At 57.8% G+C, this 67,400-nt stretch overlaps 4 protein-coding genes across 14 annotated transcripts in view; 2 read left to right on the top strand and 2 right to left on the bottom strand.

Moving 5' to 3' along the window:
- The window catches only part of SNED1 (sushi, nidogen and EGF like domains 1), a 27,786-nt gene extending 23,249 nt beyond the window's left edge, over positions 1-4,537 (top strand). The window contains exons 20-22 of the mRNA XM_071220763.1: positions 3,318-3,434; positions 3,879-3,966; positions 4,125-4,537. Of these exons, the coding sequence (XP_071076864.1) occupies positions 3,318-3,434; positions 3,879-3,966; positions 4,125-4,128 (209 nt within the window). The 3' untranslated portion in view covers positions 4,129-4,537. The remainder of the gene's footprint in view (positions 1-3,317; positions 3,435-3,878; positions 3,967-4,124) is intronic.
- An 8,692-nt stretch (positions 4,538-13,229) lies between these two features.
- MTERF4 (mitochondrial transcription termination factor 4) lies at positions 13,230-17,728 on the bottom strand. 2 transcript variants are annotated; one of them, XM_024563741.3, is made up of 4 exons: positions 17,624-17,728; positions 16,100-16,598; positions 14,375-14,559; positions 13,230-13,788 (listed from the first exon to the last, which is right to left on the bottom strand). In XM_024563741.3, exons 1-4 carry the CDS (start codon positions 17,648-17,650, stop codon positions 13,441-13,443), a joined length of 1,059 nt encoding a protein of 352 aa, XP_024419509.2. In that variant the 5' UTR covers positions 17,651-17,728; the 3' UTR covers positions 13,230-13,440. The 2 variants fall into 2 exon arrangements, with proteins under 2 accessions (XP_024419509.2, XP_024419510.2); XM_024563742.3 differs by having other exon boundaries at positions 17,630-17,707.
- A 2,484-nt stretch (positions 17,729-20,212) lies between these two features.
- Positions 20,213-49,307, bottom strand: PASK (PAS domain containing serine/threonine kinase). 9 transcript variants are annotated; one of them, XM_053919325.1, is made up of 21 exons: positions 48,584-49,307; positions 44,210-44,241; positions 41,993-42,066; positions 41,649-41,876; positions 40,070-40,302; positions 39,335-39,505; positions 38,599-38,736; positions 37,986-38,120; positions 37,565-37,825; positions 36,153-36,312; positions 35,259-35,409; positions 32,586-33,814; positions 31,503-31,684; positions 30,965-31,132; positions 28,045-28,170; positions 27,806-27,940; positions 25,373-25,572; positions 22,725-22,858; positions 22,542-22,589; positions 21,248-21,394; positions 20,213-20,646 (listed from the first exon to the last, which is right to left on the bottom strand). In XM_053919325.1, exons 4-21 carry the CDS (start codon positions 41,860-41,862, stop codon positions 20,540-20,542), a joined length of 3,939 nt encoding a protein of 1,312 aa, XP_053775300.1. In that variant the 5' UTR covers positions 41,863-41,876; positions 41,993-42,066; positions 44,210-44,241; positions 48,584-49,307; the 3' UTR covers positions 20,213-20,539. The 9 variants fall into 9 exon arrangements, with proteins under 9 accessions (XP_053775300.1, XP_053775301.1, XP_053775302.1 ...); XM_053919326.1 differs by lacking the exon at positions 44,210-44,241 and having other exon boundaries at positions 48,217-48,718; positions 48,982-49,307; XM_053919327.2 differs by lacking the exon at positions 48,584-49,307 and adding an exon at positions 44,764-44,952.
- An 11-nt stretch (positions 49,308-49,318) lies between these two features.
- PPP1R7 (protein phosphatase 1 regulatory subunit 7) lies at positions 49,319-65,864 on the top strand. 2 transcript variants are annotated; one of them, XM_045198121.2, is made up of 10 exons: positions 49,319-49,604; positions 52,654-52,782; positions 56,088-56,140; positions 56,817-56,882; positions 57,434-57,564; positions 57,843-58,005; positions 59,421-59,537; positions 60,253-60,411; positions 63,287-63,373; positions 64,927-65,864. In XM_045198121.2, exons 1-10 carry the CDS (start codon positions 49,553-49,555, stop codon positions 65,101-65,103), a joined length of 1,134 nt encoding a protein of 377 aa, XP_045054056.1. In that variant the 5' UTR covers positions 49,319-49,552; the 3' UTR covers positions 65,104-65,864. The 2 variants fall into 2 exon arrangements, with proteins under 2 accessions (XP_045054056.1, XP_024419773.1); XM_024564005.4 differs by having other exon boundaries at positions 49,365-49,604; positions 60,307-60,411.
- The last annotated feature ends 1,536 nt before the right edge of the window (positions 65,865-67,400 follow it).

Here is a 67,400-nt window from a genome sequence, read left to right as displayed (position 1 = left end):
CTGGCTGGTGCTTCCACCAAAGGTGGCTTGTCAGCTAGTTTGCATCATAAAACTCAGGAACTCCAAGGAGGGGAACCGCCTTCCTGGGTCCCAGGCGTCACTGCCACCTGCTGACTGAGGCTGAGGCAAGGCATGTGTGCTCTAGGGTGGCCACAGTGGGGGTTGGTTGCAGGTGGTAACAAGAAAACATCCCTAGGGCCCGCAGGTGCGCAGTCAGCCCTGGGCTTTGGTCCCCGTGGCAGTCTGGGCCCGGCTGTACCTCCATTCAGTTGTTCAGTCAGGAGCTGTTGCTGGATCAATGGCCTGTAGACCCAGAACCTGAGCCCGTGTCCGTTCCTGTGAGCCAGGCTGCATCAGCGGTGGAGGGGGAGGTGGCGTCACAGGGGAGCATCTGGCTGGGTGCAATTTCAGACTCACACTCAGCCAGGCACCCTGCGGGCAGCCAGGGCTGCCACGTGCAGCTGCAGCCCCTTCACTGTCACTGCTGGGCATCTGTCGGACGGTGACTCACTGAGGCTGGGCCGCCCTCTGCCCAGAGGGTGTGCAGCGGGCGCGCAGGCAGTCGGGCATCCTCAGCAGAGCCGCTCTGATGCTCGTGCACATGTCCTCCGGCCTGTGTGAGGGAGTGGCAGGGCTGGGGATGTGAGAGATCCCCAACCACAGAGATGGTTCCGCTGTTCTCTATGAGGGAGCTCTCCACTTGCAGCCCCTCCTGCGGGGATCAGGGTGATCGATCCACAGCCTCCCCACAGGGCCTGCTGGCGCTGGGCTAGCAGACCGGGCTGGTAGAGCGGGCGTGAAGCACACCTGCTGGGGCAGATTGGCGCTGACGTGTCGTAGTCGAGTGTGGCTCCATTAGTCCCAGCCAAAGGTTCTGGACTCACCTGTCCTTTTCAGGGCTTTGCTGTCATTGTGCCCACACCAATGGCTTCACAGCGGTCTCTTTGGTAAGGCATGCCGTCCCACAGGGCCAGCCCTCTCACTTGGACCTTCAGTGTCTCGGCTGTGCCCGGCCCTTTGCAAAAGTGTATGATCAGCTTGGTGTGTTGCTCAGCCTCCAAGCTCGCGGGGCTGGGCTCGTGCTGCAAGGGCACAAGGCAAGGAAAGAGCGCGCACAAGTTGGGACTGGCCTTGTCTGTGGCGGGGAGGGCATTTCCGGTGACCGTGGAGTGGGTCAGGAGAAGCAGGACCTCGACTTTGGGCCATTGGAGGCAGAGGGTGACACAGGCCAAGTTAGGTGTCCCTCATGAGTTGATAGATCTGGGCCCTAAGCAGGGATCTCCATTCTGCATCAACAAGGCAGCCGACGCTGAACCAGACCCCCAGCCTCACATCTCCTGATGTGCGAGGGTGCACGGCCTCCACTGGGAAGCTGACTTGCAAGGACACGGCACCGGACCCTGGGAAGCCCCTTCACTAGTGACCAGCTTACAGGGGGTCACCAGCTTACAGGGTGGGGACGAAGAATGCCCCAAAAGAGCAGTAAGGCAGGTCCAGAGGAGGGAGTTCCACAGGACCAGGGACCTGGTCTCTTCAACATCTCCAGGGGAAGATGAAAGTGACAGGTGAAACGAGGTGTGAGGCACACACGGAGGCAGCGCTCATCGGACCAGGCCACCTGGAAACGGTGTATTTACCACAATCGGGAAACTTGCACATGGACTGCGATTTCCGAAGATATTAAGGAATTGCTAATTTTGTGATCGCAGTAATGCGTGTCTAGGAACGTTAGTGCCTGTGCGTGGCAGACGCTGCTGATGTGTGCACAGGAGAGACGGCCTCCAGGAGCTCCTCTGACATGGGAGGTGGGGACGCAACTAGACCAAAAACGACTGCACAGCACTGCTGATTGCTGGGGCCAGGGCTGGTGTAGGGGGCTCCTCAGAGTTGGATTTTGTAGGTTTGACATTTTTCAAGGTTCTTAAAAAGGGTTTTTTGAAGCCCGTAACTCACCACCAGCACATCAGGAAAGAAAAAAGGACAAGGGCAGCCAGAGGGGAGTGAGGGGACAGAAGTGAAGTAGATACAGTTCAACAGACCCCAAGGGCCAGCAGGAGACAGGGGGAGACTGGGACCAGGTCTGCTCCATCAGCCTCCTGGGAGGAGGCTGTGGGGGTGGTGTCGGTCGGGTGGTGAGGGAAGGCTGGCCCTGTGGTATTGGAAGTGGTGGGGTATGCACGATCCTTACTGACCAGGGGTGTCCATCCTTTTGGTGTCTCTGGGCCACACTGGAAGAAGAGTTGTCTTGGGCCACACACTGAATACATTGTGACATATAATCACAAAAAAAATTCTCATAATGTTTTAAGTGAATTTACGATTTTGTGTTGGGCAACAGTCATAGCTGTCCTAGGCCGCATGCAGCCCACAGGCCACAGGTTGGACAGCCCCTGCCTTATTCTTTTTTCAGTTTTTATTTTTTTAAGATTTTTATTTATTTTTTGAGAGAGAGGGGAAGGGAGGAGAAAGGGAAAGAAACATCACTGTGTGAGAGAAACATTGATCAGTTGCCTCTTGTATGCCCTCAAGTGGGGACCTGGCCCTCAACCCAGGCACCTGCCCTGACCAGGAATCAAACCAGTGACCCTTTGTTTTGCAGTCTGTTGCTCAACCCACTGAGCCACACTAGCCAGGGCTAACTATTTAAGTTAAAAATGAAAACAATATACATCTTGTCAAAGCTTACAGAAAAAAGATACAGTGGACCCTGAGAGGGAAGGCCAGACCCACCCCTCCCTGCAGCCACTAAGGGTCCTGCTTCCACCTGCCAGCAGCATGGCGAGGATGCCGGGTTGGGGCGGGAGTGCGGGGGGTGAGGGCCAGGCAGACAGCAGCCCACGGGACACAAATGCCTGCGTGGGGTCATGCACAGAGGGCCTCCTGGACTCAGGGTAGGAGACTACCTGGGGCTGAGGACTTAGGGAGACACAGGTGGCTTGGGGACTGGCCCTGGAGGACACATGGGCTGCTGAGGGGAGGCACCAGTGTCCCATGGAGAAGAGACTCTGTGCAGGAGCAACGTCATCAGAAATGAGGGGCAGGGGTGCTGGCCAGGGCAGCGCCTGCCCACAATCTAAGCGGTGACTTGAGGCTCCTCACTATGGAGGACTTGGCACTGAGGGTCCCAGCAGAGTCGCGGCTCAGACCTTGGCCCTCAAGGTAATGGGGTCAGAGCGGGCATCTGACCGACTGAAACGAGACCCACCCCCCTCCCCAGGACTCAGCAGTGTTGGGGACAGTAGGAGGCAGCAATGTGGCAGGGCTGGCAGGCCTTCCTCTGGGGTCCTGGGGACTGACCGCTCATGGCTGGTTTGCAGATGCCTCTGGGAACTGTACAGAAAACCCCTGTCAGAATGGAGGCACCTGCGTGCCAGGTGCGGACGCCCACAGCTGTAACTGCAGCCCAGGGTTCAAGGGCAGACGCTGTGAGCTCGGTAAGTCAGGGGCTGCTCAGCCCTCTTACGGCAGGCTGGGATGAAACTGCTTGGCCCAGGGCAGGTTTGCCATGGGGACCTCAAACCCTGAGGTGTCCCAGACTTCTAGGGGCCCAGGCAGGGAGGCTGGCAGGCTGCCCCCAAATGCAAGGGTGATGGCTGCTGCCTGGAGAGGAGGAGGGCCTGAGGACAGTCAGAAAGCAAGGGGCACAGCAACAGCCACCCCACAGTGAGAGGTGGGAGAAGGGGCCGTTTTGGGCTCAGGGACCAAACATAGTGGTGGAAGGAATGAGCTGCAGGCCTCAGGAGAACTCTGGGCGGAGGCCAAAGGTGGGTGGACAGCAAGCCCCAAGGGGACCAGATGCAGGGGCTCCCAAGGGTGTGGGCAGGGGGCGGCCAGGGCCCAAACTCCCTGCAAGCCGTGGCCTCTCCTTTGCTTGGCAGCCTGCAAGAAGCTGCCCCAGCCCTGCACTCGGCTGTTCTCGGAGACCAAGTCCCTGCCGGTCTGGGAAGGAGGCATCTGCCACCATGTGTAAGTCTCTCTCCTCCACCCTCACCCTCACCATGCCGGTAGAGTCCCCGCCCCCCGAAAGGGCCTGCACAGACTCCATCTCGCTCCACCCTCTCAAACCCCTGAGGACTATGGTCAGTCACAGAAGGGGCTGGCTTTTGACCACCCCTTCCCGCCAGGTGACAAACTAGGAAACCAAGGCAGAAAAGCTGAACAACTTGTCTGAGTCCATACAGCTGGGGGCAGAGGCACAGGAGGCCTCGGACCCTGGCCTCCCGGCTCCCAACCACTCGGATGGCATCGGTCCCCTTCCCTGGATGGCAGGGTTCTCGCTGCCACGGAACATCCCCAAAAAGAACCTGCCGCGCGTGAGGCCTGTAGTCCTGGTTCCACCGTGAAGTGGTGACACGGCCCTGGGCAAAGCAGTCATGCTGTTTCCCGTCTGTGAGACGGGCTCGCCTCTTAGGACTGTCCTTGCTGACGCTCTGACCCTGAGGGTCCTACTCAGTCTGTTTGGGCAGCAAACACATCCAAGCCCCTTTGCGTGCCAGCACACACCAGTGGCCAGAGCGGCTCGGACCCTGCCCTCAGGTGCGTCCCATCGAGAGGAGGGAGACAGCTGCCCACAGAGAGTAGTGTGTTAGGCAGTGGTCAGTGTGAAGGGCCAGGAGGGCCCAGGCTGGGGACAGGCCGGGCTGCTGTGGCATTAACAGTGTCAGCGTGAGCCTTGGGGAAAAAGTCCCACTGCACTCATGGGAGGTGAGGGTCTCAGGGAAGGACACCAAGCCTGAGTGCTGGCTGCCCAGGCCGAGTCGGGAGCGTGCTTGAGAAAGGCTTCTGGCCTTTGTTCTGTGTGACTGGGAGCAGAGTGACATGTTTGGTTACGTGTTGTCAGATCCCTCTGGGTGGGACATGGGAGGGCAAGGTCAGACTTGCTTTGAGTGTGGCCGCGAAGCCAGGGGTCACACCAAGCAGGAGATGTAGGAGGTTCCCAGCTGCACTGGGATCGGGAGTCTGTGTTCACACGCTCTGACTTTGGGTTCTGGGGAAGCGCTGTCTGAAGCCACAGCAGCCAGCAGCATGGGCTCTGTAGAGAGCGCCCAGCAAGTGGCAACCTGCAGGGGCCTGAGGGGGCGGGAGGGGGCGAGCTGCTCCAGCCCTTTGGCCCAGGAGGGAGTCTCCCGTCAGCACGGGGTCAGGTCTGCCTTCCACCCGGCTGCTCACCCCCCATTTTCACTGCAGGAGTCAGACTGCATTTTGAATGAGTAGCGTGACATTGCTCCTGTTCTCTATCTGTCACACCTGATCTTTGTCACATTTTCCTCTTTTCCTGGCTACTGCTGGATTATTCCACAACATTCTGCTTTACCTCTCCTGTGGGCTCACTGGTTTTACCTCCGTGGCTAACTTTCGGTGGTTCTTGGTATTGGCAACACGCTCCTCCCAGCGTCCTAGTACTGAAGGGAAGACGCCCGGGACAGCTGACGTAAACTTTTCCACACGTGCTCGAAACCACACCACACTGTCTTCCTGCTCAGTGACATCTAAGATGTTGCGAGTGAAGTCTCTCGAGTGTACCTGCATGTCCACCGTCTCCAGCCCACGCCCCTCGCTTGCTGCTCTTCCTGTCCTAAAGCACGGGCTGCGACAGGGCCTGCAGCAGGGCCGGGCGGGAGTGCTCCCGGCTGCCGCCTTCCGGAACGCTTTGAAGGGTGTACCTACTAGCCACGGAGCTCTTGGCTGACACTCCTGTTTGCCCCTCGGCACTCTGGAAAGGCTACTCCTTTGTCTTCTGGTGTGCCTCATTTCAGACCAGATGACTGTGCGATCAGTCCCCAACCCCTGGTGGCTGCTTCTGGGAACACTATGATGAGCTTTGGTGCAGTTGTGTGTGTGCGTTTGCTCTCGAGTTTATGAAGCTTCCTGTATCTCTGGGTTTTTAGCTCTCATCCAATTTGGTAAGTTTGGACCATTACTTCTTGCAAGTATCTCTTCCGCTCCTCCACTTGTCCCTTCACCTTCTGGGACTCTGACTCTGCACATGTCCCACTGAGGCTATCCCACGGGTCACTGAGCCTCCTCCCATCGTCTTAAGCCATTCTCCCCACCTCATTTCGGGCCTCTGAGTTCCCTGACCTGCCCCCTGCAGTGTCTAACCTGCCACTATCAGTCGGCAAACCGTCCACCTCAGATACTGTTTGTCACCTCTAGGAGCTCCACTCAGTTGTTGTCAGACCCCCTTCTCCCCTTGTGTGTCTGTTTCCCTTTACATCACTGTGCATGTGGGGCAGGCCTATCACCGAAGTCTGAGGGTCCTTCCTGCTGCTTCTGTCATTGCTCTCGTTTCCAGGTGGTTTTCTATTCAGTTATTTTTTGCCTGTTTAGAAGGTCTTGATTCTTTGTATTAATTCTTTGAATGTCTTGTAATTTTTTGTCAAATGCTGGATGTTATATACTTTGTTACTATGTGCTAGAGTTTTATTTTATTTTTTGTATTCTGTTCAAGAATGTTAGGGTTTTTTTCTGCAAGGCAGTTACATTAAGCAAGTCTGATCTGACCCGTTTGAGGCTTGTTGGAGGGTGGCATCGGCACCACCCTTATTCTGGGGTTAACGCTAACCCCCCACCTCCGAGGCAGGGCCTTCCTGGGGCTCCTGTGTCTAAGGAACAGCCTCTTACTGACCGAGGTCCCTCCACTCTGGCCCATGGAACTGTCACCTCCTCACTAGTTCCTCTTGCCCAGCCTCTCAGGGCTTCACTCTGGGAATCCACAGCCTGATTTTCAAGGGGACCCTCTCCAGACCTCCGGGGCTCTTCCCCTGTGTGGCTACCCCCCTCCAGTTCTGTGCCCCACGAAGTCCAGCCACCTCTGCTTCCCCAGCCCATCTCCAAATCAGTGCGACCACTGCTTGGGTCCCCCAAAACCCAGGCCAAAAGCGCCTCCAGACTGGATTCCAGGGCAACCACAAGGCTCACCCCATTTGTTTCCCTTCCCTCGGGGGTCAGTCTGGCTCTGTTTTCTAACATCTGAAGAGAGTTACTCCTTACATTCTGTCCAGTTCTCTGGCAGCTGTATTGGGAGGTTAATTCCTGACCCTGTCACTCCCTGACGGCCGGACGTGCTACCAAAGACCTTGACCCTCACGGCCTAGACAAGCGAGCACATGCGCTGGAGCTTTGCCCGTCAAACTCCCTGGGTCTCTCCGATGTCTGTGAACTTCAAAAAGAACCCAAACAATTCCCATTCACTATTAACCACAGACTCATGAGAGAGGTAGCGTGAGTCATCCCCATTGCACCCAAGACAGGCTCCACGCTGGAGACGAGCTCAAAGCGGTCAACAGGCAGGAGGCAGGGCTTGAAGTCGCCTGTCCCGCGCTGCCCACACCTGACGCCTCATCACCAAGGCGTCCCCTCTTCCTGGTGATGCCGTGGACAGAACGTGTGGCTGCAGCATCTCAAGGCCCTCGGGCCAAACAGCCTGACTCAGGCAAGACATGTCTGAAACGTCACACTTCTCTCTTAATGTTGTGCGACTTGATCAGCACCCCTCAAAATGGACACTTAACATGGGTGTATCTTAGTGTACATAAATTACGCCTGGGTAAAGTGAATTTTAAATGTTACGTGACTTTTATGTGGGGCATTTCAATGTACCGCCGTGAGGTAAAGATTTGTTAAGAAAACATTGGCCTTTCCCTCACGGCCGCCTGGGGTCCCTCCAGCCAGGCAAGGCAGCTGGGCGGCACCTGCTCCAGCGCCCACTTCACGGAGCTTTCCTGTGACAGGTATAAGCGAGTCTACAAGGTGCACCAGGACGTCTGCTTCAGAGAGAGCTGCGAAAGCACAATCGTCAAGAAAGCCCCACACAGGTGCGGCCACGGGCACAAGGCCATGCTGTGGTTCGCAGGTGGCGGGGCAAGGGTAGCCCTGGGGACGGAGCACTGTGGGGGGCCACAAGGCCTGGGGCTGCGCCAGGCCGTCTGCCCAAATGTGCCGCCCTCCACAGCCTGTTTCACTAGGAAACCGCATGCACACGTGTGCGTGTGAGCACACATGGACAGGAGAAGCTGGGCACGGTGGGTGCTGAGGGGCGACCCTGGTCATGCACGCACGCTCAGCACCTGGTGCTCGAATTGGGAAGCACGAGCGTGGCAGACAGGCCCAAGCACATAACTGCAAGCATCGCAAGTCTCTGTTTGCTTTTGATCCGCTCACCCCACGTTCTTTCCCCGAGGGCTCAAGGCAGTCACCAGAATCCTTACGTAAAGTACCGAGGGCATCACAGGCCTTCAGGAGAGCCGAGGCCAACCCCCAGACCCAGTCTTCACAGACCACCCAGTAACCCCACACAGGGTCTGCGTCACTCAGTGTCCAGGGAAAGCCATGGCCACAAGGACAAGGCGTGTCCTTGTCTCTCCGTCGGTAGCTCTGGCCCCATCACGCTGCATGACTCCCCAGCCTGTGTCCCCCCATCCAGGGAGGGGCCACACAGACCGAAGGGATGCCCTCCCCCCTGCACCGGTGCTGTCCCCACACTGGGGTGTGTGAGCAGGCGGTTGTGCGGAGGGAGCCCCAGGGTCACGGGCCCACAGTTTCTGTTCATGAACCACCTTCTATTTCTTTCAGGAAACAAAGTAATAGCCCAACACTGAAGACAGCGTAAGGTACGTTCCCGGCAGCTGGCAGAGCTGCAGGGAGGTGGGGCGTCCGTTCAAGAAAGCTCAGGGGTCCCTTTGTGAAGAACCCCAGGCCAGCTTCAGAATGCCCTGAAGGGCTGCGTGAGGAAAGATTCCTGGGGCTTCCCAGCAGACACCTGCGGCAGGTGCATCTCCAGATGGAAAGGAGGCTCTGTCGCCAGGGCCCCCAGAAACCCTTCCACCAGCAGCACTTAGAGGTGGAGCCCACCTGACACCTGGTGGGAGGCAGGACTGACAGGTGGGGGCACGGGAACGCTAGGGGCTGGGAGTTCCGGGAGTGCGTCCCAGACCCTGTGAACGGCCACCTGCCGATAGAAACAGTGGGGTGTGTGGGGTGGGGCCTCGGCCACCTAACCTCTGGGAGGTCCTACAGGCTGTCCCTGGGAGGTCCCTGAGCACTAGAGAACCCTGAGAGGAAAGATACTTCCTGACTGTCTCACCCAGCAGTTCCCAAACCCTTCTGGAAACTCAACCCCATCTGATGCCACCTCCCTATACGTGAATGGCCCAAGTCTCCACAGTCACCTGCAAGACAGAGACCTTGAGGCCCCTCTACAGCCTGTACCCAGTGTTCCTACCAACACGACATCCCCGGGCGGCCAGACAGCTCACTGCTCGCACTCCACACATGGCCCGTGCTGCATGGCAGGAGAGGGAGGGGCCCAGGCCACGCGCAGCTTCACAGGCCGGCCACGGTCACAGTGTGGCTGAGGAGCCTATTCAGAGGCCTTTACCAGCAACAGAAGAGCCCTGCAGCTGTGGGCTCACCCCACCCAGGCGGGACCGCGGGTGGGAAGCCCCGAGACAGCCGTGGCCTCAGGCAGCCGTCTGCCACACATGAAGTCACTCAGAGGCATCACCCCACCTCATGCTCCAAAGCCACCTGCCTGCCAAGCACACACTCTGAGGCCTGCAAGCAATTCAGCACTGGGGTTAACCTGCAAGCATGATTTGGTTTAAAATATTGATACTGCAATGTCGCCTGAAAGAATATAGTTTTTATAAAGCTGCTCAGCAAACCCACTTCTATAAAGCCAACCCAGAAACCACCATCAATTATCCAACACTGGCCTTTAGAATGTTAACGCTTGACAGTGGCGGAAACACCAACAGGCAGGACACAGGACATGCAGACACACACCTGCGGCCACCACGTAAGAACGCACTGCTGCAGAGAGACCGGGCAGCCAGCATGCCTGACAGGAAAGGTCAAGGGCGTCACCCAGTGGAGGAGTGGCCTGTGATGCTGCTCAGAGTTCCCTCCCACCGGAGACACCGTCTGTCCTGACACATCTGCCCCACCCTGAGTACTGCCACGGCCAGAGAAACGAGAAGCCGTCCTTTCCAAAGGGAAGGGCGCCACCGTCCTCACCCCCGTTTGTTCCTCTCCCAAGGATTCCAGGTGCTCTTGCCACACTCCGTCCCCTCACAAGTTTCTGAGGCCCAGGGAGACGAGGTGTAAAACTGGACTGACAAGGACACCCTGAGTGGCAGGGTCCTGGCTGGAGTCTGTCCCCTCTGTGGCTTCTCTCCTCTGGCCTCTATAACACAGACGGCCAGGCCAGTCCTCTGGGACGGAGTCCTCCAAGTCCCACGCTGCCCGCAGCAGCCGAGCTGGAGCCCAGGCCACATTTCCCCAGGGGCCACCTGTGCTGCAAACCAGCAGCCGCCACGGCAGAAGCCCTGGATGAGCAAGGCCGTCAGCAGGAGCCTCCGCAACACCCAGAACCCAGTTCTAGATTGTCAGTTCCAAACCAGAGGCAGGATTCTCCCCCTGAGACCTGACAGCCAGCTGTCACTGACTCACTGACCATCCACACAGCAGAGGGTGGGGTGGGGAGCAGGCCACATCCCTGGGGCCCCCTCACTGATGGAGGCGAGGGCTCATGGCCCATCACCAACCAGCAGACTGTGGAGGAGAGTGTTAAGTGCTCAGATGGAGTCAGACGCCCAGCCCACCACATTTTCTGTAGAGGGCCAATGGGTGAGTATTGCTGGCTTTGTGGACCAGGAGGTCTCTGTGCCAACTCAGCCCCACACTCAAGTGCAAACACGGCTGTACACATGTGCCTGGACTGGTTAAGGCCGCGCTCCAGTAAAACCTGATTCGCAGAAACAGGGCCACATCCTATGGGCCAAGCTTGGCTAACCCCCACTCTGGCTGCGGCCTAATGCTGCGAAAGCCATTTGGATGAGGAGTCACACCATGGCACCCAAGACCCTGCCCCGAGTGTCGTGGAAGTGCTCCACAAACCTCGCTTGCAGGCACCTGGCCTCCCGGGCCTGAAAGAGACAAAGACGAAGACGGACACTTTAGGTGGGCAAGGCCAGAGCGTGGGCTCCTCTCAAACCACGACTCAGGCCACCAGGCAGCCAGCACCCTCCATCACCCGGCGGCTCCCCAGCAGGCAGATGAATGCCATTGCCACACCCGTGGTCCAGCGCCTTCTGAGCAGCTCTCCCCTCCCCTTGGCACGTGAGGTCACGGCCAAGGTCAGCCCAACCTCCACCTCCTAGGCACTGTGACAGACGACCCCACTGAACTGGAGCCCCTGTGCGTCTTCACCAACGCTGCCTGAGTCAGCTTTACAGCCACCAAAAAAGCTCTTTCCTCTCATCTTTGTGAAAACGTTTTCTAAAGATTTAGAGTATATTTTAGACTTCCTATTTTTATTAGAATTGCGTGTGCATATATTTGTGTATTACACAATTTGTCCTTTTCAGAAAGGAGGATTAGTCATTTTAAGAAGTCTTCTACTGTGCTCCAGAATGTCCCCAACCTCAGGGCCACCTGAAGGGGACAGGTGAGCTCCGTCAAGGGGCTCCAACCCACGACCATGAACATGGGCTGCTGACTCCTGCTGCAGCACTGGAACCTGTCACTGTGCGTCCATGTAAGCTACAGCATCGCTAGCAAACGACAAGACCAAGTGACATCACTGGAAAAGTGGGCGAAACTTTCTGTGACCACATCGACCCGAGCCCCTCAGCCACGAGGCAAACGCTGATGTGCTCCAGATCGGGGCTTGGCAGCATTTGTTTCTCCCAGGCACAGTGTACTGGATCCTGAGCTCAGTGCTGTGTGGTCTCACGACTCACCCACTTGGATGTTGGACAAATTAAGTATCTAGTGAAAAGACTTCCTGACATTAAAGGATTTTACAAATCATCCTGGAAACATTCCAAGTGAGCTTTCACTAGTCTCCTTTGTAAAACTCCACCCTGGAAAATACTCATTGTCCACCCGAGGAAATTAGTAACCATGGATCAGAAAACCATCAGGCATAAATGTTTAGTTCTGCCAAAATGACAGGGAGCCACTGTGAGCTTGGAGTTAGCCACCTGCTGACCAGGCTGGTGACCTGACCATCCAGTCAGGCATAGGTTTAGGGTCCTGCTTGGTCCCGTGCTCGTCACATGGATGCCACAAAATGGACAGTAAGTGAGAAAACTGGCACATGGAGAAATGTCTTCTTTTCAATAATTTTCGGCTGTGGCCAAGAAGGAGAAAGACAAAGTGTCCCTTTTCCCCACGGGGCATGGCTGTCACAAAAGGAAATGGAGCCACTCTGCCATCAGGAGCCCCGTGGGCCAGGGCCACCCTGTGTCACTGACCTCCAGCACCTTCCCTTGCCCGGACCACCTCCCACCAGCCAACCAGGGCCACGATGTCTAGCTCACAGGGGCAGAGGTTCCCTGAGTTTTGTGTTTGGCAAACAACACCTTTCTTTTTGCAGCTGAATGGGGAACAGGAGCCGGGGAACGCAAAAGCACACGTCTCAGTTCAGCGCTTAATCCCCGGAAAACTGAGCCCAGACCTGCTGACTGTGTCCCAGTGCACAGGGAAGGGAACGCTGTGCAGCGTCAGCCCAAGGAAGGGAGCCCAGGATGTCCTAGGATGCGCCAACTCTCCCATCACAGAGCTTATGCCATCAGGGCTGGGCCTTTGACCCCAAGGCTTCAAATCGTTGCTCAGACTCACAGGGTTCCTGGGGGGACTTCCTCCCCTTTGGTGTCATGGAGAGCTCCCCGGAATGCCACCCTGACCAGACCCCAGCCCCACCTGGCCCAGCCATGTTCAGGTGCTCTTCTCCTCTGGCATCAGAAGCCCCCCACAAAAGAATGGGGCTGCCTGGCTGGGTTGGCCCCTTCAGTTCTGGCAAGCCCCAAGCCAGCACTCCTAGCTGCCAGAGATGTCAGGCCCCAATGTGACCCACTGGCTGTGAGTGGGCATGAAAGCCAAGTTCCTGAGGCCGGGGGAGGGCCTGCCCCCCAGAGAGGAGTGCCCAGCGCTGTGCTGACAGAAGCAGCTGTGCCACATGAAGCCGAGGATCCCTGACCCCTCCCCCTGCTCTGCTGTACACTGAATGCCGTTAGGAAGCAGCACTTTGGATTAAATACACAAGTCTCTTTGTGGGAAGCTTGCTACTTGTTTTCAAAAAATAAAGTGCTGTGATGTACTAAAACCTCACTGTCTTCTCTTAATTGTACCTTTAACACTAACAGGACATAAAAAATGACTCCAGAACCACACACTGTCATGGAATGATTCCCTACAGCTGCCACCAAGAAAATAAAATCCAATTTTGACCCACTGAGTTCCTGATTTTAATAGCTGGGAGCCAGTCTTTTATTCACAATGGAGCAGGGCCCTCTGACCTCCTTCTCAGGTGATCTACAATAATTTTTCATCAAAAGACCAACTTTGGAATGAAAAATGGCCTGAGGTCATCCAAGTGAAGGTCCCAAGGGCTTTGGGAGAATTAAAACGCCCTCAGATGTCCCTGGGCCTCTGTCACAGCTCCTCCTCCTCCCAGTCCTCGTCATCTTCACTGGGGCTTTCGTCACCAGGCATGGGGCTCTCAGACTCTGCCTCCTCCTCCCGAGCCAAGAGTTTCTTAAAAACTTCAAACTCCTCAGCAGAAGAACAGGCCGTCCTGGCCAGAAACTCGGCTTCCGAAACTCTGAGAATGTCCTTGAGCAGAGGGTTGGCGACCTGCGTCTGCCCCTTCTTGTCCGGGGTCTGGTACCTTCCCAGGCGCTCCAGGAACATGTGCCTCTGCCTGGTCTTGGTGATGGGGTACTGCAGGAAGTCGGTCCTCACCATGTCCGCATGCTTCACCCCCATTCTGAAGTAGCCATACTGCAGACACAGGCAGGTTAGGGTCTGGGGCAGGTCCTCAGACCTGTCCCTCCACAGTCACGGCCAACTCACCTGTGCACAGCATTCAGGAAGGGGCCCTAAATGGCAGCGCAGGGCACCCTCGGACCCCACGTCTACATGACAGCTGACAATTTTTAAAGCATTTTTAAATTCATACTGAGAAAAATGCAACAGGAAATGAAGGGCAGGAGGGACAGATTAAGTTCTATTTCCTTCAGATGGGGGAGGAAAATGATGAGTATGAAAAGCACAGGCCCAAAAGTCAGAAAACATCTAGGGATCTGACCTGAGTCACTGTCACTGTTACCAAAAACTTAGGGCAGCTGTCACAACCACGTTTCTGAAATCCACGTGCAAAAGAGGCGCTGGTGCTAGGAAGGTTTAGCTATTTTCACATCATCTACTTCAAACAGAGGCCGCACCTGGACCCTGAGACCCAGGCAGGGGCTCATCATTAACGGCAGGAAAGCTGCAGAATCAGTGTCACCAGACTCTTACCCACGGAGCTGACCCTGAGCACCCCAGAGCCCACGGCCACCCCCCAGTCCCTGTCTGCCCATCTTACCTGGAACTTGTACTCCAGCTCATCAGGGTCCGCCTGAAGAACGTGGGGGCACCTGTGCAAAATCTCAGTCACCTGCCGTGCTGTGAACAGGCACTTCTCCCTGAGAACCCTGACGATGCTTTCGAGGTCCCGGTGGTGCATGGTGAACACTTCGGGGCAGCAGTGAAGCACCCTCTTCAGTTTCCCTGCAGAACGCAGAGAGGACAAGCACGTCACCTCAGGACATTCCAAAAACCCAAGGGGCTAGCCGCACCCAGCTCAAGCCAGCACTTTCAAATTGAACGAGGATGCCCCCTCCTCTGTGGGTGCCAGCCCCCAATGTCTTCCCAGCAGTACCGTGGAAGTGGGGGACCAGAATGGCCCATCGCCCCTCTGACACCCTCACTCCTCAGACTTGCCAAACCCCCCCCCCCCCCCCCCCCGCACTGTGTTCCTGCCTCTTCCGGCCTCCCCGCTGAAAGGCAGCTACTCCATGTTCTAGGGTTCCTCCTCCCACCCTTCTCACCACGGAAAGAACTTCCCAGGGATTTACTAGAAAAGTCAGGCAGTAAGACGGGGTGATCGTGTCCCCCATGTTGGGGCTTTGAGCTGAGGCTTCCTTCCATAATAAGTGTCACAGATGCCTGAACCCATGAAAAGGGGTTCCATGACAACAACTCACAGAGGAACAACAATGCAAACCACAAACACCGACGTCCTGGCTAGTGGGAAGACCATCCATCTGACGCACACTGGGGCACTCAGCGTGAAAGGAGCCCTATTGGTTGTGTTGGAATTAACTGTGTGAGCCAAGACGACCTGGGTGAACGGGGGCATGCAGGCCTCCTGCGGACAGCTGAGGAAAGTTACACCTGGAAACTTGAAATCACTTACACGGCTAGTTAAAATCTGCCCAACAGCTGAGCTAGTCACTGCCTTGCTGAAATGTGTCAGGAAAGAATTTCAGGAGTTTAGACTTTGCAGCGCAAGGCTACACTGAGCTTGCTAATCTATAATCCCAGCACTGGAGGCAGAGTCCAGCCCATCAGCCTCTACAGCAATAGGCGTTTGTTCAGGGAGACACACAGGCCTGTCTTTCTCTCCTCTCCTGGAGGCGGCCTGCGGAGCGCCTCTGAAACAGCAGACCCACAAACCTCGTCCCCCCAGCAATACCTTACCAGGAAGAGTCAAGAACGAAAAAACAGAACAGTGCAGCTCCTGTGGTCAAAGTGGAGGCCCTCCTGGGCCCCCAGCCCCCTTCTCCAAAGGCCCGTAAACAAATCCAGTGAACTTCTAGGGTCCTTGCAGGCATGAGTGCTGGTGGGGGTGGTATCTGGAGGGAAGGGCCACTCCACCAGCTTCCCAGGATGGAATAGCCTTGACAAGGGACTCCGTAAGTCTCTGGCTTCACATCATACAGACACAGCGTGGAGACCATGTCAAGTCACTTAAACATGAGAAGTTACACAGACACACATGTATGACAGCACAGACTGACATCTACCTGCTGAGCGCACACCATGTGCTCACCACGGTCCCAGACGCTCGAGTCCCCACTGCGAACAACCCAGGCAGGAGTCCCTGTCTGTCACTCAATCCCCCCTCCCTCCTGCAGTGCCTGCCTCAGAGGTCACTCCTCTGCCTCAGCCTGAACGCACTCACACACCCGTTTGCGGACGAACCCACCCCCAGACCCTCTGCCCCAGGCTCAGACCCAGCTCTCTCTCCACAGCCCAAAGCGTGTACCTTCTGCGAGCCCCAGCTTCCGCAGGTAACTGGAGCGCGTCTTCACGCGCATCACAGGCAGCTTCAGTAACTGCGGACTCTTCTTCAAGGCCACGTACACAGGCTCTGGATTCACACCCAAGAGTATTAATTCAGAAACAATGTCCAGCAACTGTTGAAGGTGGATCCCTGGTTCTATGCTGAGCAATTCATGAGCATGGACGCCACTGAAACCCATGTCCAGGAGGGAGCTGATGACCTCCTCTTGCTCCAAGGGTGCTCCGTCCACAGGAGCCCTCTGTTTCCCAAGGGGGCACCATGGGAGGCTCGTCTTACAATCTGGTTCCTGCACATGCTTTCCAGATTCCACACAGGTTAACTCCCCAAGGCCCCCTCCACTGGAGGCTGTGGTCAGTTTACACAACAAGAGGGCCGGTGCCCTCCTCTGTTCTCCCAGACGAGGAGTCTGCGCAGTGACGCGGGCCCAAGTGAGGGGGACCAGGCGGTGCCAATCCAAGACCTGTGTGACACAGCACAAAAGGGAGTCACTTTCTCACCATTTCACTGCTAAGGGGGCACCACAGGATTTGTGAGCAGGGTCCCACACAAACAGTCTTTATAAGAATCTGGAAAATCGGCTCAGTGGATTGAGTGCAAGCCTGCAAACCAAAGGGTCACCAGTTCGATTCCCAGTCAGGGAACATGCCTGGGTTGTGGGCCAGGTCCCTAGTAGGGGGTGCGCAAGAGATAACTACACACAGATATTTCCCTCCCTCTCTTTCTCCCTCCCTTTCCCTCCCCCTAAAAATACAATCTTAAAAAAAAAAAAAAAGAAATCTCCAAAGTCATATCTGAACACGCAGAGAATGGAGCACTGCAAGTGCCCTTTAGCTTTTGCGGTGGCAGCTGAGGGTACGGATCGAGGGTGGAGAGGACAGAGGGAAACTATTTCAAGGCCACCTGGTCAAGTTCTCCGCGTGCCCGGCAGGGGGCTGGGGGGCGGTGCAGTTAATCCACCCGCTAAGGTTCAGTGCCTGGGGGCAACTGCCAACAGACAGACTAACAGGAAGAGAAAAGGCTCCTACAAGGAGCACAGGGTTTCCCGGGAACAAAGCGGGTGAGAAAGTCTGCCACGGTGTTTAGCTCACACAGACGCAAGGGGTCTTCCTCTCCTGGGCTGCAGAATCCCAAGAGGGAGGACCCGTGGCAGTCTCGCCCCCAGGGACTCCCGCTATTAGTGGTGAAAGAAACTCCGACAAAGAAACGTTTCCAAGTTGCGGTAACTTTCATGCCCCCTGTGGGTGCCAGCTCGGCCCCACTCGTGAAACCGGCTCCTCACGCCGGTGCCCAGGTGCCCGCGTCCACATCCATCCCACCAAGCACCTTGCTGGGTACCAAGCGCTTATGGGAAAACTGCACGCAGATTCTCCGTTGGGTTCGAGAAGCCTCAGCGGCTGCTCCCGGACGCAGCAAACCCAACACCGCCGCCGCCCTTCCCGCATGGGCCCCGCGGTTGCCGCCCGCCACTGCCTCGGCCCCCCTCACCCTCACCCGAAGGCCAAGCGCCGCCATAGCGCGAGAGCGGCGCACGACTCCGGCGCCGGAAGCAGAGCCCCTTTGTTCCTCCACTTCCGCCCTCCCCGGTCCTCCGCTCCGGCCTTCCCAGTGTACCTGCGAGCGTGCGGAAAGCGCGTTCCACCAGGCGCTGGTCAGGCAGTGATCCCCGGGGGCCCCGAGAACGCGGGCCCCCGCAGGATTCCCGCTGTCTCCGCATACTAGGCCTGCCAAACCCCAGGGATCCCTCCACGGGTCCTGACCCTCCTTCCCCGCAGGCGCCTTGCGAGGAAGAGCCCCCGGAGAGCGTAGCACGTTGGGGAGCGGGGGGGGGGGGGGGGGGGGGGCGCGAGCGTGCAGCCCGCGTGTAGATGCTTGGGGTTGTGCCTCCGCGAAAACCTGCGCCCAGGCTGAAGGCCGAGGACACGCACGCTGCAGACGGCGCGTTCCAGAGGGTCGCACTGCCCGGGAGCTCCGAGTCCACGGTTTCCGAACCCCCGGGGCCTGTTTCCCTCTAGAAACCCGGTCCTCTCCGCTGGGTCTAGGTTCCTGTTGGAATGTAAGCCAGTGATGTTTGAGCCGAATGTGTTGTTAAACAAAACACGTGCATGGCAAGAGCCAGGGAAGGACGGGTCCAGGGGTCGCAGCCTGAACGGCAGCGGCAACAGACATCGCCACAGATGAAGGGGCGGGAGAAGGCAGGCGGGGTCAGAGAGAAAGTGTTTGTCCCATGACAGCTGGAGCATCCGGGCTGTTCTCTTTGAATAATCATAGTAATAGGCCCCTGGACAGAAGTTAATGCACACACTCGGGAGCCTGCCGACCTTTGCTGGTTTTGCCCTGTTGTTAACTAACAACCTTTGCTTGTCTCTTCCTGCGACCTCCCGGCCGCTGTCACTAACTCAGGACATCGCAGAATGTTCTCCTTGTCATGTATTCATAACAGATTCATCTCTAGGCCTGTGATCATCGGGTTTCGGGCCTACGCCTCTTTCCAAAATGGGTGTTTGTGAAAGAGGATGAAATGGTGAGCTCTTGGTGGTCTAAATCCTACCACCGAGAGACCCAAACCTTAATTTACAAGCATTTCTTCTTCTTTTACCTACTTGTTTCTGAACTGAGGAAAGGGACCTGATTCTCACGGATACAATTTACAGAGTTCCTGCTCTGTGACAGGCATTAGGCTGGATGTTGAGATGTATCCTTTTGGACAAAGATTTTATCAAAGAAAAGGAAGGTTATAATCTGTGGAACTGAAGAATTGGTTGGTTTTCATTTCTTTTTAAAACACTCATCTGTCAGCACCTCAGAATAAATTGTTAATGCTTTTACCCCCAAAGCATGAGAAAATCCAGTGAGCCATCCCCACACCCTGGAAAGAACCAAGGCACCTAAGCAGTTCTCCAGCCCCTGAAATAAAGGGGCGGCTGGGGTGCAGCAACTGCTCTGCAAGTTGATACCACCCCGGTTTGTTCTGGAAACTTCACTCTCTGGACTCCCTGGAACACGGACAGGGAAGTGTGTCAGCCTCAGATTCAGGACTTTTCTGCCAGGATTCTTTCTGTGAATAACACTCTCAAAGTAGCAAACCTTCTACTGCCACCAAGTCAAGTGAGTTCTAATTATTTTTTCTTCTAAGGAAGGGTTACTGGAGAGCGAGGACTTTGCAGTATCAGCCCATTGCACACATGTCTGGAAAAAAACATTCTGTAACTTCTTTGTGTTACAAAGATCATAAACACTACAAGGATGCTTGGTGGTTTTTCTACAGACTTTAAAAAACACTCCTCAGAACCCTGCCTTTACTGCTCGTGCTGGAGGAGGGACCCGCTCAGTGTCTCGTGATGAAGGCAAGCTCAGCAGCACTTTCTAAAAGGAAGGAGTGGTTGAAAATAAAGTTAACTGTTTTCTGAGAACCCTAAAATATGAACACAGTTGACTGCTTCCTCACTGAACACTGAAAGCTGAGCACAGGCCCTTCCTGCAGGCAGCCTGGCCCCCCGGTGTCCCCCTGAGGGCCCTGGGCAGGAGGAGCCTTGGAACCTGCAGAGAGTAAGAATGTGTGAGGAAAACAAGGTTGGGGGGTGGGTCATAGGTTTTGGTTTCTTTCCTTTTATTTCAGGGGTTGGGAAATGAAAAGTTTTCCTCTTACCCCTAACCACACCCTCCCCTCCAACAGAAACAAAATAGAGGCTGGATTTCACGTGCTTGAGCTAGCTGATTGGCTCAGAGGGGCCCTGGGGCCTGGGCAGGTGTGGGACAATGACACCCAGGGCTGGATGCCCCCACAGCAGCAAAGAGGGGAGACCTGCTGGGGGTGCTGTGGCAGGACGGCACCACACACCAGAGCCTGGACAGATGGTGGGTCGACCCTAAGAGGCTGCACATAGAGAGAAGGGAGGGGCCTGTGAACACACACTCCAGCCTCCTTGGACTGAGCAACCTGCAGAGCTCCCCACCGGGGGGGGGGGGCCCCCAAGCTGCCTGAGACCGAATCTCTCTCCAGTGTTCCCCATACCGGCACTGTGGAAGAATTCATACAGTCCAAGTCAGGGTAATTATTTACTAACAAAAGTGCTTTAATTTGGAAAATGTTCAAGGAAATAAATTAATGAAATACCCTGGTCATTAGTTCTACAAATTTTACCTATTAGAGCAAACATACGCTTATGTACAGAGGAAAGAATTTTAAAATGCTTCTCAGCTTCTCAGAAGTTCACAGATCAAAATTTGATTGAACACGACAATGTTTTTTCTAGGTTATGAAAACATGAACCCCACGTCTGTTTTATAACCCTAAAATGACACAGCATCACTGGCTTTTGTTCTGGCCTTTATCCAACTCACATGAGTTTTTAGGTGAATTGGGCCCAAACTTGAGAACGACTTTCCCTGAGTGGACAGCCCTTAGGGGGGTGCCCCGGGGCACGAGGCCCCCTGCTCCGGATGCTGAGCAGCTCCGCTGGGGCTCCTGCTCTCCACCTCCAGACTCTCAGAGGACAGAACTCTGCTTTCTGGAGAAAGAAGACATTGTATCACATGCTAACAACACACAACTCTCAAATACTTGGCTTCTCTCTGAAGAATTCCTAGGAGCAAAGGACAGAGGGACCTTTCAGAACCCAACTGGCCGTGCCCTAGGGCTCCCGGGCTGCCAAGGTGCTGCAGGGCTGCTGTGCCCAGAGCCAGCACCAGCGGGCCCCACCTGCCCTGAGCAGTGGTGCCTGACACACAGCTGCTACTGCCCAGCTGTGTGGCCAGCAGCCTCACCTGCAGAGCCAGAGGGCCCCAGAACAGTGGGCTCACAGTCGGGGCTCAGCTTCCCCTTCAGCCCACTCAGATCATCGCCAGCTGCACTGCTCAGAGCCCTAGCCCCCGGCCCCTCTGTAGGTGCCACCTCGTGAGAGGCTCCCATGGGCCCTCACCCACCTCCAAGGCCCACAGCCAGCTCCGAGCCCTGGTGTGCTCAGGGGCCTCTGAAATAGGATCCAACCCCATCTGTCTCACAGGTGGAAACCCAGGACAGCGTGCAGTGGGGGGCCACCCTCCTCCCTGGCCCAGAAGGCAGCCCAGGGAACCCGCTCACCCTCCTGGTTCACAGGCCACACCTCTCACCTGGCTGGTGGATCCCACACACCTCCTCCCAGGTATAGTCAGCAAGGTTCACGGGCTGCGTCACCCAGGGGTCTGTCACCAGCTTCTCCAAGGTGACACGTTGCTCAGGGACAGGCTGCAGCAGCCCAGCTATGAGCTTCATGAGATCTGGGGACATAAAATCTCGCCCTAGGCATGGGGCCAGGAGACCATCTGTGGTCTGGGCTGGGGTCAAGTACAGGGCATCTCAAAAGCCTGGGTCCTGTCTGCCCCCGTGACCCCTCCGACTGGGTAGCAGGTGGCCCTGGAACTCCCATTTTAACCAGCACCCAGGGCTTCTGGGGCACAGGGCCTCCCACTGCACTTTGAGAAAGGCCGCAAGAGCTGCCTGTCACCTCTGAGAGGAGAGCAGGGTGTTTGAGACCCCGCCCCGTCACGCAGTGTGCGGAGGTGCCTAACCTTGGCCTGTGCTTGAGGGCTGTGGCTGTGTGGAGCCAAGAATGATGGGGTACATGTGGCAGAGGGAGGGAGGCAGCCAGCAGGGGTCCTACAATCCAGAAGATGGCTGAGCCCTGTAGTCCTCCTGGGCAGCCATGGGGCGACTGCTCTGACCCCTGGTGTTAGGGGACGGGGCCTCTGGGAGGTGACAGAGTGCTTAGAGGAGGCCGTAAGGGTGGGGTACCTGGGTGGGACTCAGGCCCTCCCGGGAAGAGAGGCCGGAGAGCCTGCCCTGCCTGCCCACACGTGAGGACGCGCAGGACAGGCTGCCGGCTGTGAGCAGGGATAGGCGCTGACCAGGCGCTGACCCCGCAGCGCCTGAGCCTTGAACGCCCAGGCTCCAGACCAAGAAGTAAATGGATGTGGTCTGAGCCCCTCATCTGCCGTGAGTGTCCCGGCCCGAGCTGACAGAGATACAAGCTTGTGACCCAAACAAAGCACTAACGCACAGGCCTCACGCACAGACACTCGTCCTCTCGGTACTCGTAACAGTAAGTGCTGACTACGGAACCACAGAACGTTCAGGTTAGGGGATGCCAGGGCCCTGTGGGCGGCTGCAGACTCGGGGAGTCCTTCCCAGCCAGCAAGTCCACGTCTGCCTCCTGCACCAGCCCTCACGGCCGTAGCAAACCGAGCTCGAGCTGCTGGCCCACGGGGAGCTCGTGGTGTGACACACCCCAGGCTTCCTGCACAGGAGCGGCTGGGGGTCAGGTCCCTCCACGGCCCCTCCCCACTGACGGTCACTGCCACAGCCAGGCCCACAAGCGCTAAGGTCTACCAGAAGACCGCCCCTGGGGCCCAAAGGGGGCGCACTCACAGCAACAGAACTGCATCCACATTTTCAAGCCAGATTCCACTTGTCTTTCTGCGAGGATCAAAGAGGGGGATGGGACGACAGAGAGCACGGCCATCCGCTCCAACAGAGACCAACAGAGGGAGATGGGGACACAGTGCGGAGGGGGCGGGGGGTGGGGCGGGGAGCTGGCTGCGGCCCTCTCACCTTCTGACACCAGGTACGGGGGGTTGAGCACGGCCTCCATGGTTTCCTCCAGCTCACAGAAGGGGTTCTCCTCAAAGATGAGCGTGTACAGCGTGACTCCCAGCGACCACATCTCCAGCTCTGGCCCCTCGTAGCTGTAACAGAAGGGGGCTCAGTCAAGGCACGTGAGCCTGAGTCCCATCACCCAAGATGGTGCCCGGTGACGCTCGCCACACTCCTGGCCTCGGGCTCCACGTCCGCACGTCTGCCCCAGCCCAGCATCGCATGCCGGGGGGTGGGGGGACGAGGGGTGTGCAAAGCCTCAGCGTTCGGGCAGCGAGAGACTAATTCAGGAATGGAACACCCACCACGAGGACCTGACCACGGACACAGCACGAGGGGGCAGGGACAGCATCCCTCTGGGGGTGGGGGCTTCCTGGAGGCAGGGACCACAGGGAGCCACAGGCGGTTCCAGAACAGGGCGCCCTTCAGAAACACTTAGAAAGAGACTGGGGCAGGTGGGAACCCTTAAGGACAAGTGAGATGACCTCTTCAGGGGCAGAAGAGAAGGTGAACCAGAAGGTGCAGGGGAGGGGCCCAGGGGGAGCAACTCTGGGGAGGAGACACCGGACACTGCGGTCACTCCTGTCTCCTGTCATCAGAAACACCCTCCGCCCAGCCACCACGCTCTGGACACCAGGAGACGCGGCCACCAGGCCCGTACACGGTTCAGCCCCGATCCTCACGACAGCCAGGTAAATGCCATGGGTCTCATGGAGAAGAGGGGATGAAGCTGCTGGCCAAGGGGGCCCTGGAGCTGGGCTGCCAGCCCGGCACATGCCCTGTGCTGCCCGAGGTAGCTGGTCACTCGAGTCTGCTCAGGGTGTAATCTGGCCCAGAGAGTGGGTGTGAGAAGCATTTCATCAGCCCGCAAGTTTAGATGAGGCAGCTGAGAGAAACTGGTGAGTGAGCAACAGGCCTAGGACAGAGCCTTCTGCCACCGAGGACACCCCAGAGAGCCTGGGGACTTCAGGAGGCAGAACCCGGGGGTCAGGGTAACAGGAGGGGCCTGGAGCATGCAGACCACAGAGCAGCGGTTGGGCCTCAGTGGCCGAGCAGGGAGGGTCACGGGGGCACACCTCAGGGACCTGCACGGTGAGGGCTGTGGGAACCACAGCAGGAACATCAGATTTGACAGTTTTTGCTTTTGCATCATTCGGTTCGTAGAGATTTCAAGAGTTTTGGAGGCCAAAGAGAAAAACTCAATAGAGTAGAACAGGGGCCAGCAAACTCTGGAAGGGTCAGTGTTCAGGATGCGGGCCATGTGGCCTCTGCCGCTGCCCCTCCTCTCGGCCACGCAGCAGCCACAGCCACGAGGAGGCCAAGGCCCGCAGCTGCAGGCCAGTGAAGCTCATTTATAAAAACAAGCGGCAGGCGATGGGCCCAGGGCCGCAGCTTGCTGAGCCCTGGAGGGGATGGACATGAACATGAGGGAGGAAGCAACGCCCCTGAGGAGGGATCTAGAACCCAAGCTCGGAAACCCTTACGCCCAGGAGACGGGAGAGCACACAGGGCGGAGGACGCCTACAGCCCAGCTGGCAAGGAGAGAGCCGAAGTGGCACAGGGTGGGGGCGCCCTGGGGGGCAGGGACCTGAGCATGGGGTGAGGGCGGGGCAGCAGCACGTGTCACGGTCCCGTGGACATGCAGCCCCTCCAACAGTGACGACGTGACGGCCACCCAGGACAGTGGCCACGGGCGCCCAGATGCCAGGGCAACCAAGGTACGTCTTATGAGAAACTGCAGCCCCCGCAGACGCTTGGGTAGCGGGGGCGCCGTCCTGCTCACCGATAAGGCCGTGGGCTCGACCCCTGGCCGGGTGCCTACAGGAGGCAACCAATCGATGCTTCTTCCTCACACTGACGTTTCTGTCCCCCCCTCTCAAATCAATAAGCATGTCCTCAGGTAAGGATAAAATTCTTAGGAATTAAAAAATTTTAATTTAGAAGAAAGGAACTCCAGGGCTCTTCGTGGACAATCCCCCTCAGTACGTCACTGTCTGTGGCCCTCGATGGGCAGAGGTGATGGGGACAGTTTACTTAGCACACCCCCTGCCCCACTGTGCACAGAAAGTCCAGTCGTTCTGCTCCTGGGGCCGGCGTGTGGGTCAGGAGGGCAGCGGACTGGACGTGAGCAGCCTGCAGCCCTCATTGCCTGACTCTGAAAGGGAACATGACCTGGGCGGCAATCGGGGGCCTGCTTCCCGCAGTGGGATGCAGCAGCCGCTCAGTCTCCGCGCAGGCTGCCTCGGTGCTTCTCCGTGTGGACCCCGCTGTCGACAGAGAGCCCCCCAGCAATTCACGGAAACCAATTATTACTCCTGTCATAAAAATAAGCTCAACTAATAAGCTTTGCTTATCTAGAGAGTCCCACCTTTTGGGATCCTTTATCATTTCCATAACTTGCAATTGTATAAAATTGCAGATGCAAACAAAAGTCGGGAAAATAATACAGGGAAGGAACCCGTACCCGTTGCCCAGCTTCCTTTGCCTGCTCACTTTCCAAACGCCACCCTTTACTCCTCGGCATCTGTATCACAAAGACGCACAAACTGAACCCATTTTTCTGCCTAAAACTCAGGGATGACAGGGCCCTGTGGCGTGATACGTACGGATTCCCCATGAGAACTTCGGGCGCACAGTACTCGATCGTCCCACAAAAGGTGTAGAACAGCTTGCCCTTTTCCAGGTAGGCAGCGGAGCCAAAGTCGATGAGCTTGATGGTGAAGTCCTCGGCAATGACGACGTTCTCGTCCTTGATGTCCCGGTGCAGGATGCTCTTCGAGCGCAGGTACCCCACCGCTGACACCAGCTGGAACCAGGAGGCCACGGAGCTTTTTACAAAGCAGCTCAAGCAAAGCACGCATTCACAATAAAGAGACAAGCAAAGAAGGAATGACAATGACAAAGGACAGAACCATGCCCTAACGCACTGAGGAACAGCGACAGGAACAACAGCCGGACGCCACAGACACGACCCAACCGGCCCGGGGCGAAGCGCGGCCAGGTGGTGTGCCATCCCAGTCGCACCGACGAGCTGGCAGTGTGAACGGGTGACTCTCAGCACAGCGCTGCTGCCGTTACTTGTGGTGAAGACACAGCACTGGACCCGCCCCTTCAGTTTCTAGGTGCCCAAGACGGCCTCGCAGCCACGGCACCAGGCGGCACAGCCCACCCGGGGCCCCTTGCCTGCACCCGAGACTCTGCACCTGCACCGCCCCACTTCTCCCCCAACAAGCACGTGGTGCTCATGTCCTCTGTCTCTGTGCCGCTCACAAAAACTTCGAGGCAGCACGCGCTTCCCCCACCGCCCACGCCCCGCCTGTTACGGGGATGGGACACAGAGCACAAGCCGAAGGCACAGACGCATGCGGTGGCACTTCAGTGGATGAGGGGTGGGTGCCAATGGGCAGGGGCCGCAGAGAAAGCCTGAGTCTGGCCCGTGGGTGCAGCAGAGCTCAAGCCGCGGCTTGGGAGCAGGGCTGGGCCCGGGAGCACCATCCCCAGCCCTCTCCTCCAGGGCTCTCATAGCTTCTCACAGAGCAGCTGCCCCACTCTGTGCGGGACTCCCAGCCACGCAGGCTTACAGCAGCTCCACCAGAACAGCTCCATCTCTAGAAGCCCCGGGCGTTAGCCTGTGCTCTGCAAGGGTGGAGTCACCACAGCACACCCCCGTCGGCCTGGACCTGGGAACGGCCCACGCTGCCCACCTGGGGACAGAGGCCAACAAAAGCTGCCCCGTGCGGCTGAAGCAGATTGGGATTCTGGCTGCACTGGTGAGTTGGACACCTCTGTGCCCTTGGCTCAGGGCTTCGTGGCTGTCGCCAGGCACCGAGCCTCAAATGAAGCAACAGTTCAAAGCAGGTTAACTAGGCCCGACTAGTCAACTTACAATGAGTACATGTGTGTGTACACACACACGGGTGGAAACACACACCCTGGCATGTTTACGTGTACACACTTACATGCCACATGCACCTGCACACATGCATGTGCATGCATACACATTCGCACACACATGTACAAACACATGCACGCAAAGAGCAGGGCCTAGTCCAGGAACAAGCTACATGTCACCAGAGCGTGGGAAGTTCTGTCAGATTCATCAGCAACAAAGGGCAAGGGCACCTGAGCCTGGATGGGGCACTGGCTGCCGGGGAGCTGGTCACAGGCCCAGCCCCGACTCACGCATGACAGCAGGCGTGTGAGTGCAGTTCCGTGTGGCGACACGGCTCTGCAATGTTGCAAATCCTTCACTGCGCTGCTTACAGGGGCTGCAGGTACGGAGCACAACGGCTACCCGGGGCAGCAGCCCCAGAACTGACAACAGCAGCCGCTTTTAACCAGTGACCCCTGCTGTCACACCGGACAGACACTCTTTCTGCCATGAAGGAAGCCAACTGACCAAGTCTGTGACCTTCCCGCACAGGAAGAGGGGGAGATGATGTGCTTTTCACAGAACCCCGATGCCTGACACTTACAAGCAGGGGCCTCAGACACTGAATTTCAGAAACCCAGAACTTCCGGAAGCGTACAGTGTCGAGGAAGGAATGTCAAGTTAAGGAAGCTGAGTCGCAGCTGGAATGGAGTCACCCCCAGGAAACGGTCGAAGGCAGACGTGGGCCTTGTTCACATCCCCGCTTCCAGCACACTCCGCTGCACGCAAGCCTTGGAGGGACAGGCTCCCGGCTCTGACCCGACCGGTCCTGCAGTGTCGGAAGACCCCTGCTGCCCAGATGGGCGACAGGTGTCCGGCAGTGCGCAAGGACCCCGATCGAACTCGCTGGTCACAGAGCCAGGTCTCCCAGCTCTGCTGGCCCCTCCTCAAGGAGGGTGTGGCTATTCCACAACTGTAAACAGGCCTGAGCCCCTGGGCCCACCTCCCCAGTCGCTCCAGGGTGGCAGCCTCATCCTCCCTTCCCACCTCCCTCTCTCGACTTCAGCCACAGAATTCTCTTCTCAGGAACTGGAGGCCAGAGGCGGCCCAGAGAGAACCACGTATGAACCCCCGGCCTACCCCACCCCCGTGGCTCAGGCCTTGCCACCTGTCGGAAGATGTAGCTGGCCAGAGGCTCGTCCAGGCCGGGGCGGCGGTCGATGAAGGCGAAGAGGTCCAGGCCGGAGCCGTGCTTCTCCATCACCAGCTGGAAGAAGCCCTGGTTCTCAAACACGTCCAAGACCTGGGGGCGACAGAGAGGGGTCTGACCCTGCCAGGCGCCTTCTGGCAGCGCGCGTAGGATGCCCTCCGTGGGCCCCGCCAGGGCAATGAGAACCCGTACCCCACCTTGATGATGTTGGGGTGCTCCACCCTGGACAGGATCGCGATCTCTAACGTGACTTTTCCAAGTTCAGCATCCTTGACCCAGCAGTCCTCCAGAACCTTCTCCTTCTTAATGAACTTCACCACTACCTACGAGGAAAGCAGAGGGGAGAAGCCGCTCGGGCATCTCTCCACCACCCAAGGGGACTGGTGCCCACGATGGCTCACAGGGGCCACGGGGCCACCATACGTTCCCCAGAACTCCCGTCTCCCTGATTCCTCAACCAACGACCATGTGTCTTGGCAAGAAAATGGAACTAGAAGCCTGAGAACTAGAAAATGATAGCCGTCACCCCCACTGACTGACACTAATCAGAGCTCAGTAAGGCTGCTGAGCACAAGATCCATGCAAGAAACCAAGTGGGGTAGAAAAGAGATACTGTTTGCGGAGGACACAGGCGTACACATCGCCCAACAGCGACAGCAGTGAGTGCCCAGGCCAAAGCTCAAGGAGCCACGGCGGTGACCGAGGGCCAGGCCCAGCCCACCCTCAGCAGGAGGCTGGGTAAGTGACAGAGCCAGGCCTCCTGGGGCGCACCCCCAGCAGGGAAGGCGCACGGTCCGAGCGGGCACACCCAAAGCTGCGGCGGCGGCACGGAGCCCGGAGTGGGAGCAAGAAGAACCTCAAGGAGCATCTGCAGGTGTAGTCGCCCGTCACCACGATCCGGAAGAAGAGGGTGATGGCTGCGGGCCAGCGTGAGTGGTGGCAGTGACACAGCAGCCTGCGCTGGCCCGCAGAGAAGCGAAGGAGGCAAACAAGTGAGGTGGCCACTGTTGGGGACAGGGGACTATGGGTAGGGGAGCCCCCGATGGCAGGTGTGCGAGAGGAGAGGTGCCCGGCCCAGGCTCCCGTGTGAGCTGCAGCCTAAGACGATCCTTGGAGGCAAAAAGCAAGAAAGGAGGGGAGGAGCTCACCACACCAAAGGGCTGCATTCTGCTGAGATAAAGAACGCCTCAGAGACTCAGGGTCTCACCAAGTCTGGAGCAAGAACAACACAACACGGTTGAAAGGAACTGCGGACCCGAGTCACTGGAAAGACGCCCCATGGGTGACGAGAGTCAGTACTGGTAAGACGGTAAAACCCTCCAAACAGACCCTCAGCTTAGGGCGTGGGAATCGCCCTCTCTCCCGTGAGCGGGAGCCTAACCCTTGAAGGTCTGTTTCCGATTGGCTGCTTTACCTAATAATTTGTCAGAGGAGTAATATGTAAATTGACGTCTGTACTCTGAAAGGCAAAAATACTCATGTGTCTCTTTTTAACCTAAGAGGAGAACTCTGGGGCTTCGTTCTTCTCCGTTTAGGAAGAAAGGTCTGAAGAGCCCCCGGAGCCTGTCGGTTCCTGATCCACACCGAGAGCAAGAGGCCCCAGGGAACTGGGGACGACGACTGAAACCGGGAACAAGGCTGCCCGGGGGGCAATGACAGCAGTGGGTGTCCATCCTCAGAAAACTCAGCCTGCAGGTGCTGTCGTCGTGAGGAACAGCCCACAGTCCATTGAATCCAACAAGCTACGAAAGAGCAACATTAACTCACAGAAAGTACCAGAAAGGAAAAGGAAAAGACAGCGAAACAAAGGCTTGGTGGACGACACGGACAATTCTTCAACTCTTCGGCAGGCGCAGGGAAGAAAAGGGCAAACAGCTCACACAGCCGCCGGCACAGCAGCCACAGACGCTCAGCGCACTCTGCAGGCTCCAGCATCGGACACAATGAGAAAACTTAGGTACGAGGATTAATGAAGGAAATCCTCAATAAAACTACTGCAGCCCAGCCCAGACCGGTGACACAGTGGACTGACTGCCAGACTGCGAACTAGAAGGTCACAAGTTCAATTCCCAGTCAGGACCCGTGCCTGGGTTGTGGGCCAGGTCCCCAAGAGGGGGCGCACCGGAGGCAACCACACATCCATGTTACTCCCCCTCTTTCTCCCTCCCTTCCCCTCTGTCTAAATCAATCAATCAATCAATCTGTTTTAAAAACCTAGCAAACCAAATTCAGCAATGCATTCAAAGGCTATGACAGCACAATCCAGGCCTGACTCTGTGCTGTCACTCATCGGGTCAGTGAAGGAAACAGACACACGGCCTCTCAGTGGATGCTGCAAAGACATTTCCGAGAGCTCAACACTCATTCTTAAAAGGAAAAAAAATTCAGTGAGCTGAAAATAGGATGAAATCTCCTCAAACAAAATACATCATCAAGAAACGAGTGGGGCATCTGGGACGGGCAGGGAACCAGCAGGCGGCCGGTGCATGCCCCACACACCTGTGCCTGCCCCTGCTCCATGGTTCCTGCCCCAGTGACAGAGGGAAAGAAAAGGAAGGCCAGAGAACACGAGCAGAAGAGGAGTGACAGCTGTCGTGACCGAAGGGGAGCTCTTGTCCATCAGAAAGCCACCGAGAGCCTCTGGAAAGGAGCCAGGAGCGGGGAGATGGGTGCAGGTGTGTGAGCAGCTAGCAGCCCGGGCACGCGGCTCCAGTCAGTGACACCGTCGAGCAGGCGTGGCCCTCCCGGGGCTCGGCAGGCTGGGCATGGGACCCCGGGCAGCATCCGCAGGGACCAGCAGCCCTGTCACCACGTCTGTTCCCCATGTCACAAGTGCACAGGCAACTAACTGCCAGTTGCCTCCCGACAGGCCTGGGTCAAAGGCACACCCAGCAGCAGACACAGAAATGGCTGGAGCACTGCCTGGGAGGGAACCCTGCAGGGTGCAGCCCAGGGCAGGAAAGGGCGCAGGTGCCGTAGGCAGCGTGTCTGAGGCAGCGACCTGGACGGCTAAGGCTGAGCACGTCTGCTGTGGTGAGAGGCTGCCTCCTGATGTCCACACCCCGCATGGGCCAGCTACCCGCTGCACACCCCACCCACCTCCGAGGGCCCAAGTACCTCCTTATTCTGTTCCCGGTCCAGCGCAGTCCACACGAAGCCAAAGGCCCCGCTGCCCAGCGGGCTCAGCGTGCTGTACTTCTGGGAGTATGCGCCCTCACAGGCTGCCAGCCCCTCCAGCTCCCCCACCTTGGGGGGCTCCTCAAACCATGGCCTGCTTCTGAGCACCTGTGCGAGTGAAGGAAGGCCTGAGGGATCACAGGCAACCCAAGGAGAGGAGGCGGCAGCAGGCAGGCGCGTGACCCCAGCAGCCCCTGCCACTGTGGGTAGGGCCACCGAGCTCTTCGGGGCCCACTCCTCCATGCCCACGGGGACCCCGCCTGAGATCCAAACTGGCACACGCGTGCAAGTGTGCTCATATCCCACCCTGCACATGGGCGCTCACAGATTTGAAACCCTACACTTGGATTAATACACAGGACATTAGAAGACAGTTAAAGAGTCAGACACAGATGTTTCTCCGGACCCAGAGGACACGGGGAGAGAGAGTGCTCAGGGGACAGGCGACCACTGGGCAGAGCGGGCCGCAAACACCCACCTGCCCGAGGCTGGGCCCAGGGTGCTCACACACGGGCTGCATGGCGCTGGGCGGGCTGGCCAGCAGCAGTTGGGTCCATGTGGCCGAGGCCTGGGAGCCATGCAAAAGGTCTTTCACCAGCCAGCAGCAGAACAGGGGTGCAGGGCCTTGGAGCTCCACCCGCTTTACCTCGAACTGCACACCTGAGGGGGGCGAGAGTGCACAGCCCTCTGCTGACTTCACCTTAACAGTGTTGTGACCAAACAAGCACGCGCCCCTGGGCAGCACGGAACCACACAGAGGGCCAGGGGCACCAGGGAAAACACGGCCTCACCCTCACGACCCCGGGGCTCTGCCTCGTGGGGAGGAATGTGAATGAGCCAGCGGAACAAACACGTGCTGGCTGCGGCCCCAGAGGGCACAGAACCACACACCCTTTCACACGGCCTCCTGGGCGTGCCCCCAAACACGTGGTTTTTATGGGGAGGAGGGGTGACAGGTGATTTTACTTTCTTCTTGTTTATATTTTCAAATATCTTTAAATATAACTTATGTATTACTTCTAGGAATAAAGTGTCAGGAATCAACACTACAAAACCAGCGATAAATGACTGGCTAAAGTAATGGGACCTGTTAAGTAGTTAGGAAAATTTTTTAAAAAGGAAAGTGAAACAGCCCTGGCTGGTGTGGCTCAGTGGACTGAGTGCTGGCCTGCAAACCAAAGGGTCACTGGTTCAATTCCTGGTCAGGACACATGCCTGGGTGGCGGGCCAGATCCCCAGTAGGGAGCACGCCAGAGGCAACCACACACAAATGTTTCTCTCCCTCTGTCTAAAAATAAATAAATACAGTCTAAAACCCGAAAGGAAAGTAAAACAACCCACCTCACAGGGCAAGCGGAGGGTTTGCGGACAGCGCCTCCTGGAGCTTGGACAGGCCCGCTCGTCTCCTCGCGCCCCCGCCAGCCCCAGCGGGGCCCAGGCTTCCCCGCCCCGGGCACGCAGTAACCCTGATGTCCAGTGGGTACATGGTGACTTCAGGCCCTCGAAGCCACCACATCTGCCCTCGGGCCCCAAGACGAGGACACCCCTGCCCAGGACATACTCAGCAGCGAGCCGTCTCGGTGGCAGCAGCTCCCAGTATAGGTGCCCTCCTGGATCTCGCGCTGCAGGCTGGGGGCTTCGGGTGTCCCCAAGCTGTCCCCTCTCACTGGCGTGGAGGTGACCTGGATGCTCAGCCCGGGCCCCTCTGACGGGCACGTGTCCGTGGGGACGGCGCCCAGCCTTGGGGGGGTGCCGCCAGGACCCTCCCTGCTGCTCGCGTGGTCTCGCTCCAAGGTGTCAGATGGCCCTGTGCGATCGAGGTCCAGATGGGTCTCACAGAACTGCCGGCCTTCGCCGAGGTTGAAATAGGTGCCAGTTAGCAGTGACAGCTCCCTGTCATCCAGAACCTCAGCCCTCAGCCTGGGCCCAGCGCTCACATCCACCTCGGAGCCAGCCAGGGAAGGAGTGGCCGTCCCCACACACTCAGACGAGGCGCAGGAACAGTCTGAAGTTCGGTCTGTCCATTTGCTGAAAAACAGTTCCTTGTGGTCCCAGGAAAACGTGTTCCTGTCAGCCTCCGGGGCCTCTGCTGCATCCAGGGCTCCAGGGAGGTCTGTGGCAAGGGCGTAGCAGGCAGAGGAGCTGCCGGAGCGGCTGCCGAGCAGGTCTCTGTCTCCCAGGTCACACAGTGCCACAGGGGTGGAGCAGGGGGCGTGCTTGGCCAGGACGAGCTCAGCAGAGGGGACACCCTGAGGTCCTCCAAAGCTCAACTTGGGCAGCTGCTCCTTAAGTAAGCAGGTCTGCAGCTCCTCCCTGTCATCCTGCATCCCCGGCCACAGCTCCTCCAAAGCAGGCAGTGAGAGCCGTGCTGTCTCTGGTGGGCTAGGGGCTGTGTCGGGGCACCCCTGGGGCACGCTCTGCTCAGGCCCGTACCCAGGGTACAACAGCGGGAGGCCTGCCCCTGCTGGCAGACCCCCAGCGTCTGCCTGATGGCTGGGGTGGCTGGCAGCACTCAAACCCCTGCCCTGCAGCTGTGCTTCCTGGGACAGGCCACACACCTCACCCCGGCTCCTGCCCTCAGCTGGGGTCAGAGCTTCAGAATCTTCACGGGAAGCAAATGGTCTCGTGTCCACTGAGTCAGACCTGCTTCCCCCCAAAAGTTCCCGTCTGCGTCTTCCTGGTGCTGTCAACTCCTGCTCCTCCAGGACACTGTCCCGCGGGTCCTCAGGTGGTGACCGTCCCTGGGCTGGCAGGGTTCCTTCTGGGGTGCTGTCTGCCCTGGGGAGTACACTACAGGTAAACTGTTACTTAGAGGCCACAAGAGTCAAAAATGTAGACCACACGCACTTCCCCCCATTAGAAATAAGCACAAAGCATTTAACAACAAAATGCATGGCAGCGAAAGACAAGATTTTGTGAACAAGTTAAAACACGAAGCACTGACTCACACACGGCCCAGCTAAGTGCACGTTCGGCGACAACCCGCCCGAGAAAGCCGGGGCCCCGAGGAGGGCCGAGCAAAGGGGAGGAGGGACTGAGTGAAGTTAGACAGTGGCTGGCGACCAGTACCATCTGACCTCGTGGCCAGTGGGAAGGACCAGGCAGGCGGTGAGAGGGGCTGGCATGAGGGTTAACTGGCTCCTCAGAGCTGGAATGGAGCCCATGAGCACGCTCAGCATGGGGTGGCCCGTGAGGAAGAGGATACCACCATGTGGACCAGGAGATTGTGGGGAGGCCTGGGTCAAGACGCCCCTCTGGTGGCCTGGCCGCAGTGGCACCCACAGGACGGACCCGTGTCGGCCCCGGGTGCACACCGGACCAGCGCCAAGATCAAAGGGTGCAGCCAGGCCCAGCCCCATTGGGCAGATGTGCCAGCAACGTGATAAACGCAGCAGCGGTTCACAGAGGCGCAGAAGACAAAGGACCCCACTCAAGGATGGGCACCACGAAGGAGGGAGCAGTTAGCAGAGTTCAGAGGAACAGCAGGAGTCTGCTGGGGGGCCCAAGGCTGGGGCGAGGGCCGGCCGAGCCCAGGCAACGAGGACTGGTGCCTCTTGCTACAGCGGCCTCTCTCCGTCTCCCCCACCCAGTGAAGCCGGGCTGCCGGCCCTGTGCTGGTCTCGGAGCTGCAGGTCCTCCGCAGGAGGCGGCTGAGGCAGGAGGGTATAGTTCCCCTCACCAAGCATGGCAGGTGACCCCTCAGATGGGGAACTGGGGTCAGGCCCCTTCAGTCTCTGCTCCTCTCTAGCAGCCAGTGCCGCTACATCACCAAATTCCCACAGAGAAGGGAGGAAGTGAGGGGACAATCCTCTCCACCCCCATCCCCTCCTCCACTGCCAAGTCAGCAAGCTGTGGGGAGCACAGGGACCAGGGGCCCCAGCTTCCAGTGCCTGCCTGGGGCCTCAGCCCTGGGCCTGGAGTCTAGGGGCCACTGGGCTCCTTACCAGCCGACTGAGACAGGGGCTGGGCCCACCTGTGCGGCACCCTGGCTGCACGACCACCTCCTGGCACAGCAGCTGTCCAGGCGCTGAGCAGCCCAGGGCAGAGCATAGCCCACCCCCACTGAGATCCTGCGGGGGCAGAGCCGCCCCTCATCTGCGGGTGAGCCAGGGTAGTGAGGGGTTAGCCACTTGCAGCACCAACAGTGGGCACCAGAGCAGAGGAGGGAGAAGCCAGAAGCCACCTGGACGTTTCCATCCAGGTAAAATGGGGACCGCAGGCCCAGAGCACTTACCCCAGACTGGGCGGGGATGTGAGGGCAGAAGGGAGCTGGCCTCTGATGTCCTCTTGGGCCTGGGCCACCGGGATGGCGTCCTGGCTTCCCTCTGGCTCTGGGGTCCTGTCTGGTGTCAGCATGGGGTCACCAGCGAGCACGGAATTGACCTCTGGATGTAGAAACAGCGGCAAAAAAGTGTTTTCGTTTGAGGGCAGGGGGTAAACCCCCTCTACACGCGAAGACTGTCCTGGACCCGGCTACCTCGGGCCAGTGCGTGGGCACCCCGTCTAGGCCACACCCTCTGCCCACTCCACTGCCCTGTCCCGGGCCCTGCACATGGCTGGCATGGTCCCACCGACACTGGAGTCGGAGCAGCACCCTCACAGCCCTCCGATGGCTGTATGCTGACTTGGAGTAAAAGCCGCCATCCCTAAGATGACGTCCACGGCCCTGCGACTGGGCTCCTGTGACCCTCCCAGAACCATACCCAGCCTGTCGCCTTCCATGAGCAGTGACAAGCAGCTGGGAGCAGCAGAGCTGGGTGCAGCTCCTCCGGGCACCTGGTCGGGGAAGGTGAGCCCCCAAGAGGCTGTGGGCCACACTCCTTCAAGCCCGGGCGCCACAGCCCCAGGCTCCAGGGCAGGGTCCCTCCAGGGAAGGAGCTGTGAGCTCTCAGCCCCCACTGGACACAGAGAAGCCCCTAGTCCTCCTCTGCCTGATAACACACAAGTAAGACACACACATGACCTGTGTCCTGGGCCAGGAAACACTGAAGGACCGGCAGAGACAGAGGACATCGGCCCACACTCAGCCCCACTATTTCCCCGTCCTGCCAGCCGCGCCCAGGCCCCAGCTCCCTCCTGTCCCCCAGGGAGGTTCAGGCAGGCTCCCAGGAAGAAGGCCAGGCCTCACCCTCAGTGGTGGTCCACCCTTGCAGGGGGTCCCTGGGCATTCCCCCAGGCCCACGCAGGCTGCCCATGTCCAGGCGGCTGACCAGGTCTGGCAGGGGTGACGAGCTGTCGTACGCAGGGCCCATGTAGTGGTAGAAACCCGGGACCAGGAAGGTGATGTTCTAGAATACAAATGGTGGCGCTCGGACCCGCCCGAACCCTGACTCGTGAACAGCTCACCATCCCTCTGGGGGGCAGTGAAAACGAGGGCCCAGGTCTCTGGGGTGCCACTCCCCCAGGCGAGGGAGGCGGGGTCCGACCCTCAGTGTGGAATGTGTGGCTTCTCTTGTTTTTCTTGTAAAAGAGATAAAATTAGCACACTCTGAAGCTAGTGACTCTGCTGTCTGCCCATCCTCCGAGCGGACGTCTGGCCTTCGCCCCGGCCTGGGAGCCCCGGCTGGCACACTCCCTGCTCCATGTGCCCTGCCACAAAAGGACACAAGGGCCTGGGCAGCAGAAAGCGGTCCCTGGGGTTCAGTGGGGTCCTTCGCCTCCACACTGGCATGGCCTCCATGCCACAGGTTGGGCCCAGGGTGCAAAGACAGGTGCTTCCTCTGAACCTACGTGTGGCCCCCACTGCCAGGTGGCCCCCGGCCAGGGGAATCCAGAACACACACTATCCTGTACACATTCCCCGAAGGGACTGCGGCCCTCAGTGCTCCTGCTGGAATCCCTTGTCCAGAAATCATGCCAACTGAGTCTCCATGAACTTCAGCTGGATCCTGAGCCCGGGGAGGGCATCGCCCCCAGCCGACAGCACGTGGAACAGAATGGGCTGTCCCAGCTAAAACTGGGCTCAGAGGGCCGACATGTGACCCAAACATGTTACTGCCACGTGGGCAGACCCCCTCTGCAGCGGTCTGTTCGCAGTAACTGACACAGCACCGCTCCACAGTCTGGGACAAGAGAAAGGGGGCAGCCACCGCCCTGGTGTGTGGAGACGTCCGCCTCCCATGTTTAAGGAACTGAGAGAAAGCTCAACCCAAAAAGGTCTCAGAGACACCTTCCTCCAAGCCTGGTCAAACAACAGGCTCCCCCAACAGCCCCCAGGACAGTCAGGGGACGTGCAGACCAGCCCCCGCCTGGGGGTGTGCTGCAGCCCACGCCCACAGCCGTGACACACACCCGGGCCCCAGACTGGCTCAGGATGGGGCTTCAAGGCCAGAGCCCCTCCCCATTCTGGAGTGGCCTGGGGATGGTCCAGGGGGTCACAACATGGTGTCTGCTCAACCTGGGGTCTAGAAAAGTGAGCAGGGAATCCGTCTCAGCTGCATGTCTGCCACAAAGCGGGAAGCACAGACCTGGGGCCCACGCACACCCTCACAGTGGGCACAGACCAGCTCCGCCCCAGGGACCAGCCACCCAGGGGCCCACCTTGCCCAGGAGCTCGGTCCGCCCATAACCGAACAGCATCAGTGCAAAGCTGTGGTTGATGCCGTAGATGGTCCCATCCGGCAGGAGCGTGATGAGGCCACTGATGGTGAAAAACACCCAGATGGACGCAGAGTAGCCCAGCTCGGGGGCCGCCTGGCCAGCTCCCGCCTCTTCCGCACAGTGGTTGGGTTTCAGCTTTAAGCTCAGGGGGAAGGTGGTGCCATCCTTGGCTCTCCCGACAGACCTCTGAATTCTAAGGTTCTGAAAGAAAGACACCTCATGTGGCCGAGCTCTGGGCTATGCTGCTCTAGACCATCCCTTGCTTGCCCATTGGGGGTGGGAGCACCCGAGCAGCCAGCTCCCCACAGCCTCCACCTCCCTGCGGCCCCCAGGAAAGGCAGGGCAGGTGGCTGGGCCCTACCTGTGGGAGGCACTGGCCAGGCACAGGGAGTTGCAGGGAGGGGATCAGGTCTGTGATATGTTGCCCGGCCACCGCGTCCTCACACTCGTAGCCATGCAGGTGGGCGAAGATGCTGTCACAGGACGTGACGGTGCCCTGGGAGGAAAAGGCGGCCTTGTGATGGCAGCTCCTTGCACTTCAGCTGCAGACGTCACTGAACTCAGTGATGTCTTCCACCGCGCCTCCTGCCAGAGGTGCACTGGCTTCTAGCAACAGCGTGAGCTGGCTCCTCCTGCTGCTGGGACCTAAACTGCTGGCTGGAGGCAGCCTGCAGACACCCAGCACCCCCAGAGCGCCATCTGCGAGCGGCCACTGCCCCGAGGGCTTTAGGGATGTTCTTTTCTGGCCACGTGAAAGCCACCCTGTAAGCGGCTACAACTGTGTCCTGGTTTTACACAAGCAGACACTGAAGCTGGAGGACCTAGGGCTCCTCGCCCAAGAGCAGTAAGGGGCTCAGCAGATGGGGGCTGACCCCACAGAACGCAGAGGCACATGGTGGGGGGGGGTAAAGCCCCTGACACACGGGGGAGGAGATGCAGAGACCCACCCGTGCTGAGAAACCCAGCAAACTCACGTTGCTTTGGAAGGAGACCCAGGCTGAGACCCTCTCCACGGGCTCCAGCACGACCACGCAGCACAGCCGCTCCTGCTTCACCCTCTTCATCCACACGGACACCGGGATCCGCTCCCCACCGCGGCCCACCATGTCCACCTGCGGGCAGGGACAGGCTGCACCTGCCGCTCCCATGCCAGCTGGCCCTTCTAGGCATGTAGCATCTTCAGGCTCAGCTCACCTGCCTGACATTTGGAAATTAACCAAAGTGCAGGCCAGGTTTCTAACACTGGGCCTATGGCCTCTGGGAAGGGTCCTAACAGGGGAGCGGGTATCGTCGTCAGCAGTGTCTGCAGTTCCTTAAAGATGCAGACAGACACGCCGAACATCTTTGTCTTCCTCCTCTCAGCACTCGGTCCCCTAGACAGGCAGTTTACAGGTGTAGCGGATCCTGTCTCACTTCTTCCAGGGCCTGAGGCTCAGGGCCCAGATTCGAACATGCAGGTTGACTTGTCGAAGACCGAGCTGGACACGTCACACCAGCCGGAGGAGCAAAGCTGCAGGACCCCTTTCTAGCCCCGCCAAGCCCCACATAGCGAAAGCACGTTTCTCTTTGGGGAGCCAATCAGGTGCGGTACCCGCAGGTTCGCAGGCGCCAAGCTGGCAGCAGTGGCTTCTGTTCCAGCGTGCCCCTGCCGCCCAGCTGAGCCCCCGCTGCACGCTGCACCGGGCAGCCAGTCCCCACGCCCACTCTCACCACTGTGCCGAACACCACGGCAGCGTGGCCGTCAGCCTCCACGTGCTCCTCACTGAGTGCTTCCACCACGTCGCAGTCCGGCTTCAGGAAGAACTGTGTGAGCTTCTGGCCAATCAGGTCATGGCTGCTGTACCCCAGGAGCCGGCAAGCATTGTCGTTGGCAACCAGGATCTGCGTGTGGCCAGGAGAGGTCACCAGCATGAGCAGCAGTATCTCTGACTCCCGGGCACCCACCAGGCTGGGAGACCCACTCTCTCCCAACCACCTGCTATGACAGGCTCACACAGTGACACCCTGGGGACCTCTGTGCCTCCACCTAGTGAAAGCAAGAACGCCCCCGGTCAGTGCCCAGGCCATGAGCCCTTCATCCACCAAGGCAGGCACGTCACCAAGACTGAGGCAGCGTGGGCCGCACACCACCCCTCCCGCGGTCCCGGGTCTTTGTGCACGCGTGTGCATCCACACCAATGCCACTCTCAGTTCCGTTCTGCCAACCCTAGCAAGCACAAGCAGGTACCAGGCCCCCTCCTCTCCCAGGGCCTCTGTCCTGACGCCAGGGTTCAGTGGGAGTGACAGCCATGTTCAGGTCTCCGAATTCCTCGCTTTTGTCACTACACAGGTGAAACCAAACGTTCTTCTAATTGCACTTGGCATGCACAAACACCTCGGAATGAGGTTACAGGTTCAAGGTACAGACCCCAGGTCCACGGCTGCCTCACAAAGCGCAGCAAATACCTCCGAGGTCTTGGGGTCCACTGTGAAGATGGCCTTGTTGGGGTTGCCGGCGGGGGCCGGGAGCAGGGGCGTGGAGCACCCCGAGGACAAGCCGCGCAGCAGCGAGCAACAGGACGTGCTACCCGGGGGAGCAGCCAGGCCGGCCTGCTCAGCCAGGGCTGGGCAAGGCACTTTCCCCGTGCAGATGTTTTGGGCGGCCAGTGATGAGAGACAGTAGGAGCTCCATCTGTCTTCTGGAAAGAAAAGGAAAGGAAACTTCAGACTCCGAGGCTGCCAGGAGCTCACTTCTGAGATACACAAAGCCTCCATCCTTGCCCCCAAACCTTGCACAAGGACCAAATCAAACTGCAGGGTCGATTCCTGGGCTAACAATGCATGGATGTGTTGGGACAGGCCCCAGAGTCCAGCTAAGCACCCCCAGGGGCTCCACTGTCAGCAGGGCTGTGTCCCCGAGAACCCAGCATTTCTGTGCAAACGACGCTGAGGTCCCCACCACCCACCCAGCTAGGGGGGCTCTCCTGTGTCTGCCATTCCAGGACCCACAGCCCAGCTATGGCCCTGTCACTTCAAGCGCTGCCTGCTGTCTCCACGCCCCTCCCTCCGCTCTGCTGCACCGTCACCCCCACCTCCAGAAAGTCTGCTCTGGGCAACGCCCCAGCCACCCCAGGTCCCACAGCGCCCGCCCTCAGCACCGCACGCTGCCCGGCCTCCCATCAGCCAAAGAACCTCTGCTCCCCCCATGGCGCCGGCACTGCCCCCCATCTCAGTAATGGCAGCCCCTCCCTGCAGCGGCTCAAAAGCCAAACCAGAGTCACCCCCTATCCCCTCTGGGTCCTTCACTGAGGAACCCCCACCTTTTCAGTCAGTGGCCACACTGGAACGAAAACCCCATGGCTGCCCAGGCCCCCTCTCTGGAGGCAGCCGGTCCCAAGGTCAGCTCCACCTCTTGCCTCCCGACAGTCCCTGTAGGGCCAGCTCCGCCTCTGCTGCCCAGAGGCCTGGCCCTGGGCCAGCGCACCAGGCTGGGGGGGGCTCCCTCAGGATCCCACCCCCTCCAGAGGACAAGCTCCGCAAAGGCAGAGTGACTCTGTCTTCCTCGCTGGGTCTAGGCCAGGGGTGTCTGGGCTACGGGCTCTGGCTGACTTGGAGAAGTCAGTGAAGGGGTGGGAAGTGGGCCCAGCTGCCAGGCCACCCCTGGAAACCCCCACCGCCCCAGTCGGGAAGGCATCTGTCCCCGCCTGCCTGCTGTCCCCTCGAGGGTCCAGCAGGGCCTGAGTCTCCGTGTGTAGTTGGTGGGCACCGGCAGAACTGAGCCAGCAAACCTGCATCGTGACCGCAAGGCCACCTTGCCCGGGACAGCGCTGTCCACTCTGCGGCGGGAGGACTCGGCTCTAATCTGACCCTGAGATATGGAAGAGAGTTTCAAGCCCTGCCTGGAAAGGAGCGTCTCCTGCCTAGGAGTCTCACAGACAGACGCCGCAGGGAGGGCCTGCAGCGCCGTGGGCCAGGGCTGAAGCCTAGACCTTTTTCTGCAAGGACAGGGACCAGATGCCCACAACGGCCACATGGAGGTTGTCACCGGAGAGCGCCATCCTGCTCTGGCAGAGCTTCGAGAGCCCATTCCTTCTGCTCAGGTGTCTGTGGGCCGAGGACACAGACTTGCTGGGCTGGGGGGGGCTCTGCGCAGCTGGGCCCTCGGTGGGCGCTGGCAAGGGCGGGCCTCCACACAGGCTCCTCTGATCCTCTTCCAAGGCTGGCGGGCCTCTGTCCTCCATCAGGAGCCGGTGGGCCATGGAACGACCGCCAACTACGAAACAGGGGGACCCTGCTCAGCATCTGCACGGCGAGTACGTAAAGATGGTTTAACCAGCTGATTCCTCCCGAGGCTGCGTTAGCTCGGACCCATAAGACTCACACACCCACCTGCTCTTTGGGTCGGGACCTACGACCTGCGGGGAGTCAAACCGAAGTCCTGCCAAAAGGTGCTCTTCCAAGGCCTGCGCAGGAAGGGGCAGGAAAGAAGGAGAGAGAGAGAGAGAGAGACCAGGTGGAAGAGGGCTGTGGGTCCAGGTCACACGGACTGGAAATGCTCTCAGGTCGAGAGCAGTGTTACTGAGGCCACAGGTCAGGGGTCTGAGCAGCTGCAGCACCACCCCACAGCTTCCAAAGCACAGCACTCGAGGCCAAGGCCGAGGTCAGGGGATGGGCCTGCACCGGACGTTTGTGTTTTTACCTTTTTATTTCTAGGCACTTGTAGATCTTCATGCAGATATAACAAAAACACAGAAAAACCCCATGTACCCTACCCTGGGTTTCCCGGATGGTGACACCATAACCGCAGGACAGACCAGCCTGGGCCGGGGCCTGACTGAATGAGGAGCCCCAAGGCCAGGGCAGTGAGCCCCCAGAGCCTGCATCCCATCTTCTAGACCACCTTCTGGGGATGACGAGCCCCAGAGTTCCCCGCCAAGTTCCCAGACTTGCCCAGGCCTCTGCCCCCATCAGCCCTCCCACCCCAGCACATGCAGGGGCACACGCAGGCCAAGGACAGGCTGAGGCATGGCCTCTGCAGGAAGATGAGGTGTCCGCGGGCAGGCAGACCCCACACGGGACGGTCCTGGGCTGCTGGGAAGGGAAGGGGCCAGCCCTCCCCACGCCGACACGGTACAGCACAGGACTCTAAGGGAGCCCCCCACCAGCTCCAGCCTGGCTTCAGGGTCACTGCCACAAGTCATCAGGACAGGAGGGCAGTGTCTTTCATGGCCAATCTGTGAGCCCGATTCGTAATTTTGCACCCGGCAACAGCAACATGGGGTAAAATCACACCCCTGTGACTTATCGCACACAAAGTTCGTTCCAGATGATTTGGGGAACAAAAGAAAAAAGTTTTAGAGAAATTCAGACAAAGATTTCAGCAGACCGGATGAGCAGCCTTGCCATCTCAGAACCAGATCTCACTAAGAACACTGTCTCTGGCATCTCTGCACCACCTGACAGTAGCAGAAACTTCCAGAAGGCACAAACCACACGCAAGCACCGAAACAGGCCCACAAGGGGAGTGAGTTGTCCGAAAGAGCCTGGAGAGCAACCCTGAGGCCCCCAAAAGAAGCCAGTGACCCTTAACGAGGGCCAGGGCGGCCCTGACTCAGCAGCACCCCCTGACCCTGGCAAAAGCCACCCTCTCCGAAGCAACTCATCCTACACGTAGGCCTGCAGTTTTCCAAAGATTAGGAGCAGCCAAATACGTTCTCTTCCCATTCAGGGACAAGAAGGCCAGCCTCAGTGACCGTGTGCAGAAGTACAGTTACACACACAGCCTGCTCGGTAGCAGAAAGGCCTGTGTGTGCTTAAAAATATGAAATACGAAGTCACAAAGGAGAGCAGGAAAGAGTTTCTCAAGTGGCTAGCTAGACTTTAGAAAGACAGAAGCTTTTTGGAAATGAAATTTTAAAAGTTTTAGTATTAGAAAAAGTATTTGTAATTCACGCTCTCCCACAAAGAAAACTCTAGAACCAGAGGCTTCACTGGTTAATTCTATCAAACACTCACGGAGGAAGCAGCACCAACACTACACAAGCTCTTCCAGAAACGAAAAAGGAGGGAACACGCCCGATCCAGTCTTTGAAACCAGACAAAGGCGTTGCTGGAAAAGAAAACTGCAGACCAGTAACTCTCGTGAACACGGACTTGAAAGGCTTCAGCAAAATGCTGGCAAACCCTTCAAGCGACATGTAAAAAGCAGAGCATGCCACAGGAATGAAAGGCCAGTTTAGGGTTTGAAAATCAATCCAAGGTAACCCACCACACAAGGAGGCTGAAGAAGAAATTCACATTATCACATCAATTGGTCAGAACAAGTGGGGAGGGGAGGCCTCTTCCAGTCGCGCCCTCATGGGGGTCTGAGGCAGTGCACAAAGGCGAGAAAAAGAAATAAAAGGAACATACTGAGAAGGAGGGTGTAAAGCTGTCTCAGGTCACACAAGACACCGTCATTTACACGGGAAGTCTGAGGGACGCTGGGATTAATACACCAATCTTTTTAAAAGGAGGTGGAAGGAAAAGGTAGGCACAGAAACTGCAAAGAAGCCCATGAGAAAATGTCCATCCCCCCAGTCATCAGGGAAACACCATTAAACCCACCGTGAGCTGTCACTGCCCGGCCACTGGGGTGCCTAGAATGGAAAAGGACAGAAAAGGAGAAAAATGAAAACAGGAAGCGTTGGTGGGGATGTGGAACAGCCACATGCCCACTGGCCATGGGTGGGTGTATGTGCACAGGCACCCACGCTGGGCAGCCGCTGCTGGGTGCCTGGGGACCCAGGGCCCACACACACATGTCCACAGACCTCCGCACAAACGTGCAGGGCCCAGAGCAGGGAACAACCCAATGGCCTCGTCAAAAGACAGATAAGCAAACGGAGTCCATCCACATGCGGAGTCTTGCCGGGCAGTGACGGTGAATGAGCTGGTGACACCAACAGTGGCCCGTGTGGAGAACCGTGAGCCGACAGCCAGCCAGGCCCCTCTGATGTCACACTCTGGAAAGGACGACCCTCATTCCCAGGGACAGGAAGCCACATGGTGGTCCTCCAGGGCAGCAGTGGGAGGCCACTGGGGACAGCTGAGAAAGAGCAGAGGAAACTCTCAGGGTGACCCTGGTTGTGCCTGCACACGGTGCGCATCTCGAAGCTCACCGAACCAGCTGGGTGCATTGTAGTGTCTGCAAACTTTATCTCGACGGAGTTAATTTTCAGTGTCAGCAATGGGTAACGCAGGCCCGTGGTTAGAGTTGAAAAGAAACTCCGTGCCTTGGGAAATACATTTGAATAAAGAGCCTGGAATGCACACAGAAACAAGAACATAAAAACACGAGCGAGGAGCTGAGACACAGGCTGAGCTAACCTAACACCTGTTGGGGAAAGAAACGTCTGGAGCGGCAAAAGTGAACAAGCTCAACAACAAATAAACCTACAGGCCCGGGCCCCCGGGGGGCGCTCAGGCCACCAGACGTGAGCACCGACTCCGACGCCACAGGCATTGTGCCACCGTGTTGGCGTGACGGCAGGAATGACCACACAGATCACAGGACAGCATGGAGCCGACCACAGGCCGTGCACATATGAACGCGGGCATCAGGACTGAGAGGCCGTTCGTGTCCACTGAGGCAACACGGACCTTTGACCCGTGTGCAGGTGCTGGGACAACTCACCGCCCAGGCGGGAAGCAATGAGACAGCTGTCAACACCTCATGTAAAACACCAATACCCAGGGCCAGGCTTAATTTGTAAAAATCAAACAATAAATTTTAGAAGAAAACTAGACTTCCTACAAGTCTTTGGGTTGAAAAAGTTTCCTTAAACAAGACACAAAAAGCTCTAGCTATAAAATAAGATTGATAAATCTCACATTGAAGTTGAGAATATCTATTCACAAAAAATTCCATAAAGAAAATGAACTAAGCCACAACTTTGGAGAAGGCATTTGTGACATATATTACCAACAGAACATTAATATCCAGGATACTTTAAAAGGTCCATAATTTAAAATTTAAAAGACAAAGAGCCTGACAGAAAAATGAACCAGAGACAGTAGCAAGAATTCCACAGAAGAGGAAGCGCTGGTGGCCAATAGCCCCACGACAATGGGCTTAACTTTGTGAGCAAAACCGTGATGATCTCATACCTACTAAATCAGCAAAAATTACACATTCTGATAATACCAAATGCTGATAAAGATGTGGCTCAATGGGTACAATTTAAGTCAAATACTCTCCTACTCTGACAGTATATCCCTCTTGTGTATTTACTTCCCGTAGAAATCTTTACACAGGGGCAGCAAGTCACACCAGAATGTTCAGGGCAGCATGGTTCACAACGGCACAACAAACCAACCAACCACCCCCCCCTAAACATTCATCAGCAAGAAAACAGATTGAAAATGCAGGTATATTCATGTTATAAATTATAGAGGGAAGACAAATGTTACATATACAACAAGGATAAATCTTAGCCATTTAATAAGTGTGGGGGGGGATCAAGTTACAAAAGACTATCAACAGCAGGACTCCCCCCAATCTAAATACGTCATTTAGGGACACGCAGTATATGTCACACCCAAACCTCGGGCAGAGGCTTCCTCCAAAGGCCCAGCAGCAAGCTGACCTGGTGAGGACACGATGGCTCCGGGTCCCCCGGTTCCAAGTGGGAGTGGTGGGTTTTAGTGGTTCACGTCACTATTACATCCACAAGTAACACTGCACTTATCCCTTTGTACGAATCAGCTAGTATGTGCCGAAAATTCACGGATGTTTTATACACACACAAAATATCCAGCATGGGACCCTGAAAAGCAACAGCTGAATGAACAGGAAGCTACAAAGAAAAATAATAATAAAACCATCAGAATGTGTTGCTTTCCTTCAAGTGGCAATATTTCCACGTCACAGGTTTGTATTTCCTTCTTCTCTGCGTGTGTACACTTTCCTACTCCCGACCAGCCCACAGACAAAAGCACACAAGACTTGATTACAACTCGAGTATATTGTAAATCTTACAAAAACTTACTTTGTAAAAAAAAAAAAAGCACTAAAACTCTCCAGAATACATTGTAATTGTTATAAAACTTTACTTTGTAGGAGCGACAAGAACCAGGAGATGGGGAAGGAAATATGAAGGGAGGGTAGGGGAAAGAAATTTTGTCTTTCCTGAAAAGAGGTAAATAATCCTAAATTGATAAACCAAGAGGTGGGGTGCAAGAAAGACACATCCTTTTCCCTGTGTGCTTCCTGCACTGCCTGTGTTCCCCGGTTGGGGGGGGGGGCAGCTCAGCACAGTGCGTCCATCCCTGGGAACCCCAGGGACCAGACACAGCCTCCCAGCACCTCTGGTCTCTGAGCACAGAGTCTGACCTCACACCGCCTTCAAGCACTTCCTTTTCTCAGGTTTAGTTCTGAGTCAAACAGCAACCAGAAATGTGTGCAAGTCCAGGCCTAGGTTTTTTGTTGTTGCTGTTTTAAAACAATGCCAGTTGGGGGTTTGGGGAAGGATATGGGGGGGCCAAGTGAAGGGGGATTATCATGGGACCCTGAACCGAGAGAGGACTTCACGGTGCCTTGGAGTAATCCTGCGCCTGCTGCCAGTTTTGATTCCAGAAGGCAGGAGGGACCCTGCTCAGTCAGACCAAAGAGAAGCCAGAAGAGGTTTACAGGGAGCTTCTGGGACAGTACTCCTTCCTCTGACGGTGACCTTCCAGAAGTCACGTCATCCCGCCACCAGAACGCAAGCAGGAAAGCAAATAGCTCCAGCTGCTGCTCCAGCTGCTGTGCGACCAAACACACAGCCAGCCTCGGGTGGAAGCCAGCAACCTGCGGGCAGCACAGGACAGAATGGCAAGAATGCCGCTTTGAGCCCCCAGTGAGCCCACCCTAAAACCTGCCTTCCTCTGGACTTCGGGTTTGGAGCCAAGGACTTTACCGCCATCAGGGCCCTGTCGAGACTGTGTCTGTTTCTTGCGACAAGGCACCCTGAACAACCCCAGGGTAGTGGCTGTTGTCACAGAGTGAAGGCGAAGGCTTCCTCAAGCCCTGCCCCCCCAAGGGCTGCAGAGGCAGGATGAAGACGCCCTCCAGGCAGCGCCACCCCAAGGCAGAGACACCCACTGCCCTTAGGGAGGAGCAGCCTGCCCAACTCCCAGGGCCCCCTCCGCCTGCCCGAGCAGCCTGGATTTTATCCCTCAGACTGACTCTCTTGAGCTCTCCGCTGGAGAGCAGCAAGACCAGATGCGCATTTTATACAGATCACTTCAGGGACAAGCAAGGGTGGAGGGAGATGCAGAGAGGAAGGTTACAGTAATCCAGGCAAGAAATTATGAGGTCCTAAATTAAAGCGATGGCAGAAAGATGGCCGGGGAACCGATAGAGAAAACGCGACCCAGAACTGCCATCGGTTCACAGGGCGATGAGGTGAGAGAATGAAAGGCACCAGGACCACATCCGAAGTTTGAGCTCACCCATTGCCATTCTCTGGGAAAGAAAAACGGGTGAAGACAAAAGGCAGGAGGAAGCAGGGTGTGCATGGGACATCCAAGTGAAGATGCCGGGAAGCTGTGGGCTGCACCCACAGCTCTCGCATTCGTCCACAAAAATTTACCGAAAGCTCCAAGTGCCGGGCACCGTCCGCAGCTGATCAAGACACGGTCTCCGTTCCGGAGCTCAGGTCCTCGGAGGACAGGCGATAACAATGGATAAAGCGCACACAGTTAGCTCCAGGGTAGCACGGACGCCTAACGGGCCGAGCCGACGAGACAAGAGGACCAGGGAGGCCCGGCTGGGCCCCGGGGCGCGGCTCAGGGAAAAAGGCCGCAGGGCGGCCGGCCACCTCCGTGCCAGAGACACACAGAAGCGAGCCAGCAGCGCCGAGGACAAGACCTCGGGCTGGCTCGTCCAAGGGCCGCGCTGGGCCGGGAGACGGGATCCCGCAGAGCCCTAGCCGCCTCCCCGGAGCGCAGGCATCTCACCTGGGGCTGACGACGGATTCCCGGCCAAGCTGGCTATACCGGGCCGCGCGGAAACCGATCTTGGTCTCGACCCTCCCAGCCAATCGCAGAGCAGTTCATGGTGATTGACAGCCCCCCTGGGCCAACCGCTGGTGCCTGTGGGCGAGATTCAGCCAGTTTGAGTGGCGAAGCCCGCGCTGACGGTTGCTAAGGACGCACGGGACTCCTACGGCGCTTCCGAGGAGCCAAAAGAAATAGGGCCTCCTACAGCCCGGTCCAGCAGACTCCGGTTCCTCTGGTCTCGGGATCGAGAAGGGTGAGCACTGCGGAGCTGTCCCTCGGCCGCCCCGACCTGGAGGTGGGGGCTATAGCGTCGGCCCCCTCACGGACCCAGAGCGCCCGTGGGGCCGAGGACCTACGAAGGTTGCTGCGCCCGCCGTGGACTTGATCGGCGTCCGGGGTCCGGAGTGGCTCTCCTGGCACCTGCGGCGAAGCCGGCCCCCGTCCCCGGCTCGAGCGAAGGCGCCCGAGCTGAGCCTGCCCTGTGCTGAGCGTTAACTGGAGGCGGCCCCTTCACACAGATAAATCCGCGCGGCGACGCCGGACAAAGTCGACCCATTTTGCAGACGCGGCCTGTGAGGCCCGAAGGCCCGCATATTGCAGCCCCACGCAGTAACCCGCTACGAACCAGCTCATCTACCAGTTTTTTCTCTCTGTGGCTGCGTGTCTGCACCATGCCACTCCCTGCCTTCTCCACTCCTCGCCTCCTGACGCCTCCAGGGGTTCTTAAATTACCTGCCCGGGGGAGGTGAGGCGAGCGGCCTCAGGGATGAACTACAACTCCCATGAGGCGCTGGGGCCTGCAAGCGCTTCGAGGTTCAGCCTCCCCTGCGCTGGGATTCCATTGGCTTGGCAAGCTCTAGGTTGGGGGTTCTGATTGGCTGAGGGACCTGAGGCGACAGATTCCGGAAAGGGGAAAAAGCAGCGGACATGGCGGCGGAGCGCGGCGCGGGTCAGCAACTGTCGCAGGAGATGATGGAGGGTGAGCAGCCCCGCGGGGCGGCGGTGAAAGGGTCCGGCGGAGGGGGAGCGGCGGCCCGCAGCGGCCTTCCCGGAGAGAAACGGGGGCTTCCGGCTCTGGTCGTGGCCCAGGCCCAGCCGCGCGGCCCCTGACAGCTGCCGGCCGGTTCGGAGGGGCGGGGGCGGCCGGGAGGGCGCGGTACCCCTGGGGGCGCGGACCGGGAGGAGAGCGGCGCCCGTGGGTGGGGGCTGAAGGCGCGGTGTTAGCGCAGCCCCGGCGTCCACCTGCTGCTTGGAGCCTCGCCCTGACCCCTCCGATCGTGGGTCGTTCCCCGTGCACTTGTCTAGTGGGAGGCTCGTAGGGGAGCGTGGCCGCCGCGGAGAAGAATCCTCTCGAAAGCGAACGGACTGTGGGGAAAGGTGACAAGTCGTCGAGGGCTTGGTAGACACCACCGAGACCAGTTTGCAAAGTTATCACAGTTATGCAAAGACTGGATTCGGCTCTTCCACTTTGTTGAGAAAGATGGTGAGCTTATCTGTGCATGTAGCTGTGTGCACACATGCTCTCCCCCAGTTGGAGAGCCAGCTCTTCACGAATGCGCCTGAGCTGGTTTCCTGGAGAAGACGGTGCTCGCGTGTCAGTGCTGGGGAAGAAGGGAGCAGGGGCGGAGGCGGGAAGGAAGAGCCCGCAGGTCAGGGAGTGATGGCTGCCTGACCAGAGCCAGCTCCAGGTTGACCCTTAAAGCTTCCGCTAGGTTGGAGATAGAGTCGGGGAAAGATCAAAGGTCATTTCTGGCAAAGGAAACCACCTAGTCAAAGTCAAAGGGTGTGGACGTGGCCTGTTTAGAGGAGAGTCTGACCAAGGATGACAGTCATTTTGGTTGAGAGTGGCAAGTACCAGGGAAGCTGGCAAGAGAAGGTTGTGTAAGGGACATTCGTGAACCTCGTGGATTTGGGGGCCTGGGATCTTTGTAAGCGAGGAAGTGCCTCTTCCTATCCCCTTTCCCTCCTCCACCCCTTGCCCAGCCGTGTCCATGTCTGGGCAAAGGACGAGTACGAGACCCAAGCATTTTTCTCTCCTGCTCCTACTTCTCCAATTCATCAACAAGCTCCTGACCCTTCTACTTGCTTAAAATCTCCAAATTTTCAAATCTCTTCCATTCCCACTGCCAATACATTCAGCCAGTCCATTGTCCCCAGTGCCCCAGAGTCAATTTATGTGCTGATCCTCTGTCCCATGCTCCAGACCCTCTGCAGTCCTCTGGATGAGTCCCAGGTGTCACTTGGGCTGCCCTTCCTTAACGAAGCCCCTCCTGCCCAGGCCTGAGCTGAACCAGACCATGGCCCAGTTGAACTTGCTCTCCCTTAGCCTTGACCTCACAGCGCAGGTTTGCCTCGCTCTCAGAAAGTGGAACGAGCCTAAGAAACTTTTCAAAGCTAAAACAGCATAAAGCAAAGAAGCAGTTATCTTAGGGCACATCTCGCTAATGGATGCACAAAATCAGGATGAAGCGTAGACACTCACAGACACAATTCAGAGCTCTGGCGGCTCCGTGCTGAGATGCTGGGCGTGGTCTCTGGAGAAGGCGCCTGGTGCCACCACACTGACCAGGGTTCGTGCTGCCTCTGTTGGGGCTCATGCAAAACAGTGATGCTGGTTTTTGCTTTTCACATTTTTTTCGTGAAACAGAAAATCCTTTTTGGAGTTTTTTCATTCATGTAAACAGGTACTAATGTAGTTCCTTCTTAAAAATGACGTAGCATAAAATGAACTTTCGGGAAGCAGGGGATACTTGCAATTAATTTATTATGCGTCTACTGCTTTTACTTACTGAAAGCTAACTGCTTTTGTGCCTTTTCTAATTTAATTCTGAGCAACTCTAAGATAGAGTGAGTATGTTAGGTCCCTTCTGCAGATTTGGAGGCTGAGGCTTGGGAAATGAAGTTACTTGCCGAGCTGGGCCTCTGGGAGCAAGACGCAGACCCAGGAGGGGTCATCGGCATTCCAGAAGGTTTTGGAATCAAAGATGATATTTAGATTTTAGAATCAAATCAGATTCTCTGGCAATGGAGAATAGACAGGGTCAGCACACGCCACAAAGAGGCCAGTCGGGAGGCCTGGCGGGAGCCCCTGGCAGTTGCCGTGGCAGGGGGGAGGAGCCCAGCTGGAGAGTGGGAGGTAGATTTCATAAGGACACATTTCGTCCAGCAGTCCTTTCGTGGACAAAGGAAAGGCACAGTGGGAGACACAAAGAGGCAACAGCCCTCCCTCACCTTGGGGGGTAAGCTAGGACCAGGAGTGAGGTGCCTTTCGGTGGGGTTGGTGACCGCAAGTCAGGTGTTGGTGCCTCAGGGCTTCCAGACAGACTCCTGAAAGAGGTCAAGAAAAAAGTTAGGGGAAAGGAACATTATTTGACAATTTCTCCAATGAGCTTTTACCAGTCTGCCACATTTAATCATTGACTTATTTATTAATTCAAAAACTATCTATTTACCAGCCCCTCAAAGCTTTGCGCTGGCTGGCATCACTGTGTCCTGAGGGTTAGCATCCGTGACCTTCACGTAGGTCTGTGAGCACTGCTGGCTGTCTTCTCCTTTCCTGTTAGAGCTCCCGCCCACAGTCTGATTTGAGTTAGTCTTGATTTCTTTCAGAATGTGGGCCTGTGAACTGGGCTGGTTTTCCTGGCCAAATGGATAGTGGAGCGTGGATGAAGGTACGTGGTGGAAGGGGCACAGTGGTCCCCTCGACGCGGCTCTGCAGGCTTCACTACATGGTAGCCTTAGTATGTGTAATCCCAACATCCCAGGGCTCGCAGAGCCCCTGGCGACTTTTCATGAGCTCCTCGAGGGCAGGAATCATGTGACACTCCCCTTCATACACGTGTGGCCTCCCTACCCCACCCTCTCCTGGTGCTCTCGCCACTGGGCGAATGGCGCCTGGGACATGGAGACGCGCAGATGGTCGTTGAGCCAGATTCAGCGCCTCTGCTGAATGAAGTCTTGCCGACTTGCAGCTGGGTGAGGTCTGCTGTCTGTCGTGGGTGGGGATGCTCACGGTCTGTGTGGTTCAGTTGACAGGCGGGGCGAGTCTGAAGAATCGGGCGACGAAGAAGGGAAGAAGCAGAGCGGCGGTATAGTGGCAGACCTCAGCGAGCACAGCCTGAAGGATGGACAGGAGCGGGGGGAAGAAGACTCAGAAGGTACCAGGCCCCGTTAAGAACCGTGGTCACTAAAGGGTGGGAGCGGTCAGCGTTGCCGGTGATCTGTGCCCCCTTCCCAAGGTGGTGGTGTGTGTCGTCCTGGAGGGACCACTGTGCTGGGCGCAGCCACAGAGGCCCTCGGTGGGCTGGGAGCAAGGTGCAGCCTCCGTGCCCCCTCGCCAGCTGACTCGGTGAGGGCGCCTGCAGGCAGAGTGCAGTGTGTGTGACTGCACTGGAGGCAAATGCAGATAATGGCGTTGGGGCTGGTGTGTCATCTGGGACAGAACCAGAACACTGTTCATTAACCGTGTGTTCAAAAAGCGAGATCTGCCGTAAGCGTCACGGCCAAGCACTTGCTCTGCTGTCCCACCGTGGCGATGCGAGCTGCTTTCCAAGCAGCACGTTTCACACCCTAGAGAAGGCACTTCCGAGTTCTTCGCCATTTTCATCGCCCGGGGATGGACCTCTTAATTACCTGGGTGTCAGGAAAATCATTTCATGTGGAAAATGTCCCAGTGGCCTCCTGTTGTTTCAGTGGATGACAAGGACAGCAAAGCGAGCTGGAGATTAAGAGAAATAAGCCCTCAGCCCGTGGTGGTGGCCTTTGCCCGTGATCTCAGCCTGTTTTTTTGTTGCTCAGAAGATCGATTTACTTTGAAAAGAGTGAGAGTAGAAACCTATCGACAGACAGAAAGATGTCCAAGATACATTATGAAGTGAAGAGCAAATTTCCAAACAGTATGCATGTTGAGATCCTGTTTTAATTTAGAGAATAATATGCAGACTCACCTACTTAGGAGGGAAAACCCATCAAACTGCTGGTGAAGGTGTCTCTGAACAGCAAGCTGGTGAGGGTCTGGTGCCTCCTGCATTTCCAGATTTAGATACAACATACGGATGTTTGAGGCAGTAATCATACATTACCCTTTTAATAATAAAAACAACAAATTTATTTTTTAAGATGTTAGTTATTCCTTTTTAGACAGGGGAAGGAGAAAGAGGGAGAGAAACATTAATGTGTGGTTGCCTCTCATGTGTCCCCCACTGGACTGTTGACCTGACCCGCAACCCAGGCCTGTGCCCTGACTGGGAATCAAACTGGTGACCCTTTGGTTCGCAGGCCAGTGCTCAGTCCACTGAGCCACACCAGCCAGGGCCAAAAACAACAAATTTAGGAAACAACACTGTGCTCTCTGTTCCAGCGAAGGTGGCTGGTAACTATGGCAACCTAACTTTAAGGCAAAGGAGAGCACTGCGACAGCAGCAGTCACCTTCCCAGAACTGCAGAGTTGTGCTCTGGAAGGGGCGTGGGTGGCGTAACTGCCAGGAGTGACGGGTGGGACTCCCAGTGTTGCCTGACGTAGGCCCGGGACACTGAGCAGGTGGGAGTGCCACCTGTCTTCACGCAAGAGTTCCTGCTGCTTGGGTGGGGCTGGAGAGTGGGCAGAGCCCTGTCCTGGGCTTCCTCCCCTGGCTGTGGGCACAGGCTCGCTCCGACCCACCCAAGGGCGCATGGAACAGCTGCGCGGGACAGCTCCAAAGTGGGACAGCTGCGCCGGAACCCCGTTGTCCGAACCAGCACCCTCCCCTCCAGGACGCTTGCTGAGTAGAAGTTCTCTGGGAATACTTAAGGCCTTAGAGAAACCAGGACTCACACCTGCCTGTATTTAAGTCTTAAGTTCGAATAAAGTCATTCAAACGTATCAGTTGTTCCCTTTCATTCATTTTCCCTAAGATATCAAAAAATGTGATCACTGTCTAATTCACTCAGGAAGGTGTCCCAGGCTAGTAACTTTGTTTCAAAGGCTAAACTGACCTTTTGGGGCCTGTTCTATGCTGGACAGATTACAGACAACCCCTCTGAGCCCTGTGACCACCCATCCCAAGGAGCCCGGGACAGCCTCAGTTTCCACCTGCTGGCCCAGCATGATTACCTGTGGTGCCCCTGTCACTAAAGTGTCCTGGTTTGGACACTGAATGGCCAGGGTGCCCAGCCTTCATTGCATAGCCCGTGTCACTGCAGCTTCCTGGGTCCTGATGTTGAACTCAGGCTGTTGGAGGAGGGCAGGTGACTTGGGTATACCTCTTGGTTTTGCTCAGCTTCTTTTATCTAATTCTTAGGTTGGTGATATCCCATAAAGTTATGGATAAACCGTAAATGCCATTTTTTTAATCTAGCAGCTGTTGATTGTTATGGAAAAGGTTCAATGAAAAGACTAGGAAGTGGATTCAGCTACCCGGGCAGCGCTTCCTGATTAAGCAGGCCCTACATCAGGGGTGCCCCTCTGAGCCCTCCAGTCCAGGGGCCAGGCTGACCGGCATGCGGGCTGCTAGCCCGCTGCTCTGCAGAAGCAAACGCAGTCTTGTTGTGAGACAGGCAGCCCAGCTTCTTCCTCCAAAAATGTCTGGGACCAAAGCTTCTTTCGGGAGACGCCATCCAGCCCCAACATATGGCCTTTGGACCCAAATTCAAGCAGAAGTCACTCAATGGGAGGAGAGGTCTTAAGACAGTTGGTGACATCAGGGAATCACTGTTGCTCGTTTTAACAGTTTAACCCTCTTAAACATACATGCTTCAGTAGGCTCAGATGGGATGAAGGGAGGGGGCTGCCTACCTGGGGCTGTGGGCTCTGCAGCAAGAGTAGCTCCTGCCGCCTTCTCAGGTGTTGGGCACCCCAGGAGTCTCAGGCCAGGCCTGCTGGGTGGAGGTGCTCCGCCAGAATCGGCCCCCGGCCTCCCAGGCAAGAAGTGCAGCTAAATTATTCAGCAGGGCTGAGCCTGTCTGCTGAGCCGTGCTTCATTCTGTTCTGCTCTTTGCAGAGACAGTTATTTGTAGATGCTGGGCCTCTTTCCAAAGCAGTAAAAGACATCCTCAGACATCTGATTTGCCCACCGTGGTCCACCATCAAACGGCCTGATTTATTGCCACAAACTGGGGGTGCAGGCTGCTGCCAGTTACGCAGCTCTGGGTGTCAGCGGAAGTGGTTGGCTGGTGGCCTCTCCCCTTCTTTTTGCCATCATGTCCTCTCTCAGGATGCTTGGCAGTGCAGATGGAAATTTGGAGACCTTTGCTGGTAGCTGAATGCAGGGAACTCAGAATGCCAGGAAGGCCGCCCCTGCTTGCGCGGGGTGTTGATTAGCCCCCCGTGGCACCCAGACCCTCCAGGTGCTGCCTGTGGTGGGCCCCACGCTCTGAGCCAGGCAGCCTGCATGCCAGCTCGCCCTGCCCCCAGGCCGGGCTGCTGCCTCCTGCATACGGGGGCTCAGAAAGGGCTCTTCTTCCCCTTTCTCTCTCACTCTTCCAGGCCAAGAGCTGCCTGTGGACATGGAAACCATTCAACTGGACAGAGATGCTGAGGTAATGCCACCTGCTCCGCCCAGCCTCAAGGGCCGTGGTGACAGACCACGCTGACCACAGGGTGTCTTTTGTGAAGGTGCCAGTTAGTGAGTGATCCCTGAGAAGAGGTCGTCTCAGTCTCCCTTAGTCGGGTCAGATTCCTTGGGTTCTTACTGTTTTTAGTAACAGTGATCGAAATCCCCTATCTGTTTAACCATTGTGGCAAATGAGATGCCTTTGACTCATAAACTACACAGGTCCAGTGACCACATTGTAAATGTGGGGCCCACATGTCCCCATCCAAAAGGCAGTCACAACACGGCCTGCGGCTCCCGCCGGGCGGGGCAGAGCACCCGATGCGTAATCCCCCGGGGGCCGCCAACAGGGCCATGGGCGGTGCATCTCATGGTGTTTTCATGCTCAGGGGAGCTGGCGGCAAGAGGAAGGGCCCGCCTGCTGCCCGTTTGGAGGGCTGGTTCTACACAGAATGACAGTGAGTCATGACCAAACCCACGAGCGGCTCGGAGGTCACCTCACATCACTGTCTCCTGTCTCTGCAGGCTCCCGTGTGCTGCTGGCTCGCTAGTTCTCCCGCACCTGCACCTCCACCCCCAGCAGGCCTGCCCTATAGCTCCTGTTCAGGGAAGCAGGGCCTGGGCACATCCCCGCAGCTAAGCCTAACTTCCTTCTGTTTCAGGATGTTGACCTGAATCACTACCGCATCGGGAAAATTGAAGGCTTCGAGGTGCTGAAGAAGGTGAAGGTGAGAGGCGGTCTGTCCTTCCCCACGAGGTGACTGACAGTCCAGAACCGCCCACCCCCCCGCCCCCACCACTGCAAGCTGTAGACTCAGGCTACGTGCATGCTGGAGACTCGATTCTGAGTCCGTTGTAGCCCCGCAGAAGGTGCTGGCTGCCATCGGGTGGCTATGGCGTGAACGTGGCAGGTTTGCAGAGCAGGGCCCAGGTTCAGGGCCTGCCGGCAGCTACGCACGCGCCAACCTGGGCAGTCCTGACCTGCCCTCGGTTCAGTTTGTTTTTCAAAACCAAGCCCAAGGCTTCGCTCTGCCAGGAAACAGCACACGGCCCAAACTGACCGAGGCCTCCCTTCCCGAGTAGGTCTGCTCTGTGCCGGCCTGCCTGCAGACTCCTGTGGGTGTCTGCCATTGCCCCGGTCGACCCTTTCTGGAAAACATCAGGAGAATGAAAACCACATCCTCCCCCCTCAAGCTTCCCTGCACCCCACAACACAGCTGGCTCTTCCCGTGACCATCCCCCTCGTTGCACATGTCTAGTGTCCTTTTCCCACCCCCAGACGCTCTGTCTCCGTCAAAACCTAATCAAGTGCATCGAGAACCTGGAGGAGCTGCAGAGTCTTCGAGAGCTGGACCTCTACGACAACCAGATCAGGAAGATCGAGAATCTGGACACGCTGACAGAGCTGGAGTGAGTCCCGAGACCCAGGGACAGCCGAGGAGCTGTCCAAGTCCCCGGAACCAACCTGTGCCCTGGCGCAGTCCCGGAGAGGCCACCTCTGCCCCTGGGTCCTGCCCGCACCAGGCTCCAGAGGTGGCGGCAGCCTACCCAGTCCCGACCTGCGAGTTAGCCGTGGGCGGGGGCTACTGGCTGGTCCCTGCCCTCAGGGTGGTCCTGGGAGCCGGTGGGGCCCTGCGCAGTCCTGTGCATCTTGTGCTCATCAAAAATACATGTTTTACTCGTTCCAGGATTCTAGATATTTCTTTTAATCTCCTGAGAAACATTGAAGGGGTTGACAAGCTGACACAACTGAAAAAACTCTTCTTGGTCAACAACAAAATCAGTAAAATTGAGAATCTGAGCAGCTTACGTCAGCTGCAGATGCTGGAGCTGGGCTCCAACCGCATCCGGGTAGGTGCGGGCGCGGCCTGGGCGCGGGGTATGCACGTTCCATGTGGTGTGGGGGTGGCTTTTTATTTTTTTCCCAGAAACAGGGAAGTTATTTTTTAAGAAAAAACGCTAACCAGGGTCAGTGTCAACAAGAGCGAGTGCTCCGACAGAGCGCCCTGGCCTGTCCACAGGCAGGCTCCCCTGGCCCCAAACCATTGCGGTGATGCTCGCTCTGAGGTGAGCTGATCAGCCCCAAACCAAGCGCTGCTTTACTACGTGCTGACGGCTGTGTCTCTGGCAAGCCTGCCTGACGTGGGTGTGTCCTGAGCAGGAGGCTGGCAGCCACCTGACCTCTGCCAGGGCCGCAGGAAGCTTCGGGCAGCTCAGACCCTGCCGTCCCCGGAGAGTGCGGCGCAGCGGACACAAGCACCTGTCGGGAAGCAGACAGCGTCCTTGTCCAGCGGACTCCCATCCACTGGGAAGAGTGCAGGGAGGAGCTCTGGGAGCGGTCCTAGAAAGACAGGCATTGGCCGGGGCGGGGCAGCCAGCAAAGAGGAGGGAGGCTCTGCAGGGCAGAGATGAGGCCACCTGCCAGCCAGAGGCCATAGTCTCAGTGACTGGCCTCCATGTGGCTTTGGGAGTTTTCAGTGGACAGTGGTCAGTCTAGCTTGGCCCCTGAGAGCTGGGCAGGTCACAGACCACAGAGGTGGTTCTGGCTGGGGCCTCTGCTGGCACCATTAGCGTTGGTGTGGCTGCAGACAGCAAAGCCGCACACTGAAAGCTAGAGAGCAGCCAGCTGTCGGTATTTTATCGAGTATCTCTGAGGCATGTTCTGGGAGAAGCGTGGCTCATCACAGGTTACTGCAGGCGTAGCAGTCACGGGCGCCCCCTCGATTATCCATCCTCCCAGACACGCCCCCGCCCTGTCTTTCTGTGCTGGGTGAGATGTGTCGTGTCGGTGGGAACTCTTGGGAACTTGCTCTAGGAGAGCGGCGGGCACAGAGGCAGGAGGGAGACTGAGTCAGCGCGTGCCCATTAAACACAGCAGGGTGCAGGCCGGAGCAGGGCGCAAGGACAGAGAGGCACCTGACCCTGCATGAGCTGCTCTTTCCTGGGGGGAATGGAGGCTCTTGGGAATGCACTGTGATAAACCCCAAAGAGACTGACAGGGTGACGCTGGCTCAGAGCTAAGACCCGGGGGGACTTGACAGACCTGGTCCAGGGGCCCCATCCCCAAAGCCCCCGGAGGTCAGGAGTGAGCCAAGACAGGAGCCTGCGCCTGTCCTCAGTGGTGCTCATTCCGAGTCTTTGAGTAAGTTTCCAGAGGGTGACAGTGACTCGCCCGACACCCCAGGGCCAAGTCCAGAGCATGCCGCCCCTCCCCTGTGTGAGCAGGGTGGCCCAGCGTGCCATCTGATGCTCTTTCTTCTCCACAGGCCATTGAAAACATCGACACGTTAACCAGTTTGGAGAGTTTGTTTTTGGGGAAAAACAAGATCACTAAGCTTCAGAACCTGGACGCACTCTCCAACCTGAGAGTCCTCAGTATGCAGGTACCGTCCGGCTTTGCGTGCCCCACGCCCACCCCCACCCCCACAGCAGGGCCTGCATGGCCTCTGGCCAGGCTAGCCCTACTTCTCAGCTGCACTGCTCTCTCCCACTGGGGCCGTGGCCAGCCGGACTCCTCTCACGGGCAGTGAGAGCACTATCTTTCATGTGTGCGCACGGTCCTGCCCCTGCCTACATCAGACTGACCATCCAGCCTTTTCCTGATAAGAGTCCCAGCTGGAGTATAGGCAGAGGCGCATCCTTAGAAGGATGGGTCAGTTTCCAAACACTCCTAATGCTTTGTGATTCCTTCTACGTCTGCTGCCTGCGGAGTGCCAACCCCGCCTTCGGGAACCAGGCAACACCAGAATGTCACTAGGCTCACGTGACCTTTTTTATTGGAAGCCAGGGAGTGGAACTAGACCCTGGAGGTGGGAGGTGGTGGGTATTCCTTCACTTTGAGGCAAATGTGTCCTGAAAGAAATGAGCATCTATTGTAAAGTGTTTGGTTCTGGTACTTGAATTACTAAGTTAACTGAGGTCAACCCTCCCCAAGTACATCTAAAACTGCTAAGTTCTTCTGCGTAAAAGCCTCAGCCCCTCGTGCGCGAACTGTAGCCCAGGACAGCAGGCTGGAAACGCTGGCCTTTTTCTCTCTGCGGAAGCCTCGTTCTGGCCCCTTTTGAGTGGAATGCCAACGAGGGAACCCTTTCCCAAAAGCTGTTTCCCCTTCTGCCTCCACCCGATGTGACGGCTGTCGGCTCTCCCTCCCAGAGCAACCGGCTGACCAAGATCGAGGGCCTGCAGAGCCTGGTGAACCTGCAGGAGCTGTACCTCAGCCACAACGGCATCGAGGTCATCGAGGGCCTGGAGAACAACGTAAGACGCCCGCTTGTCTGTCTGGGCGGGTGGGCACAGCCCCGAGTGCAGGCAGATGGCCGCGCCACGCTCAGTCTCAGGGCCGGTCTCCAGCAGACATGCCTCCGGGGGTCTCTCGTGTCCTCCAGCCCTGCAGACAGAGTGGCCCCTCCGCCCTTGGAAAGGCAGGAAAGTACCCTGAATGGGTACCAAGCTGACGCCTTCCCCACAGCCAGTGTCACCTCAGCACAGGCACCTAGGGGCCCTCGCTGGGGCAGTGCTCCCTGCACGGCCACCAGCAGTGTGCAGGCATTTGCAGGGGTTTTAAAACCCCTCCCGGCTCGTGTGCACCCCTGCACCCCACGCATTGCAGAGGCCACAGGGACAAGCGGCTCCCCCAGTCTTGGAGCTCCTGCACGTCCCCACCTCCTTCTGCTTCTCACCACCCTGCTGGGGATGGGCCTGTCCACGCTCCCCCTCCACCGTCAGGACTGCTCCTGCTCAGCCCAGGGCGGCTGTGGCTGCCGGAGTGTACAGGGCAGCCACGCTGGAGCCTGTCTGCCCCCCAGTGGCCCTTGCCCTCCTGGGCTGCCTGCAGGCAACGGCTTTCCCCAGGGCGGCATTCCAGCCAGTGACGCGCTTTCCTTACTCCATCCTCCCGGGCTGCCCTCTGCTCTGTTCCGTTGTCGGCGTGACCTGACTGGTCGCGGCTGCTGCAGCCCCACCTCAGTCAGGAAGGGCTCCTCTGGCCTTTGCCACAGCCCCTGATGTCACGTCACTGACATCTACACAAGATCTGGGAAAGCTGGGTTTGCCGGTGGTGTAGGCCCTCCCTCTGTCCAGGAGGCACAGTCCTGAGGGGGCCATGGGCAGAGGCCATGGGCAGAAGGCCCGGGCAGAGCAGCCCACGCCCATGGGAAGTGGCCGGTCCCACCCCCAGCGCTGTCCCCCCTCTTCCCCTGTGCTGAGACTCCAGGCCTTGGAAACAGAACAGAAACACACAGCTGTGGCTCTGACAGTCATTAAGGCCACACCTCCGTCCTGATCACAGGACTGCCCTCCGGCCTCGTCAATTGGAGGCCAGACACCAGCCTGTACTGACAGTGACCCCTCACCTGCCTGGCCTCCATTTCCATGAGGGGAAGTAAGGCAGTCAGGGACCTTCTTCCCAAATGGTGAATCTGTGTCCTACCCGCACCTCATGCTCCCCTGCCCCGTACACCAGGTCTCCCCTGGTGGAGGTTGGGGCCTCTGGTGCCTGCTCTCCCCACCTCCCTTTGTACTGAGGGTAAATGAGCTTTCAAAACATTGTCCAGCTCCCCATAAAAGGGGCTAAGGACCCAACCAAGTTCCTGTGCTCCGTCAGAGTTTCAGGGCAGCCCTGGCATCCCGGGCCCCTCCCTGCTGCTGAACCCCTGCGCCCAAACTGGAGGTCAGATCTGTCAGGTGTCTGCCTGTGCTGAGGCCCACCCAGTGCAGGCAGCGGGCTGGAGGGCCCTGCCATGGGGACAGGGCCTGGCCTGCCCTACGCCCAAGGGCTGCCCACAGGCCATGCTCAAGCCCCCATTGGCTGTGACACCCCCTGAACGCTGCAGGCACACGTCAGGCTAAGGACTCGAGTGAAGCCAATATGGGCGCTGAGCTCACGCAGACACCGCCCTGCACACTGTTCCTGGAGAGGCCTGGGCTGGGGTGGGCGGGACACACGGAGCAGTGGGGCCGGGCCCACCAAGTGTCAGACACTAGGGCCGGAGCCCTTCTGAGTTGGTGGAATTGCTGGCTGCTTGCTTGGGTTGGGGGGACAGGGCAGGGATTTTAATTGTGACACCTTCAGCTCTCCCTTAAACCCCAGTGCAGTGAAGGCAGAGGCACAGGAGCGTGCAGCCCAGGGCTGTGGGGCGACTCCTGGGTGGCTGCCCTGGTTTTGGGGGTCTGCGCTGATTTGTTGGGTTAGACTTCAACTGGGCCTGCTTTTTTTACCGCATTTTTGGACTATAAGACGCACTGGACCATAAGACGCACCTAGGTTTTAGAGGAGGAAAATAGGGGGAAAAAACCCACTCCACCGCTGCCCCCACCCTCAGTGAGCCAGGTAAGCTACATTCGGACTATAAGATGTACCTCCATTTCCCCCCAAATTTGGGGGCAGTGTGTCTTATAGTTCAAAAAATACAGTATTTATTTTTAGAGCAAGGGAGAGGGAGAAAAGGAGGGCAACATCGATGTGTGAGAGATACATCGACCAGTTGCCTTTTGCACACAGCCAGCTGGGGACCTGGCCCACAACCCAAGCATATGCCCTGACTGGGGATTGAACCAGTGACCCTCGGTTCACAGGTGGGCACTTAATCCCCTGAGCCACGCCAGCCAGGGCAGCAGGGCCAGCGTTAGGCACCACAGTGCTTCACTGGACCTTGCAGCTGGTGTGTCCCTGACAGTGTGTGCTGGGCTCCAGCCCCCCTCCACCCCCACCCTCTCGCATTGGCTGTAGGTTCTAGGCCCACCAGCTCCTCCTCCTGGCTGCCTCCCCACCACCCCCGCCTATGTCTGTACAAGGTCCAATCCTGGACCAGCCCAGGCACCTCATCGGTAAATGGAAACAGAAACACGATTCTGAGTCTTAGTGTCATGTGTGTCCTGGGGGGTCACTGCAGGAGAGCCACTGTAACACCAGGACTGCTGTGGCCAGGCCTCTGTGAGCCCAGGGACTGGGTCCGACAGGCCCGTTTGAAATCCCAGTGACGGGCACAGGGGCTGCAAGCCAGGGTCCCTGCCACACGGCCCTGCTCTGTGCGGGCGATGCGGGTGTGGGCCCGCAGTTCCGAGCCGAGCACATGGCCACTCGATGACCATTGACCTGAGGTGACGCGGAACAAACTCTATTTCCTCATTTCAGAACAAACTCACAATGTTGGACATTGCGTCAAACAGAATCAAAAAGATTGAGAATATCAGCCATCTAACAGAGCTGCAAGAATTCTGGGTAAGTTGAGAACCACTGGGGTGGGTGAGTGAAGTGGCGGGGGCTCCGGCCCTGTGCCTGGTACAGGTGTTGGGGCGGACTGGGTGGTGGGGTGCCTGCTGAGGCGGGTGTGCAGGGAGGGTGGAGGTCTGTGGGGGAGGTGCCATCAGGACCTTGTTAAAAACACGCATCTCTGGCCCCGCTGTAGCCCACGGGCAGACCAACCCCAACTGGCATCCTGTGAGCCCCAGGGTGACGGTGGTGCACGTGGCCAAGAGCCCAGGTCTGTGTGCAGGTAGACCTGAGGGTGGGCACGTGACCAGCAGGCCACAGCGCAGGAAACGGGTGCGTGTCCTCAGGTATCTGGTGGCTGCAGGTGCGCCTTAGGCAGTCAGTCAGAAGAGAGGCGGGTGTCAGAGGTCTGGAGACCCTTCCACGGGCCATGCACTGATGGCCGAGTTGTCCTTAGCATCAGGGTCACCCATCAACCCTGAGCCTGTGGCCCTGGGAGGTGCTGCCCGCACCCCGCCCTGTGGCACAGTGAGCGAGCGCTGTCCTCGCTGCGCCGGTTCTGATCTGAGACATGTGCTGAGTCTAAGGGACGGCTCTGCCTCATCTGGCCGGGCTGTGGGCCTTGCTGGCGTCCTGTCCGAGTGTCCTGAGAACACAGGTGTCCACGGTGAAAATGTCCCCTGACCCTTATTAATGGCACTGGGCCTTGGGTCATGTCTGACATGGACCAGAGCGTACCAGGGAGGCCAGAGACGGACAGCGAGGTGGTACAGGTGGGCTGGGCCAGATGGGCAGCCAGTGTGAGCCCCAGGCCCCAAGCAGCCACCCTGAGGGTGGGTCACACTGGAAGGATGTGGCTTGGGAGGGACCAGGGAACCACACAGAGAAACCAACCACCAGAGACAGGACCTGTGCCATGGCAGGGGTGGGGCGGTCACCAAGGTCATGTTTCTGAGGGCCCCTCTGTGTGCCCGGCCAAGGGACAGCGCATGGGACATGGGAGCCACCTGAGTACCCTGGCTCCCCGGGAGGCAGGCAGGTGGGCAACAGCTGGAGACGGAACAGCCCCTGGCCCCGTGACCCAGAAACTCAGTCTCTCGGACCACCAGACAGTCCGCCAGCACGGGCAGAGCCTCCTGTGCAGCGTGCAGGCGGCTGCCCCGTCTGATTCGTGGTCACAACAGCCCGGAGGCCGGCGGTGCACACAGCTGAGGACGCAGGCCGCTGTGGGTGGTGTCCTTACCTTAGAGAGGCCCGTGCAGAGCCACCACTGGACCACGAAGTCCCAGAGGAGGGGTGACAGACGCTTGTGAATACATAAAGCATTTCCTGCCATTAACGCTGAAACAGCGAGATGCAGCCTTTGGCTCCCTGATTAGCAAAGACTTTTGTGGATGGCGCAGGTGGCCAGTCTGACATGCTGGGCACACCCAGAGCGGGGAGCACAGGGCTGCTCTGTGGTGAGGAGGCTTTTCTAACGTGCACCCGTGTGTACCTGTGTGTGCCCATGTGTCATATGTCGTGTGTACATGTGGTCTGGGTGCATGTGTGTGTCCTCCCAGATGAACGACAATCTCCTTGAGAGCTGGAGCGACCTGGACGAGCTGAAGGGAGCCAAGAGCCTGGAGACGGTGTACCTGGAGCGGAACCCGCTGCAGAAGGACCCACAGTATCGGCGGAAGGTGATGCTGGCGCTGCCCAGCGTGCGGCAGATCGACGCCACCTTCGTCAGGTTCTGACCCCCCGCGCCCTCGCCTGCTCCCTCTCTCCGAAAGAACTTCCCGGCTATGGTTTTCAGTCCACCCGATGCTACTGAAATCATCACTATACCAACGGTCACAACCCAATGGCAATAAAAAGGCACTGAGTGATCCCTGCCGTGTGTACCGCCGCTCACCACTGAGAGGCGCTGCTGTTACCGGCACCACTCGGGTCCGTTGCTCTGTGTCTGAGGAGGGAGGTGGCCCAGGCCCTGTGGGCTGCAGGGAGCCCCTTCAGGGGCCATCCCAGCAGCCTGGAGCCTGTCAGCCCACAGCTTTCTAGTCTTAGACCCGTCGATGCCAGTATTTGCAGATGACGCATATTAAAAAGCAAAGCAGCGGTGGGGCGGAGGGCTCAGCCCTCCATGCCAGGACCCTGAGCTCGGGGCGCAGGCCCTGCCCCCTGCCGCTCCCCGCGGCCCCCTGAGGTCGCATTGCCACTGGCAGAAGGTGAACCCACCTGAGGCTCCTCAAAGACTTTCTGCAAAGAGTGGACCTCTGACCACCTGTAACACTGCCTCCCGCTCATTGTGTTGGCTCTTGTTTTATAAAATTTGCCTCGATGGCCCCGGGGGTCTTACTTCAGTCTACATGGACCTTGTCATCCTCTGCCATCCTCGGGGGTCCGTCTGCTCCCCACACTGCAGTGCCGCCCTGTCCAGTGTGGGAGCCACGTGCTGCCCACCATGGCCGGTTCCATTCACATTTAACTTTGTGAAAATAAAGTGGAATTAAACATGCAGTTTCTCGGTTGCACTCGGCACATCCCAAGTGCTCAGTAGCAGTGTATGGCAAGGGCAGCCCATCTGACCGTCCCGGGGTGCCCTCCCAGCCGACACTGCCCCGGACCCTGTGACACAGCTGTGTGCGGGCCGCCAGGGCGACTCCGGGCTGCGGCCGAGGGCCGGGGAGCCGGAGGCATGGCTGTGGTAGCCCTAGGTTGAAGGTCATTCACAAGCCCTGACTTCAACCTTTGCCAAAATAAACTGTGCGACCAGACAGTGGGTGCCTGCTGAGAAGCGGGTGCCAGGAAGGGAAGGAAGGGGTGGGCGGGGCCTGGCCCCGGGATGCCGACTCGGCACTCTGCCCTCGGCCAAACCCCGTTTATGTCTGTCCAGGGTCCAGAGAGATGTTTTTAGGTGCGAGGACTTGAGTGCCTTTGCTGGAAAAGTCGTTCAGAGGAGAAGAAGAGAATCCACGGCAAGGACTGCGACGGGGAAACGTGCTGAAGCAGCGGCAGGAAGCACGGCGCCAGCAACCCTTGCTGCCTGTGCGCGCTCCGTGTGTGCGTGCTCCGTGACGGGCCACGGCACCTGTGACCAGACAGAGCCGGGGCCGAAACAAGGTCCTGGTGTGTTCAGCCTGGGACCTGAGAAGTGACGGTGAAGGCTGTTCCCCTTGGTGTAGAAAAGGGAGCGATGACATTTGGGAGAAGAGAGAAGTTTGAAGCAACCACCAACAGCACAGAAATTAGTTATGAAACACCCAGGAAAAACCCAAAACCTCCCAGCAGAGAGACAGGGGAGGCTAACGGCCCCGGGGACAGAAAGCGGCGGCCGTCAGTCTGTGCACCTTCGCGGAGATGAAGACACAGGCAGAGCCTCGAACGGGCCACCGACTGACACCCAGCGTCCATGCGCTCTCCTCCACAGGCGTGTAGCAGTCCCAGAGGGCCGGAGGGAAGTGACGCATGCCAGGTCCGGCCCAGGCCTGGCCCGGCTCCCTCCGGCCATTTGAGAAACTCCTTTCACTTTCAAATGTGTGTGGAAGACGAAAGATCCACACTGAACCCTGAAACTTGGAAAAAGTTCAGTCAGCTCTGAAAAAACATCAGGCAAGGTGATCGGTGATCTGCTGATTCTGGCAGCTGCAGGCCCCCGAAAGGGCCGTGCACCAGCAGAGCGGGCCGGGGCCAGAGGAGGGGCCTGGCTGGCCGCCCTGCAGGCCCAGCAGCACGGAAAGCCTCAGTGTGAAACGCAGACCAGAGAGTCCGTAGGAAAATTGTGGGAAAGCCTATTTGTGAGCCCAGAGTGCAGAAGAGCTTCCCAAAACCCAGAAGCACAGCCATGAAACAAGGTTTTGTGGGTTTCTGACGTAAAAGAGAAAATTCCCATAGAAGGGAGAGCACCTTCTGCAGCCCGCAGCCTGCAGACAGGTGTTCCGGTGTCTAAAGCCAGCACGGGCCTGATAGCAGGTGTAAAGAATCGCCGCAACTCGGAGAAAAGAAGACAGGAATACAGACAGAAAGAGGCAAGGGCAAAGGGGGCCATCAGCCC

Source organism: Desmodus rotundus, chromosome 2 (assembly GCF_022682495.2).
Source record: "Desmodus rotundus isolate HL8 chromosome 2, HLdesRot8A.1, whole genome shotgun sequence".
In the NCBI taxonomy this organism is placed as follows: domain Eukaryota; kingdom Metazoa; phylum Chordata; class Mammalia; order Chiroptera; family Phyllostomidae; genus Desmodus; species Desmodus rotundus.
Note: the sequence above shows the minus strand (reverse complement) of the source record. Positions and strands in the feature narration are given on the sequence as shown.

What these genes read in the sequence shown, in the direction of transcription:
- MTERF4 (XM_024563741.3), bottom strand. Translation starts at nt 17,650, where the DNA reads ATGGCGGCGCTTGGCCTTCGGGTGAGG. An exon ending in GAAGCTGGGGCTCGCAGAAG is followed by an intron (nt 14,560 to 16,099) that starts GTACACGCTTTG and finishes TGCGTTCTGCAG; the next exon opens with GGAAACTGAAGAGGGTGCTT. An exon ending in AGCTGGAGTACAAGTTCCAG is followed by an intron (nt 13,789 to 14,374) that starts GTAAGATGGGCA and finishes CTGTGTCTGCAG; the next exon opens with TATGGCTACTTCAGAATGGG.
- PASK (XM_045198114.2), bottom strand. Translation starts at nt 41,862, where the DNA reads ATGGCCCACCGGCTCCTGATGGAGGACAGAGGCCCGCCAGCCTTGGAA. An exon ending in AGGGTGGACCACCACTGAGG is followed by an intron (nt 35,410 to 36,152) that starts GTGAGGCCTGGC and finishes TTCTACATCCAG; the next exon opens with AGGTCAATTCCGTGCTCGCT. An exon ending in CCCGTACCTGGTGTCAGAAG is followed by an intron (nt 22,590 to 22,724) that starts GTGAGAGGGCCG and finishes TGATCCTCGCAG; the next exon opens with AAAGACAAGTGGAATCTGGC.
- PPP1R7 (XM_045198121.2), top strand. Translation starts at nt 49,553, where the DNA reads ATGGCGGCGGAGCGCGGCGCGGGTCAGCAACTGTCGCAGGAGATGATG. An exon ending in GTCGCAGGAGATGATGGAGG is followed by an intron (nt 49,605 to 52,653) that starts GTGAGCAGCCCC and finishes TGTGTGGTTCAG; the next exon opens with TTGACAGGCGGGGCGAGTCT. An exon ending in TGGGCTCCAACCGCATCCGG is followed by an intron (nt 58,006 to 59,420) that starts GTAGGTGCGGGC and finishes TCTTCTCCACAG; the next exon opens with GCCATTGAAAACATCGACAC.